The 72089-nt window shown below is 32.8% G+C and overlaps 4 protein-coding genes across 4 annotated transcripts; 3 read left to right on the forward strand and 1 right to left on the reverse strand.

Annotated features, from left to right (window-relative positions):
- Window positions 1-1421: 1421 nt before the first annotated feature.
- On the forward strand, window positions 1422-2208 carry LOC133293476 (uncharacterized). Its single transcript, XM_061492059.1, has 3 exons — window positions 1422-1506; window positions 1611-1663; window positions 2074-2208. Exons 1-3 carry the CDS (start codon window positions 1422-1424, stop codon window positions 2206-2208), a joined length of 273 nt encoding a protein of 90 aa, XP_061348043.1.
- A 21625-nt stretch (window positions 2209-23833) lies between these two features.
- Window positions 23834-24615, forward strand: LOC133293475 (uncharacterized). The gene is made up of 3 exons (XM_061492058.1): window positions 23834-23918; window positions 24027-24079; window positions 24481-24615. The coding sequence occupies exons 1-3, from the start codon at window positions 23834-23836 to the stop codon at window positions 24613-24615; spliced, it is 273 nt and encodes a 90-aa protein (XP_061348042.1).
- Window positions 24616-44438: 19823 nt separating this feature from the next.
- On the forward strand, window positions 44439-46910 carry LOC133293477 (cyclic dof factor 1-like). Its single transcript, XM_061492060.1, has 2 exons — window positions 44439-44522; window positions 45576-46910. The coding sequence occupies exons 1-2, from the start codon at window positions 44439-44441 to the stop codon at window positions 46908-46910; spliced, it is 1419 nt and encodes a 472-aa protein (XP_061348044.1).
- Window positions 46911-56107: 9197 nt separating this feature from the next.
- On the reverse strand, window positions 56108-57163 carry LOC133293474 (peroxidase 44). Its single transcript, XM_061492056.1, has 2 exons — window positions 56972-57163; window positions 56108-56848 (listed from the first exon to the last, which is right to left on the reverse strand). Exons 1-2 carry the CDS (start codon window positions 57161-57163, stop codon window positions 56108-56110), a joined length of 933 nt encoding a protein of 310 aa, XP_061348040.1.
- Window positions 57164-72089: the final 14926 nt, after the last annotated feature.

Raw genomic sequence — 72089 nt, forward strand, 5'->3', positions numbered from 1 at the left:
AATTTTTTTTTTCCGCATTTGCAATAAGGAAGTACTCACTTAGGTACTTGCGCGGTGTACTAAAATTTTGTTATATATATATATATATATATATATATATATATATATATATCAAGATATTTTTATTTATGCTGGTGTAAGAATAAATAGTTTTATTACAAATATAGATCATTAATTTGTTTGTATATATCTAAGAGTTTAAATATATAATAAATCAGAATCATTATGTATGAATATATAGGAGCAATGATTAAAATTGAGAGTGTAATTTGTAAGTTACACTATATAAAATGATCATGACCATATATATATATATATATATATATATATATATATATATATCACATGTCAGATTTTTTATTTCTTTGTTATGAATTCTATTCTATAGCATTTTATATGTCGGCAAGGCAAGTGCAGTTCCAAATAGATAACACGTTTAGCCATCGACAAAGGAAACAATAGTATTTGGATGCATCATTTGTGTGCGGTTTCTTGACATTTAATGGGGGTTTCTATATTTGTTTACCATTTACCAACTTATTCTGAAAACAGTAAATGCATATTATTTTATTGGTGTTTGTTGCTGCTAAAAAATGGGCACATGGATCCAATTCTCTCGATCGCCAATAGCTATGGTAAGTGGTGATTAATCTAAAAAAGTAAATATGCATGTCATAAACGTGCGTACTGAAAAGCATATGTCTATCACGTCATGTGCATAGCCGTCTTTTGTTAGCTTCAACTTAATTCTGTGCCATTGAATATGACTTTTGATAAGTCTATATGACATGATCATTAAGCTGATTATTATAGAAAACAAAGGAATTTCTAGTAGCTTTGTTAACAAATATGAGAGCGGTAAAACAAAGTAAAAACCATTTGGTACCTCCTTAATTAAATGGAGTATTATAGTCAGAATAAAGCCTCAGATTAATATTAAAGAGAGAAAAACAACAAAAAAAGAGAGATAATGAAGACTGGTTAACAGGAAGGGATTGGTCAAAAAAATGAAAATAATCATTGAAGTTATATCAACAAGAGCTCTATATGCTTAAATGATTGGAGATGAGTACTTAGCAGAACACCTATCTCACCGTGTATTTATGGTGGTAAATGCCTGTTTAGTTTATCCATGAAAGAGACATTACAAATCATAACTCAAAGTTAGAAAATACCTAAAGGGATGCCACCATGCCGTGTATATATTACTTTGCAGTCATGCTGTTGTTATTCTTTTCCAGATATTTAATTCAGTAGTTCAACCTTGCTCTTCTATATAAAGTACCCCTTTGCAATTCCCCTATGTCATCGCACCAAGCTTTTCATTTCTACTTTTGTTCTCTTTTCTTTCAATCGCTTATCATATCCCTCTCTCTCTCTCTCTCTCTATATATATATATATATATCTACTCTGACATACCATGGAGAAGAAAGCCCTCCTCAGGCTTATGGTTATTCTTCTGGCTCTTTCCTGTTTTTTATATACTGCTGCTGTTCCTACAACAAGTGAGTTTCAAGGGTTTTGATTCAGAACCTTTATTGGTTTGTTAATGTATGAATATTCAGGATTATTAATCTGATTCATCATGTGAAATTGTGAATATATATAGGAAGCTCCATGATCTGGAAAATGGATCCATCAGTGCAAGATCATCTTGCTAAGGTTCTCTGTCTCTCTATCTCTCCTTATTTCCTTCTTAATTTTCTAAGGACATATGTTGTTGCAACATATATATATATATATCCTAAATTTCCAAATAAAAAAATAATTGGCAAAATAACCTCAAAAGGAACATGGTTGTGTCTAGTGCCCTAACTACTTGACAGAATCAGTTTTTATCTTCACTGATTAATATTTGAAGTTATCTCAAAAAAAAGAAAAAAAAAGTTCAAAGCAAAGATCTCAAGTTCTGATTTCCCTAAAAATGCCCAAGTCAACAAGTTATAACATTTTTTTTATGGGGTACTATATATTCTCATCAGTCATCCCTAAATTTGTTTTGTGATACATTATTGTAGTAATGTATACTTTGTACAAGTAAATTCTTAGTATGATTTTCTTTATCCCTGCAGGAGGATCTGAGTTTGGGGTTAAGGAACATGAAGGAAGGAATTGTAGAGAGCAGAATGATGATGGATATGATTGCAGACTATCCAGGAGCAAGAGCAAATCCAGCCCATGAACCAAAATCCCCTGGAAAGCCTTAACTTATATTCTACTATGTTCTTGGGAATCATAAGTGCCTTAGTTAGTTATTATATTTAGAACAAGTAATCATAACTCGTATTATAATATTGTTTGGGTTGTCCTGGTTTGCTAAGGTCAAAATGTGGTGTTCTTAATTCTGCCAGAGAAGTCTCTATTCTAAGATCTATCCTAGTTTGGTATTCCACATATATGAGTTTTAAGGGCTTGGTGCTGTAAGGTATATATATATGAGAATTAATTTGTATTGTATAAGGTAAGCGGAGGCTTGTACTGACTGATTTGTACATTAATGTTCAGTTATCTATTGTTAATAACCGTGATTACCCCTAGTGAAAGGTGAACTTGCTTTTTTACTCTCTGATTTACAAATTGCATGTCATCCTGATCTATGTTACAATTAACGACACGGACATATTAGCTTTAATTTAGATGAACGCAAAACAATTGGATAATTAGGCCTACAGGAAAATTCCTCATTATCATTGTCCTATGAATGTTTACAGTGAGAAATTTAAGAAAAAAAAAATTCCTAGTTTTTTGCCTCTGAGAATGAACTTTGGAAGAATTGTTACATAACCACATTTCACGAGTTATGGTTACATTTAAGACTCGTATGGTTGCATGCTACTTTATCTGATTGCTAGAAAACTTCACAATAGCTAGGAAGAAAAAATCTGAAGCCATGCATATTATACCATATAGAAATGTCATACAAACCAAAGCTTTATATTTGTGAATTTTGAATTTTAAAAAGAGTTTAAGGGAAAGATTATATATATTTATAAATTTTTTTGTTTACAAACTCAACTATGTATTCCCAAGAACACACTCGGTTAAGAATGTATTTCTGGAGAATACACAGTGTAGCTTATAAGAATTTGTAAATAAAATGTTTGTAAATATAACCTACCCCAGAGTTTAATTCTAGGAAGAATTCGTTAATTAGTGACCATTATAAACATGTAATAAGAAAAATCCCTGTTCTTGATTCTTTACATGGCTTGAATCTGTTAACTATCTTATAGTTAGATTCTCTATGTTTTCTAGATTCCCCTTACTGGGCAATCATTCTTCACGGAAAGAGCTGGCATATTTTCACCATTTCAAAAAGATCAATTCGTTCAAATTGCTGGTTATAAAATCAACCGATGTCAAATAAATATATTTGGTATTGTCTAACTATCATTTCATCAATACAAGAATACCTTCTCAGTATGAAGTTATATACCTTAATGTTTTTAATGTAGTTATATATTTGCTTTTTGAATTCTGATAGTCTTAACTCTCAAACATTAGGGAAATAGAAAGATCCTCAAAAGTGTTTTTGTCTCTAAAATGAGCAAGTAAATAGTGCATATACATTTTATTTAATATAAAATGCATCGGACTCCTATCACACAAATTCAAAATCAAATACATCTTTACTTACTTTAGGGATATATAATTTGATTTTGGGCAGGTTACGTTTACAACTTTTTTTGTTTACAATTCTTACAATCTCAACTATGTTCTCCCGAGAGTATACTATCCTTTTGATTTTAGAGAAACATTTTCCATTCAATAAAGAAAATAATTTTGATTTAACAATTTTCATGTCCTCCTTATAATCTAACCACTCATGTATAAATACTGAAAATACCTATAATTTTCCTCTCCTTTAACGAGAGTGACCTCTAAAGTAACTGACAGCAAAACATATAGTGTGTGATCCCGTTTTAGTTGCAGTATTTTTTTTTCTTCGTTATATGTGTTTAAAACTTTCCACCCTATATCTATATGTAATACAGTAATAGATATTTAATTAATTTTATTGCATGTGTACTGAAAGTTCATTTCAGATCCAAAGAAAGAAGAAGAGATAAAAGAAACTCTTTTGGTTGAGGAGAAATTTTACGAATGATAGGGAAATGTTATAGATAGGAAAATGGTTGGAAAGTGAGATAGGTAGAAAAATGTAAAAAAAGTTGTTTGGTTGAGAAAAATTTTACTGAGAAAATTAAGTAACTTTTATGAAATCTATGTTTGGTTTGGGGTAAAATAAAGATGGATAAATTGTATGAAATTACAAATTTAACCCCAAAAAACAAATTTCCCATTACGAGTCCAAGTGGCCAGTGCGTATACCAAAACTTGCTTCCTTAGGTGCGTGCTTCTAAACCTTCTTCTCTCACTGCCAACTGCTCCTCTTTCCTTTCTTTTCTGTGATTCTCTCTGTGTTTTTGTTCAGCTCTTTTTCTTTGTTTTTGATGTTTTTTCTCTTTCGAAATTTTTTTGGTAAGGATTTGGTGCCTGTGCGGATCGAATCTCGCTATTTGCTTTTGTTTTTTTGTTTGCCGAGAACACTGACCTCATGAAGAAAACTGAACCAGGATTAGGAAGAGACAAACGTCAACTTCCCCCACCATGCACAGCCACTTCTTCCGATCACCAAACTGGTCTTTAACGCATCCAACGAAGCTAAGCTGGGACTTTTTGTATCTACTCTTCAGTCCATTCGCTGCTGGCCACACAATCAGGATAATATCGGAGGGTATAATGGTCTCAAATGTTGTGGGCCCCACGTGCATTAGCCGGGTTTCTGTAAAAAACCACCGAGCAATCAGGATTCTGAACAGTGCAGAAGCATGGACAAACGACACAAAAACGAGAAAGATAGGCATTGACCTTGCCTGGGTATTCACCCAAATCACTCCCAACCAAATGCATGCATCGAGGAATACCAACTTCATTTGCATGGGTTTATTTCAAATACCACCCAACCAAACACCACCTTAGCTCCATCGTCGAAAAGGCCCCATCTTGGATTAAGAACTTACTCGCTCGGTATAGTTGTTCTAAATTATGAGGGCGATATACGAGTGCTTTTCAATTTGTGGTCCATGTTTTCAATATTTTGCACAATATATATTTTAAGAGGAAAAACCACAGTGATAATTGAAAAATACTTCCTTCTTTGTAGAGACCCCCTATATTATATAATATAAGATCACCTAATTAGTATAACATTCAAATAAATAATTTTACATATATAGGATATCACAATCTAATTCTTTAATGACGTGGTATTTTTTTCCTTTAATTAATATGAGAAAAAAATATGCTTTCATCATAAAATACATTTATACAGAGAATATTAATTACGCTTCTTGATTTATATATGTTTCGTACTCTTAATTACAATGCATTCATATAATTTATTTAAGGTAATATCTTTTTTCTTCTTAGAAAAAAAAATCATTAATTCTTGACATATTTTTTACCTTATTATGCTTAAAACGATGCAAAGCTAGTATATAATAGGTGGTCAGTTATATGGAGATTGAGTTTCTCGTGATATAGGAAAACCCTTTGTAACACCACGTTAGTTGCTGGTGTATTAACATCACACATATGGCATTAAGCACAATATAGTTTAATAAAATCACAAAAGCTGCATATATATAATCATAACTATAATTATTTCATGACTACTCAATTTTCATGCTCGAGGTTAAATAAGAGCAAAATATGTGAGGAGCAATTGTAAATGGATTAAGGAGCAACTAATCACTTTAAGAGCAAATCTATCCAAGTTGTTCAAGCGTGCACATAAAGTAATGCAAGGTTTCACGTGAACCCAAGATTATTGTCCTCAGGAAACAAGTGTAAAAATGACATTTAAAGAAATGTGAACGAGAAAATAAGAAAAAACTAAAAACAAATAGAAAGTAAAGAGCAATCCTGATCAAGGAACCTATTTGTTCTAAGATTAAGGTTCACCAAAAAGTGCTCATTATCAGCTAATTCAACAAAGTCAATAACATCTAAAGTGACTAAGAACTAGGTCTTCCCTTAAACTCAATTGAACTTAGCCTTGACAAAAATTAGAAAACATTGAAAATGAGAGCAACAGTTGAAAATCATTTGCAATAGAAATAGGAAGCAGGAACAGAGAGCATAGTAGAAGTATGCTTTTAGAGTTTTTATAGTTGTTTAGTAGAAGATAAACAGAAGTAATGTTGTTCCAAGAGTAGGAAGATGTAGGCTTGGGATCTGTATTTTCACCTTCTTGGTCGTTCCTAATGTCTCATTCGTTCTTAGGAATAAAACATGCTTCCAGCAACCTTTCCGGTTATTAGAAAGATTCTTCTGTCTACACGTTTTGCTCCCTAAGCAAATCGAAGCAAAAAGGCTTTATTAACTCCAAGTTACTTTAGGAGTCTAATTTGTTGAAACTCAAGGAAGATTATGTTGTCTTCTTCTATGAAGAAGGCTGGAGGGATTGCTAGCAAAAGTAATTTACACATAACAGTACTTCTTACTTCTGGATGTTCCTTTCTCTGAGAGCAAATACTCTAAGATTTTTGTTAATATTCCACAATACCTTGTGAGGGTTACATCTACCAGGGGTTTGACTTAGGATGGTTTTTCAGAAAAATTGTTTCACAACATCATGACATATTAAATCTAGGAACAACACAAGTTTCATTAAAGATAAGTAGATTACATCATAAGTTCAACTAAGAAGGTTACTACTACTTCACAATCGCCTACTAAATAAAACTTAGCTCATGCTAAGGAGCACAATAAAAAGTATTTCAGAATACGTAAAGAGAAAAATGGAAAACTAGCATAAACTAAGAAGGGGGATGATTCCTTTTTAAATGGTGCCAAAAAGTTGTCAAAAGGTAGGGTTTTTCCTCGGGATTTGTAAGTGCTGAATACTTTTTGAGCCGATCCTGTCCCTTAATTGATCAAAGGTTCATATTTCCTTATTTTCTCTCCAGGCAAGGGTCTGCTCCTTGACATGTCAGCCCTAAAAATTCTTTTGGTCCCCTTTTTCTTCGAATACTGCTAATTTTCTAATGTTCAGACATTTGCAAAATGTTCCACAATTCACCCTATAATGTGTCCACTCTTGGTTGGTTGCTTTCCACTGCAAGGATGTTGAAAAGGTGCCTATTTTCTTTATTGTCCCTTTTTGTCTTTTTCTACTTTTTTTCTCTCCAAGTTTTATCTTACGTCTAAATTGCGTAATCTTTGGTAGGCTATTGGATTTCATGCAAAATTTGAGGCAGCCCATTAGGTCCAAAATAAACATAATCATGCCACTTCTCATCCAGTACGTCCTAGTTTCCATAATCATGAGTTTCTCTGGCTCAATTTGCTATTAAAGTGCTCCTAGAGACAAACTTGGTTAGAAACAACAAAACTTAACCAACAAAAGATAAAATGCAAGGGATAGCTCTCGACTTTTGAGAGCTATCAAGTATTGTTGCTTCTCTTTTTCCTGCTTTTGCCAAAAAGGATATAGAGCCTTAGCATACGGAGAAACTTCCTTTGATTGACTGATGCTCTTAGGAGGATTCTTTGAAACATTCTTGTCACTGATGATCTCTCCCCCAATATATGTCACATCATCGTCGTCTTTAGGAATTTCATCGTACTTAATGTTTTCCTCTTTCGTCTCTTTCTCCTTTTTAGTCATCTCATCTACCTTGGTTGACTTCTCTTGAGGTTGGATCACTTTCCTACTCCGAATGGTGATGGCCTTACAAAACTCCTTTGGGGTTAACCATAGTCTCACTAGGCATTGTCCCTGGAATTCTCTCATTCAACTGCTTTGCTAGTTGTCCAAATTGTATCTCAAGATTTTGGATATAGGCCTCTTGATTCTTGATTTATGCTTCTTGAGTCTTAAAGTTTGACCTTGTCTCTTGGATAAGAGAATATTGGTCGTGGCCATTGTCTCTATGAGCTTCTCCAAGGCTGAAGATGGGGAAGGTTGCACAGTCATTTGCGATTGTTGTGGCAGTTGGGGTTTGTAGGAAAATACCACATTATTCTTCCAGCCAAGGTTGTTATTGCCTTGGTAGTTGTTCCTTGGTGGGTTCCCCATGTAGTTGACTTCAGCAAGTTGAGTTAACGGGCAGCTTGCAGTTGGGTGTCCCTCAGCACATATATCACAGACTATTGATTCTTCAACATTGATGAAAGAAATCTGATTCTTAGCGACTAGCTTTGTGAGAGACTTTATTTGCTTCTGCATACTCTTCTGACCATTCATCAAGAGTTCAAAGCCATCTACTTGAAGTACGCCCCTCTTCGAACTGGGTACATCCTCATTCTCTTCGGTGGCCAAATCCTCAATGACCTGCAGAGATGCAGCCGGAGTTTTGGTGATCCTGCAACAGCAAGTGCATGTTGATGTTGTGGTGGTGTTCCTCTTGTAGATTAAAGGCTAAGAGAGGAAAGGACCTAGCAACCCCTGTGGAGTTGGAGAAGGATATCTTATTAGAAGAAGGATCATCGATGAAGATTTCAGAGATGGCCGTGAGCTATACGAATAGCTCATTTGTCTTCACACCGGTCACCATTTGCATGAGGTGCTCGTCCACAAACACTGTCACAACTATCTTGTACATCAAATTACTGTTTTTATCATATCCATAACTCCACTGAGCCATTTATAAAGCCACAATGAACAACAATTTGTGCCTTTTGTATTAGAAAATATTTTAAGCTTAAATAATTTTCTTCTATACTATTTTCCACAATTGCAAAGTGATGCTAACAGTAACATATCTAATGTGTGAAACATGATAAATGTTGATGATCAATCTACAATTTTATTGAAGGAACAAGTTTTCAAGGGATAATTTTTATCATTTAGTGGACCAACGTTCCACCAGGTTCCAGTTGGATCTATCCTAGTTGTGGTAGAAACCATCATTTTTCATGGACTAATAAATGTTGTTATGGCCTATGTAGCACCGATACGACACGCGACACGTGACACGACACGACACGACACTCCGACACGTCAATCCTAAAAAATTATGGATTTCGACACGTTGGGACACGTTTTAATATTAAATAATATTTTTAATTTATATAGTGTATATTTCATTTAATATTTAATAATTTAACAAAAAAATGAAACTAAATTAATAATACCCATCAACACGTTATAAAGATGGAAGCTTTAATAAAAAAATAAGAACTGGGATGAGAAAGAGATATAATATCAGATAGAAAGATCAAATCATATTAGAGAGAGATCAGAGAGAAGGAGATACAACAAGAGCGTGATAGGAATTGACAACAATGATGCTGAGATGATCTCTTATCTACTTAAGGGAAAAAAGATAAAAAAATAAAATTGATATGATCAGGTGGAAGCTTTATTAATATTTTTTTTTAAAAAAATAATTTTTTATTAAAAAAAATTACGAAATGTCATTTGACCGTGTCAGACACGGTCAAATTCGCGTGTCGGAATGGTCAACGTGTCGGAAAAAGTTGACCGCGTGTGCGACACCGTGTCGGAGCGTGTCGCCGTGTCGGAGCGTGTCGGACACGACTCTCCCTGTTTTTACAAGTGTCCATGCTTCCTTAGTTATGGCCTTTGTCTCTCTTGGACTTGTATGCGGCCCAAGTAGTGAACCATCTTGAAGGTGTCAGAACGAGTCAACACGACACGAATTTGACACAACACGAATACATGCAATATGAACACGACACTAATTCTTATTTGTGTCAGAATATTCAAACATACAAAAGTAGAGAAACTAAGTGCTCGTTTGGTGGACACGATATGATATAGATGGTTAAGATTGGAAGGATGGATATGAGTAGGAAAGGATATGAGCCTGGTAATCTCATATCCTATCCTATGTTTGATGTGTACTATAGATAAGGAATCTGATAGAATTATACTATCTTATATTGTGATTTGGGTAAACCATATATGATATAAATAGACAAAAATATATTTTATAACATAATTTTATAGGTTTTTTTAAATTAATTTTAAAATATTTTTACCTTATAAATTATTTTTATTATAAGTTCTTAAAAAATTTAAAAGTAATAATTTTAAATTCTACCTGTCATATTGAAGGTTGAAAGCTTATGAACTTTCACGCTAACAGCAAAATTCCACTTGATGATGTTGGTTGCAACTTCACTTCCGGTGCAGATGCTGGCAATATAGGGCTTGTTAGGGGTTTATGAAGGTAGCTAGCATTGATGGTGAATGAGAAGGGGTTTATGACATTGCAGGTGTTTTGTTGGAAGAAATTAAAATTATTTTTGCTATCCAATTCTACTAGATTCTAACCAAGCCCCGTCTTCGGATAAGCTATCAGGCTCTAGGTAAGATAATATTAACCAACATGACAACTTTATCCATTAAACACACCAAACAACTGATAGAGACATAATAAGATAAATTATCCTATCTTATTTCCCTTATCAGGTGCACCAACCGGGATATAAAGCTTAAAATATATGATTTATATAAATATTTTTATTTTTTTATTATATTTTTAAAATTTTCTATTCGATTGATACATCATAAAAAAACAGCCAAACGATATACGATTCGAACAACCATGATGCAGAATTATTAGTTGGCATAGCCATTGTAATGTATCTACCCTCTACGTATGTCTACGAGAAGAAAGAGACATTGAAAGACAGCAATGCAATCCTATAGTTAAATATCGTTCAAAACCATTAATTTTCCTTAATCAAATTTTGCCCTTCGAATTGGAAGGTAACGGAAGACTAATAAAAGATATAAATTGGATCGGTTCAAATTTTGCCCTTCAAATTTTGCCCTTCGAATTGGAAGGTAACGCCTCATGCCTAGCAAATTAAATAATGGAGCAGGGGTGTTCATAAACCGATCTAAACCGATTCAAACCGCGAAAACCGAACCGAAAAACCGATAACCGAATAAACCGAAAATCGAAAAATCGGAAACCGAAAGAAAACCGCAAATTTTAATTGGACTGGATCGGTTTTCGGATGAGTTGATGAAAACCGATCCAATCCAAACCGATCCAATATATTAATTATTCTCTACCTACTTGTCCTTTCTCCAATCATAGCCCAAAAATTTCTAAACTCATGACCTATTAACTCATCAACTAAACCCAAAAAAAAAATTAGTCACGTCTCATCAACTATAGTATTGTTTACTGATATTTTTGTATTTCAAAGCCAATATATACAAAAGATGTTATTTGCACAATAATTATGAAATTAATTTTAGGATATTCAAAAAACCGATCCAATCCAAATTGAAAAAAATTGGATTGGATTGGATCGAATTTGAAAAAAAATCTAAACCGAATGGATGATTACATGATCAAACCGAATGAATTGGATCGGATGAGTTATTGGATCGGATGAGTTTTGCTTCCAAAACCGATCCAATCCAGACCGCGAACACCCCTAAAACGGAGCATACCTTGAAATTAATCGCTGTTGGTGTACCAACGCATTATTTGCGAACAAATTTATTCCTTGAGCGAGCATGTCGTACAAGATTTATAAATAATTTTCTTTTATACTATTTTCCTCAATTGCAAAGCAATATGCTAACATAATATATTATCTGATCTGAAATGTTAAACATTTAATGTGCTATGAAATAATGAATTATTGACTGTAAAGAACCTTGGGATACACCACTCCAAAAGCTAGCTCAAAGGGTGGGAGTACCCAAGGTACTATAAACTCTACATTAGTTGCACATACAACCAATGTGAGACTTTATATCTCAACACGCCCCCTCACACGAGAGCCCATTGTGCTTGAAGAGTGGACAATGCAACAGGCCCAGCCTACTGTGCTAAGAAACGCCACAAGAGAAAGTGGGGGCGCCCCCTCACACGAGAGCCCATTGGGCTTGAAGAGTGGACAATGACTTGAAATAAAAGGGTATTTGAAATATTATTGAATCGTATTTGAATCTGTACATAGGGGTCTCTATTTATAGAGACTTCTTGACCTAATTTTGACCTAATGGGCTTGGCCCAATATACAAGTAACGGACTAAATAAATACAAATAAATGACTACATAATTACTATTTAATACAAATAAATGACTACATAATTACTAATAAATGACTACATAATTACTATTTACAACACTCCCCCTCAAGCTGAGGAATAGATATTTATCATTCCCAGCTTGCTAGCAAGTTCTTGAAATCTATCTGAAGGAAGCCCCTTTGTCAATAGATCAGCTAATTGACGCCCAGTGGGAATGTATGGAGTGGTAATCAACCAGCTATCAAGTTTCTCTTTGATGAAATGGCGGTCGACCTCAATATGTTTAGTCCGATCATGTTGAACTGGATTATGAGCTATACAAATAGCGGACTTATTATCACATAGCAGCTTCATAGGTCCCTCACATTTTATTTTTAGATCATCAAGTACAATTTTCAGCCACAGTAACTCACAAATGCCTTGAGCCATAGCTCGAAATTCAGCTTCTGCACTTGATCTGGCGACCACATCTTGTTTCTTACTTCTCCATGTCACCAAGTTACCACAAAGAAACATGCAATAACCAGTGGTAGAACGACGGTCAGTCACGGATCCAGCATAATCAGCATCTGTGTAGACTTCTAAAGATAGATTGCCATCACGTCGGAATAACAACCCTTTACCAGGAGTGCTTGTTATTCCGACGTGATGGCAATCTCTCTTTAGAAGTCTACACAGATGCTGATTATGCTGGATCCGTGACTGACCGTCGTTCTACCACTGGTTATTGCATGTTTCTTTGTGGTAACTTGGTGACATGGAGAAGTAAGAAACAAGATGTGGTCAAGTACCCGAGTGGGTAAACGGTTGATCAAGAATGCTGCAGTAAGAATAGCATCTCCCCAATAATATTTGGGTACATGTGTATGAAACATTAATGCACGAGCCACTTCAAGAAGGTGACGATTATTTCTTTCAGCAACCCCATTCTGTTGGGGGGTGTCAACACAAGTAAGTTCATGAATCATACCGTTATTTCTTATAAATTGGGCAAAGCTATGATTAACATATTCAGTACCATTATCTGTCTTAGTCTCTTGAGTTTTTTACCAAACTGGGTCTCAATCATTTTATAAAATTGAAAGAACAGTTGTGGTACCTCAGACTTTTCACGCATTAAGTACACCCAAGTTACACGAGTGCAATCATCAATAAAAGAAACAAACCATCTATTTCCAGAACCATGAGGGACTTTAGAGGGACCCCAAACATCAGAATGAATAAGATCAAAAGGTTCAACACTCTTAGTAATACTAGAAGGAAAAGACACACGATGATGCTTAGCAAATTCACAAACATCACAATGAAAAGACTCAACAGATTTAGACAAAAACAATGACGGAAATAAAGATTTGAGTAAACTAAATGGAGGATGACCTAAGCGCTTATGATGAAGCCAAATCAAAGAATCAGCAGTTGATTGACCATGAGACATCAAGATGTGATTTGTTACTTTATTTGCAGGAGATTGTGACACCAGATAGTACAACCCACCTTGCTCTTTAGCACTACCAATTGTCTTCCCCGTGGTGAGATCCTGAAAAACACAATGGGTAGGATAGAAGGTTACAGTACAATTCAAATCTTTTGTAATTTTATGAATAGAAAGAAGATTCGTGGAGAGTTTAGGAACATGAAGAACATCCTTAAGATGTAAGGACTGCTGTAAGTTTATGTCACCAGATCCCGCAACTGATGTATGAGAGCCATCAGCTACGGCTGTTGTATGAGTTCCAATGGTAGGATGATAAGAGGTAAAGGAGTCAGCACAACAAGCCATATGATCAGTAGCACCAGAATCAACAACCCAAGAATGTTTAAAATCATTACATGAAGAAAGGAAAGAATAAGTTTTGGAGCTCATACCAGTCATAGTCAAAGCACTAGTATCAGATGGCTTACTCATAGAATCAAGAATGGTTCGGAGCCGTTCCAACTCATCTGGACGAAATGCAGGTTGGGTCTTATTAGGTGTAGGAGTTATTTCAGAGGAAGTAAAATGCGCTTGACCACGCAACTTTGCCATCTTTTCTAAGACAGATTGCTTTCCATACAGGCGAAAGCATAAATCCTTGATATGACCTGTTCTTTTACAATAAGAACACCATCGATCATCTCTCTTAGGTCTAGAAGAGGTACCATCATAAAATTTTGAAAAAGAACTCCTTTGAGAAGAGGCCATACTGCACAGAAAATGGTCAAAGAAAAGCTCCAAGAAGCCAAAAAATCACAAATAAATACCAAACGATGTCCGATCAAAGAGAGGAGCACAGATCCAGAAAGAGGATGAAGGGACGATCAAGATTGCGGTGGTCCGATCCGGAAATATGATCTCACGTGCCGCCACGCGCCGGTGAGATTGGCTGTCTTGTGATGAAGAATAATGGAGACGATGAACAGTAATAGAGATCCAGTATAACAGAGATCTTCTCGGTCCAAGAGGTCCCCGGAAAAAAAAATCCGGTGGCGGCTGATGGCAGCGAGAGACAAAAAGAATAAGAGGTTCTTGTTCTAAAGACAATAGGCGCGGAAGCAGAGCCCTCAGGATCGAGAGCTCTGATACCAACTTGAAATAAAAGGGTATTTGAAATATTATTGAATCGTATTTGAATCTGTACATAGGGGTCTCTATTTATAGAGACTTCTTGACCTAATTTTGACCTAATGGGCTTGGCCCAATATACAAGTAACGGACTAAATAAATACAAATAAATGACTACATAATTACTATTTAATACAAATAAATGACTACATAATTACTAATAAATGACTACATAATTACTATTTACAACACAATGCAACAGGCCCAGCCTACTGTGCTAAGAAACGCCACAAGAAAAGGTGGGGGCGGCGAGGCTCTGATACCATGTAAAAGAACCAATGTGAGACTTTATATCGCCCCCTCACACGAGAGCCCATTGGGCTTGAAGAGTGGACAATGCAACAGGCCCAGCCTACTGTGCTAAGAAACGCCACAAGAGAAAGTGGGGGCGCCCCCTCACACGAGAGCCCATTGGGCTTGAAGAGTGGACAATGCAACAGACTCAGCCTACTGTGCTAAGAAATGCCACAAGAAAAAGTGGGGGCGACGAGGCTCTGATACCATGTAAAAGAACCTTGGGATAGAATCTTGGGATACACCACCCAAAAGCTAGCTCAAAGAGTGGGAGTATCCAAGGTCTTATAAACTCTACATTAGTTGCACATACAACCAATGTGAGACATTATATCTCAACACGCCCTCTCACACGAGAGCACATTGGGCTTGAAGAGTGGATAATGCAACAGGCCCAGCCTACCTGTGCTAAGAAACGCCACAAGAGAAAGTGGAGGGTGGCGAGGCTCTGATACCATATAAAGAACCTTGGGATACACTACCCCAAAAGCTATTAGGAATTGGAATATATCAATAGAGAGATAATTGAATTGAACCAAAACTGCTTATACATGAAATAAGGAAAACCTTCATGATTGGTCTACAACTTTATTGAAGAAAAAAGTTTTAAAGGAATGATTTTTATCACTTGGTGTGCCATTTTTCCATGAGCTTCCATTTGAATCCATCCCAGCTATGATATAAACCCTCCTCTTTAACCAACAGTGTCATGACCTTTGTCTCTCGTAGACGAGTAAGCATCCCAACTAGTAAACCAAGTAGTGGACATTTCCGACTTCCCAGCAACGCATCCAAAATCTTCATCCACATTAAGAATTTTGCGATAGGGATAACCCAAAATCGGCCAAGAAGAAGATTCTCGGCCACAACGAAGTCGCAATGGGTTGTGGGTGCCGGGAAAGGGCAACTCATTTCGTATCTCAACTAAAATGTTTGACCTAGAGAGTGTTGATGTGCTGGCCACGTCAATTGGTATGTCAAACATGTTTTATGACCTAGCAAGCACTGATGTGCTTAGGAAACACAACGAGAATAAGACAACTTGAGCGAGGGTGAAGCTCTTAAAAAAAGCCATTGTTTTTGTGTTGATGGTGATGAAAATTGATCGATCTTATATAGAGTGGTTGGAATACTCATTTGGCCTTATCTTTGGAAAAAATTCATTAATATCTTATTAGCTATTTGATTTTATTTTATTTTAGTTTTAATTTATTACAAACAATTCAAAATTTGAACTTTTGAATTCTTACATGATTTCTTTCTTGATTGGCTTGATTACGAATTATTACTTATTTAAAAATGAAAAATTCAAATACACATGTGAAAGAATCAATTTTGACTACGAGCAATTTATGACAATTTATTACATATTAAATGCATAGTAAACTGAAAAAAATGGATAATTTTATTATCATAAAATATACTTAGTTATCTAAACAAAATTTGGGTTAAATGTTTGTTGCCAAAGAAACAATTAACCTAATACACAAACAACAAAAAATAACTCTTTTTTAAGTTTTGATCCCATCATATGATATATCTGCCGGAGAGTTACACTACAAGAAAAAAGTTTATTTGTGACAAAAATTTTCGTCACAAATTTTGTCACAAATGACAATTTTTGACACAAATAATCGAATTTCGTCACAAATAAATTTGCGACTCAGGAATTTGTGACGAAATTTCTTATGTAATGACGAAATTTGCGACACTAATAAATTTTTTTCTTGTAGTGTTAATTGTTTCTCCTATTGATAAATTATGGTTCACAACTTAAAAATTATTTTTGAACTGATTTTAAATCGGTTATTAATTATTTCACTGTTTCTCCACACAAAAAAACGTTTATGAATTGGTTTTAAACTGTTTTTAACCTAAACCAGTTCTGAACCAGACTAAAAAAACGATTCTGATCGGTTTCTTAAAAACAAAATTAATGATTTCAAAAAAAATCATTCAGTTTAAATATCATATTTCTTTGGTTCGGTATTTAATTTTCTGTGTTAATCAGATCATGCCCACTTTACATATATTGATTACTTTTTATATATATTTATTGGGAGATGTTATAGTTACTACTTTTTTTTTTACTACTTGTTACTACCAAATCTTAACCGTTGATTTCCGTCAATCTAACAGTTATAATTTATTAGAATTAATAATTAAAATGTGACTCAATAAATTATAACCGTTAGATTGACGGAAATCAACGATTAAGATTTGGTAGTAACAAGTAGTAAGAAAAAAAGGTAGTAACTATAATCTTTCCCATATTTATTTTGGGATTAATGTTTTTTTATTATGTAGGAGATAATTTTATCTCCTACATATATAAAAGTATATGGAGCCCATGTAATTCCATATAAAAATAAAAAATGTATATATAAATTTCACACACTATATATATATATATATATATATATATATATATATATATATATGTGTGTGTGTGTGTGTGTGTGTGTATGAGAGTGGTTATATTTACAACCCAAATAATTTACAAACTCTTACAATCATATCTTAACCGTTAATTTCCGTCAATCAACGGTTGTCATTTATTGTGAATTAATAATTAATTAATAAATTTGATTTGCGAAAATCTTAACCGTTGATTGACAGAAATCAACATTAAGATATGGTTGCAAGAAGTTGTAAATGAAAATAGATTGTAAATATAACATTTCCCTGTATATATAAGGAGAGGTTATAGTTATTTTTTTTTCTTACTACTTGTTACTACCAAATCTTAACAGTTGATTTTCGTCAATCTAACGGTTATAATTTATTAGAATTAATAATTAATTAATAAATGTGACCCAATAAATTATAATTGTTAGAATGACATAAATCAACGGTTAAGATTTGGTAATAATAAGTAGTAAGAAAAAATATAGTAACTATAACTTTTATATATATATATATATATATATATATATATATATATATATAAGATAATTTTATATCTTATTTCATTTATTTTTCTTTACATATATTTGCATGCACGGTAAGATTGGATCATGGCCTCATTTTTGCTAAAAGAAGGGGAATAGATTCTTTCCACGGTCCCAGTCTTACATGGTAGGTTGGGGCCCTCATCTAATGAAATGGGTTTCTTCTGTGTAGTACACATAAAGTACATTATGCAAACATTAAGGACACTTATAAATACAACTTTTTGAATGAATATTATTATAAAAGATGGCCAACCAATAATTGTATATAATTAACCGGTTCTCAAAGCATCTTATATTGGACGCCCCCTAGATTTAATTAATTAAAGAGGTGTACTAGACTAGAGAATTATCAGCAATGAAGAGGAGTTTTTTTATTTTTTATTTTTGAATATAAGATGCTAATACGATTTCTTATCAAGGTAGCTAGGTTAACATGATATGATTATGTCTAAGTAACAACTAACAAGAGACATCATCTAAGATTGTACAATTTACAATAAACCAAGATTGCTAATACATCTTTTCCTTTCTAACGTAATTAACAAGCCCACAAACACTTGATGATTAAGTTTTGCCTCGTGATTAATTAAGTAGAATTTGATTAATTTGTTGTAGAGTTGGCTACTGCATATATAAGGTTGATTTCACTGTACATGTTCCTTTACAAGGCAACTTGATACCCACCTACCAACCCACTTACTGCTGGGGAGCATTAGGAAAATGCTTGCTGGTTTTAATTAAGCCTTTATCAAGCAAAAAGCCTAATGAGTTTACCTGTACTAGGTTTATCTATATATATTGCGTTGCCATCGTTGACAAGTGTAACACTGAAACCTTTATAAGAAGGAAAAAATGCGTGTCATCCGAAAGGATGTAAAGTTGTGTCATTTTAAGAGAGAGAAAGATATAAATAAAGAAAAAGAGAGTTATGTTATTTAAAAATAAAGGTGTGGTCTCACCTCTTTTGCATTACATGGGAATTGAACACACACCACTACACTACAAACACCTAACACACACATCCCACACCATTAGGCTAATCCTAGTGGAAAGATATAAGTTATATTATTTAAAAAAATAAATACTTCTCTACCAACAAAAAAAAGATAAACACTTTTTTCTTATAAGAAAGCATTATTCTGGCAACTAGATTTCGCAACTTAATTGCAGGATTCTTTAATGGAAAAGGATCTGTTTATATTTTTTTTTTACAAATTTTGATAAATTATACTATGTACTCCAAAAATACATAATGTAACCTAATATATTTTCAAAAATACATTATGTAATTTATAAATAAAAAATTTATAAGGATTCTTTAATGGGAAATGATCTGTTTATATTTTTTTTTTTACAAATTTTGATAAATTATATATGTACTCCAAAAATACATAATGTAACCTAATATATTTTCAAAAATATATTATGTAATTTATAAATAAAAAATTTATAAATATAACTCTTATTTCTTTTTCTTTTTTTTGTAAACCATATAACTCTTATTTCTCTTAACTAGTACCAGGACTATATATACACTTGTATTATCGACCGTACTCTCTGTAGTCTGTACTGAGATATTGATAGAAATATTATGTGAGAGTTGCTTTTAAAGTGGTGGGTTATTTGAGGAGCGCGCAAGTTGCTGAATGTCATCTTACCAAAATATCAAAAAAAAGTTCACATCTATTTTAGAACTGTTAAATTATATATTAATATATGTAATAAAAAAATTAATTTACTTTTAAGGGTAATTTTAGTTATGTAAAAGGAAGTGTGAAAGAGGTATAATAAACACATTCTCTATTATTATTTTTTATGCGCGTAAAAAAATTATATGGCATAGAATTATGTATTATCATATTATTTAATAAATGGGAATAATATTTCTCATATTATAGAAAATAAATTTTATTTTCTACACACACATAAAAATGTGTGAGGTCCATATAAAGAGAAGAGAAAAAAAGAAAAAGGCCCACACATTTTTATGTGTGTAGAAAATAAATTTATCTCCTACAAACATGAGAAATAATATACCTTTAATAAATTGGGTTCGCTTTTTCTGCAGTTATTGCAGATAAGTTATCTGCAGTAAGTTCAATATGACGTCGTTTTGGAGCGAAAATCATGGTATTTTTGTAATTTTAATTTATTTCAGGATTATAATAGTCTTTATATTTATAATTTTTTAATATTTCAATACCAAAACGACATCATTTTGAGAATAAATGCAAATAACCTATCTGCATTAACTGCAGAAATATTTTTCCCTAATAAATTTGACATTTTAAGTAATTATTAACATAATTGAATTCCATTTCAACTTGTCAACACAAAATTAAATGATATATAAAAATATTCTACGCTCTGCTAGTGCATCAAAATTTAAGTCATTAGGTTTTTATGTCAGATATTCAAGATTCAAATCCCAGAGTGAAACAGTACTATTAGAATTCTAATGAAAAAAATTTAATGAAAAGCTAAATTAAACATGTTTTATCATATTTGAAATGAGTAATATTATTTTTCTTTCTTGATCAAAATTATAAAAGGGAAATGCTGATTTCTTTAAAAAATATTTTCGTAGAAGTTTTACAGATTTGAGGCGGCATGCTCGTAATATATGATGGAAGAGTACAACTATTTTACAATTATTTTGCAAACCCATTTTTTGATTGACCACCTACATATCTGATATCTGTACGTATTCCTTCTTTCATATTCAGTTTCGCGCGTTCATCATAAATAGCAGTTCTCGGCTAGCCTTCTGAATATAAAAAAAATAAAAATTTGGAGAGCTTAATTTCATCACATGTGAATATTCTCAACCCAAATATAATTAGCTTAGCTCTTATGATTGTGGAAGGTTATATTAACAAACTTTTTTTCTTACAAGCTTATAACCTATATTACGTATGATTAGTCATACACTCTTGATTGTGTAATTTGTAAGTTTGTAAGGAAAAAATTTGTCAATATAACCTCTTCTCTTATGGTTTATGTAAAAAAAAATAAAAAAATATAGCAGTTTTCTCATTGTAAGATGTGCACGGTAACTCTTGGGTCCTATTTACTTTAAAAAAAAAAAAAACAAAAACAAAACTTGGGTCCTTGCCATAAACAGTAGACAATAAAGAAGTATTGGGCAGGTGGAAAGCCCAGATACAGGCCCATTACAACCGAGATATTTTATATAATAATTGGCATATAGACATAGCTTTATGAGATTCTAGAATTGATGGTGAGGGGCTGGGCTCATGTTCATGGTGGACACTGATTAGTGATACCTCGATGAGCAACAATCTATGCTGTTCTTCAAAGATGATGATACCCACGAGGGTGCTTAACACCTACCTACCAACGCACTCATCTTCTTTGGAAATTAAAAAGGAACACCTGACACCTGACACCTGACACCTGGGATAATAGATTGCAATTCCTCCAAACCTCTACTTTTTGTAGAAGCTGTCCTTCTTAAGGACACTTTGTTTATTTACAATATATATCACCCATTTGCGTCACCCTAACAAGTGTCAATTATTCCAATCTTTTAACACAACCCCACGGTGCACCAAAACATACATTGTACACGTATCTCCCTACAGTTAATTGTTCATATAATGAAAGAATCTCAAGTAGATATCGTGGATCATTCATGAGGACCTAGGAAAACAGCAAAATTATTATTATTATTATTTTTTTAATAGTGCCGTATATGCAAACTTTTTTATCACGAGAATATTAAAGATAAAGTGGGGATGGGAGAATTCACCAAAAAAAAAAAAAGTGGGGATGGGAGACGAGTATTATATCTGTTTTTTTTCAAAACCTGGGAACCATGATTTAGTACATGGACCAAGTTGTTGGTACACTGGAAGTCAATTATGCACGTTATTCTCCACAGGGACTCTACCTAATTCAGCATTACTATATATATATAGGGTATAATGTATCTAATGTTATTAGAAGATGAATTTTATCTCATATACACACATAAAAATATGCGGGACTTATATTTTCTCTTTATCTCTCTTCTGTTCACATGGTTCACACACACTTTTATGTGTATATAGAAAAAAAAATTATCTTCTAGAACATGAAAAACAGCAAACCCATATATATATATATTACATTTTTTCTTCTCTATCCCTATCTATTCATTTTTAATACTATTATATCAAAATTTTAAGAGAAAAGAGAAATGGTGAAAGTTAGTTGAGATTTTAATTTAACAGTGTTAGAGATGAGTATGTAGGATAGGTATGAAAAAAAAGTAGATCTTTGAGAGGAGTTTAGATATTTCATCCCTGACTCGCCCCGCATTCCGGATTAATTCCATAGCTGGCTTAAAGAGTCGAAGCTTATGAGGATACCAGGGGAAGCCAATTCGCCTCAAAAATGTAATTAGAATTGAGTTAACAAAAAAAAGTAGGTATAATATCCTCTCTCTCTCTCTATATATATATATATATATATATATATATATATATATATATATCAGATTTTTTTATTTTTTTGTTAGGAATTCTATTATATAGTGTTGAGATATATAAAATCATTAATGTAGTCTCACCCAATAGCTTAAGCTTTTGGGTTGAATTAATTCTTTACATGGTATCGAGCCTCGGTGTATCGGATTCGATCCTCATCGCTTCCCACTTTCTTTTTAGTGGAATTTATTTCTTCGCACAAGTAAGTGGCCCGGTGTATTGTCCACCTTTTAAGCCCAGTAAACTTTTGTATGAAATATATAAAATAATTAATGTAGTGTCACCCAATAACTTAAGCTTTTGTGTTGAATTAGTTCTTTACATATGACATTTTATATGTCGGCAAGTGCTGTTCCAAAGTTTAGCCATCGACAAAGGAAACAATAGTACTTGGATGCATCGTTTTTGTGCGGTTTCTTGACATTTAATGGGGGGTCTATATTTGTTTACCATTTTACCAAGTTATTCTGAAAACAGTAATGCATATTATTTTATTGTTGGTTCTGCTGCTAAAAATTGTGCACATGGATCCAATTCTCTCGATCGCCAATAACTATGGTAAGTGGTGATTAATCTAAAAAAGTAAATATGCATGTCATAAACGTGCGTACTGAAAAGCTTATGTCTATCATGCGCATAGCCGTCTTTTGCTAGCTTCAACTTAATTCTGTGCCATTGAATATGACTTTCGATAAGTCTATATGATATGATCATTACGCTTATTACTATAGAAAACAAAGGAACTTATATTCTCTACTCTCTAGTAGCTTTGTCAACAAATATGAGGGCGGTAAAACAAAGTAAAAACCATTTGGTACCTCCTTAAATGGAGTATTATAGTCAGAATATATAGAGAATAGAAAGTCTAAGACTTTAATTTACGTGAGTGTTATGCATATCGCTCACTGTTTTTAACAAATTAAAGCCAATTATTGATGCTTAGTTGCTACCTACATGTATTGATTGAAGCATCCCTTATGTATTAGACAAGTTGCTTGATGATACCAATTTAAATTATGCATAACAAGAGATAATGAAGACTGGCTAACAGGAAGGGATTGGTAAAAAAATGAAAATAATCATAGAAGTTAAATCAACAAGAGCTCAATATGCTTAAATGATTTGACCGGGTATTTATGGTGGTAAATGCCTGTTTAGTTTATCCATGAAAGAGACATTACAAATTATAACTCAAAAGTTAGAAAATACATACATATATTACTTTGCTGTAATGCTGTTGTTATTCTTTTCCAGATATTTAATTCAGTAGTTCAAGCCTTGCTCTTCTATATAAAGGATCCATTTGCAATTCCCCCATGTCATCTCACCAAGCTTTTGCATTTCTACTTTTATTCTCTTTTCTTTAAATTGCTTATCATATCCCTCTCTCTCTCTCTCTCTCTCTCTCTATATATATATATATATATATATATATATATATATCTACTCTGACATATCATGGAGAAGAAAGCCCTCCTCAGGCTTATGGTTATTCTTCTGGCTCTTTCCTGTGTTTTATATACTGCTGCTGTTCCTACAACAAGTAAGTTTCAAGGGTTTTGATTCAGAATCTTTATTGGTTTGTTAATGTATATATGAATATTCAGGATTGTTAATCTGATTCATCAAGTGAAATTGTGAATATATATAGGAAGCTCCATGATCTGGAAAATGGATCCATCAGTGCAAGATCATCTTTCTAAGGTTCTCTCTCTCTCTCTCTCTCCTCAGATTCCTTCTTAATTTTCTAAGGACAGATGCTGTAATTGCCACATATATGTCCTAAATTTCCAAATAAAAAAATAATTGGCAAAATAACCTCAAAGGGAACATGGTTATCTCTGGTGCCCTAACTACTTGACAGAATCAGTTTTTATCTTCACTGATTAATATTTGAAATTATCTCAAAAAAAAGAAAAAAAAAGTTCAAAGCAAAGATCTCAAGTTCTGATTTCCCTAAAAATAACCAACTCAACAAGTTATAACATTGTTTTGTGGGGTACTATTCTCATCAGTCATCCTTAAATTTGTTTTGTGATACATTTTAGCAATGTGTATACTCCTTTACAAGTCCAATCTTAGTACAATCTTCTTTACCCCTGCAGGAGGATCTGAGTTTGGGGTTAAGGAACATGAAGGAAGGAATTGTAGAAAGCAGAATGATGATGGATATGATTGCAGACTATCCAGGAGCAAGAGCAAATCCAGCCCATGAACCAAAATCCCCTGGAAAGCCTTAATTTATATTCTACAATGTTCTTGGGAATCATAAGTGCCTTACTTAGTTATATTATGTTTAGAACAAGTAATCATAACTCATTATAATAACATGGTTTGGGTTTTCCTGGTTTGCTAAGGTGAAAATGTATTGTTCTTCTGCCAGAGAAGTCTCTATTCTAGGATCTATCCTAGTGTGGTATTCCACATATATATGAGTTGTAAGGACTTGGTGCTGTAAGATATATATGAGAATTTGTATTGTATGAGGTAACCTTGATTTCCCTAGTGAAATGAGAACTAGCCATTTTACTCTCTGATTTACAAATTACATGTCATCCTGATCTATGTAACAATTAAAGACACGGATATATTAGCTTTAGTTTAGATGAAAGCACAACAATTGGATAATTAGGGCTAGAGGAAAATTCCTCGTTATCATTGTCCTGTGAATGTTTACAGTAAGAAATTTAAGTAACAAAAAAATTTCTTACTTTATTGCCTCTGACAATCAACTTTGGAAGAGTTGTTACATAACCAAATTTCACGAGCTATGGATACATTTAACACTTGAAGGTTGCAGGCTCCTTTATCTAATTGCTAAGAAACTTCACTATTGGCAGAAAATCTGAAACCATATTATACCATATAGGAATGTCATACAAACCAAAGCTTCATATTTGTGAATTTTGAATTTTGAGAAGAGCTTAATTCTGGGAAGAATTCGTTAATTAGTGACCATTATGAGCATGTATTAAGAAAAATCCCTCTTCTTGATCCTTTACATGGCTTGAATCTGTTAACTATCTTATAGTTATATAGATTTTACATGTTTTCTATATTCCCCTTATTGTACAACCATTCTTTACGAAAGAGCTGGCATTTTTTCACCATTTCAAAAGGATCAATTCGTTCAAATGCTGGATTAATGTTCTGGCCATACCTACAGCAAGCAAGGATACACGTCCGAATCCTAGGATACGGCAACGGATCCTGAGTTTTTTTTTTTTTTAAAAGCCGTGGGGCCCACTTTTCTGTGTCAGCTGTAGATAACACTATCTACGGCTGCTGCAGAAATGTTAATCCCTATATATATATATATATATAACTCTTAGTTGCATCGTCCAAAAGGCCCCAGCTTGGTTTGAATATACTTGCTCGTTATAGTTGTTCCAAATTATGAGGCCGATGCGTGAGTGCTTGTCAATATGTGGTCCATGTTTTCAATATTTTTTACAATAAGCCTTATTCTTATTCTTATAAATTTTTTTTTTCTTATAATCTCTAATAATTTTTTTTTATCGTTGATTTTCGTCAATCCAACAGTTATGATTTGTTAAGTCGCAGCTTGGTTTGTATATACCTGCTTGCTAGTTATAGCTGTTCCAAATTATGAGGCCGATTGTGAGTGCTTGTCAATATGTGGTCCATGTTTTCAATATTTTGTTCAATCAGCCTTATTCTTATAGTTTTATTTTATTTTTGTTTATAATCTCTTACAATTTATTTTTTATCGTTGATTTTCATCAATCCAACAGTTATGATTTGTTATGTTATATTTATTAATTAATTATTAATTTTAATAAATTATAATTATTGAATTGACGAATATTAACGATAAAAAATAAATTATAAAAGATTATAAAATTTTTAGATTGTAAATATAACTTTTCTTTTATATATATATATATATATATATATATATATATATATATATATATATAACTTTTAGCAATAAAAATTTCGGTAAAAGGGTGGTATTTCCTTATTTTAAAGTCAGTATAATACATATTAACTTAGGGAGTTATTAGTTTTATGTCATATAAAATAAGTATCTTATGCGGATGAAATAAAGTTGTGGGGCTCATAATTTTTAAAAAAATATAAAAGAAGAAAAAATAGGCACAAAATTTTATGAATGTGCAACATAAGATAATTGTCTTATGAGACATAAGACAACTATTTTCCATTAACTTATAATGTCAATCATAAATTGCGTAATCAAAAATAATATTTACAGACATATTCTATATGTGATTTGATGTTCCCTGAAGGGTGCCCCACAAACAACAAAATGAATATAAAAAGTAAGAAAAGAGTTATCATATGTAATAGCTAAAAATAAAATTAGAGTAAATATCATTTTTAGTCCCTAACAAAAAAACACGGTCTCCACTTTAGTCTCTTACAAAAAAAAAAATAGTCTCGAGGTCCCTAACAAATTCAAAGTGAACCCATTTAGTTGAAATCGTGGTCCTTCACAAATTCAAAAAAGACCCATATTAGTCCCTCACACGGACTAAAATGGGTCCACTTTGAATTTCATAGGGACCAACTAACTAATTTTTTTTTGTAAGAGACTAAAGTGAGGACCGTATTTTTTGTTAGGGACCAAAAATGATATTTACTCATAAAATTATTAGTAAAACTCATAGATAAGAGAAGATTGGAAAAATAAAGATGGAATCCACTTCTATTGTGTGTGCTAAAACTTCGTTAATAAAAACCATATTCATTACTTATCTCCCCAGTAAAGAAGCAAGCAACTTAATCACACATTGATTTTGATTTATTTATGTTGAGTTGTATCGGTTCCAAACCCATCAAATTTTGCTTTCTCTTCCAAATTTATACAAAGTCTTTTGATTAAGGTGTAACATTTTAATATATTTTCGTTGACCTTGATTGTAGTTAAGAGGAAAGTTTGTTTAATTATTCTTTTTTTTAAATAGGAAAAAGCACAGTGATAATTGAGAAATAAAGGGAAAAAATACTTCCTACTTGTGGAGACCCCTAATAGGGAGAGTGACCATTTTGTCACGTTTGGACAAAAAAATTACCAGACTGCCACGCCAACAGTAAATTTTGTCAAAATGCCACGCGGCATAATTCGCTACACAGTGTAGCGAATTATGTATGCAAGTAATTCGCTACACAACGTAGCGAAATATGCCACGTCAGAACGCACATAACCAAAAATGCCACATGTCAGATTTTGCAAAATTTGCTACATAGGATAGCGAATTTTGCAAAATCTGACATGTGGCATTTTTGGTTATGTGCGTTCTGACGTGGCATATTTCGCTACGTTGTGTAGCGAATTATTTGCATACATAATTCGCTACACTGTGTAGCGAATGCCGCGTGGCAGTTTGAAAAATTTTACTGTTCGTGTGGCATTCTGGTAATTTTTTTGTCAAAGCGTGGCATTTTGGTCACTCTCCCTATATAATATATGAAAAAGATTATATGTATAATTTTTTTTTTTTACAAATTCTTACAAAATAGACTATATGTACTAAGAATAATACATTGTGTGCTATAATATACTATCCTTAATACATAATATAATTAGTAAACAAACTTTTTTATAACTTTTCGCATAATATATAATATAAGATCAACTAATTAGTGTAACATTCAAATAAATAATTTTACATACCGTAACGTCACATCTAATTTCTTAATGACATTTTATTTTTTCCATTTAATTTATATAGAGAATATTAATAACGCTTCTTGAGTTATATATGTTTCGTGCTCCTTATTACAATGTATTCATATAATTTATTAAAGATAATATCTTTTTTGTTCTTAGAAAAAAAATCATTAATTTTTTACATATGTTTACCTTATTAAGTTTAAAACGATGCAAAGCTAGTATATAATAGGTGGTTAGTTATATTGATATAAATTTAAATTCGTAATTTTACTAATTTTTAAGTTGAAATTAACTAAAAAATGTATTAATCAATATAAGTGGAAGTTCATCACCTTGTTGATCGAGAAAGCACGATTAGAAGTTAACTAAAAAATGATATGCAGACAAGTTTCCATGTGTACGTGGCCTCTTTCTAAAACCATGATTAGATATATATCACATTATCGCTTAATTTATTGAGTTCTTCACAATGTTCACATATTATAGGGTCTTAATTGAGCCAAAGTTAAGCAATGTGGCTTTCATTTGAGATGCTTGGCACATAGTAATGGCCATAAGAGACAACTGGTCCACATTTGTAGAGCATTCTTGTAACAAGTGCACTACAAATTAGTTAATGAGAGCAGGTAATTAGTCATCATAAACTTTGGTTTTTTGTACATGTTAGTTAAAACAAAGACTTTGACAATTGATGATGATAAATAATATTTAATATGTCACACCCATTTAAATTAAGATATCTCATCAGTCCAATGATGGCTATGTTAAACACAACATTATATAAGATTTAATAAATGCCCTAGCAACACATAAATGGGACCAAAAGAAACTACTTGTAGATTATTTGAAACATAGTTAATGATAGTAGGTAATGCTCCTCATTCAAGCACTAGGGCCATTTGAGAGTAACCAGAAATGATTATGTCTTAGTTTCCGGAAACAAACCTTTAATATCACTAGAAAATGTCAATTGAAGGCATTGTTTATTAGATGATTCTGTTTAACCGATTAAAACATGAATCACTTGGGTTTTTTTTAATGTAATTAATTTTTATTATGTTGATTGTTAGACCTTGATGGAACCATAAACTTAGCCAATCAAGCTTGTCTAATAAAGTCTTATTCAATCTCCAATTTATATTTGATAGTGGGACTTGTTTTTTGTGTTCATTAGTAATTTTGTGTTCATTAGTAATTTAGTCGTTAAGTGGAATTACTTTATGAAGAGAGAAAACAGGATCTGTGCATACTCTAAATGATTATATATTTGAAATTTGCGTTGCCAATAGAACTAACCAATGAATTAATTAGGAAATGGTATTCATATTTTCTTTCTTTTTGTACTTTATAACCAATGAATAAATTGCCTTTCCAGTTATATAAGCCTGAGATGCTTCCCGATACCAAGATTTTTTCTTTCTTGGAGAAAAAAAACTGAACAGCTAATTGGGCTTTACCCTTTTGAGACACTTACATATCTAGGTGTAGTAAGAAATTCATTTGACTTCTTATTGGAAGAAAAAGTTATAATGCTCCAAATCAAATTAGGCTGGTAGTTGTTTTAAAACCACGTGAAGGACTTCAAGCTTATTTCGTCCAACATAACTATTACACTGAATCACATGAAAAATAGGGTAATTAAGGATAGAACTCTACACTTGGGCAAAAAAAATTAAAATATTACACTTTTAATAATTAATTATGAATTGGTAGCAGTTTGAAAACTATTTTCGGATCTATTGCAGTCATTCACGTCCAAAATGGGCGGGACAATTCACGCCCATGATAGGCGTGAATTCCATGTCATTCACGCCCAAAATATGCGTGATTAGTCACGCCCCATGAAGGCGTGAATCAATGGAGATTCCAGCCCCATCTAGGTGTAGGAAATCTTAGATTTATGCGGAAGCGGTTTAGGACCTAGTACATTGGTATGCTTACCGAATCATCCTTGTTTCACAATTACCTCTCGGTGCGCAGGTCTCGTGTAGAATCTTCCCTTGTAGGATTCCTCCTCACGAACAGCTCACCTCAGCGCCGTAGCACGAACAACCTCCTTGAAGCTGGACTGTGGCAGATCTTCCAAACTATCTCTCGAGGAGGAATAGGAAGTGTGTGGGCACTGATTAGATTCTGAGCTTGTCTCTTTCTCACAAAAAAGACCTCTCCGCGGCTGATGACTTAAGAGGTACTATTTATATGGGTTCCAAGAAACCCTAGCTCATTGGGCTCTAGGTTCCTTGGGCTCTTCTCATACTAATAACTCATTTGGGCTTTAGTAAAAGAGCAAACCCAACAATCTCCCACTTGCTCTTTTGGATACAAACTTGAGTCGTAAAACCCAAGATCATGTAACCCATAAGTCATCATCTATCCGAAAAATACCCCATCCCTTGTCTCAAGCTAGCTTGGGGATCTACCATCTGTTATTAATCAAGGCTCCTGATAATCAACGAATGATTATCTAATTCGGTGCTACTCCACTAAAAGCCCGAACTTGAACTCCAAGATTAACAACACTTATAACATGAATATGCATTGCCCCTTTGTAGAATGTCTATAATTGATTGACAAGTTTTATGTAACTCAATCAATTATTTATTCCCTTGACTATGATAGTTTCTCTGATGGATTACATGCACTGGCCAGTGTCTTTAATATCCAAGTACCGAAACATATCAAGGGGACATATCCTACAAATTCCATGTTGTTTATCTCATAAATACCGATAATCAAATAATCTCACTCTCAAAATACCGAGTTATTGGCCGTCAATAGATCGAACTTCACCCGTTGGTAAATCAAAGAATGAAAACTATTTGATTACCTATTTATAATAAACTCAGGATTAAGAGCAATCACATAACTATAGTTAACTGGAGATTTGATACCTTATGACAGAAAAACAACCTTAATCAAATCTCTCCTTGATCCTTTCAATGTGAATGTTAATTCACACCAATATTTTACAATGATTCGGACAAAATCATTTCATAAAATATTGCAGCCTGAATAAAGTGCCCTACTTTATTTAATGGCTGTGACTCCATTCATCAATTGTGAGAACCTATGATCATGTCCTCCATGAACATATCCATATGATCATATACTCCACAATTTGATCCGGACCTTTATGTTTGTAAATAGTGCACAAAATAAATAAATAAAACCTTATTTATGAAATTCAGAAAATTATTTTATTGTTTCATCGTCTTACTCCAAGAGCACAATGAAACCAATAACTCCCACTTGCTTAATGCACGTCTGGGATCCTCCTAAGACCCAAAGAAGTAACATGCCTCTCGAACACAAGTTCAGGCAAACTCTTAGTATCTGGGTCTGCAAGATCCACCTCTAATGCTATCTGAGTTTAGTGAAAAACTTATAGCTCGAGGTTGATTTTTTGAGTCAATATCCACTTGAAATAACTGAATTTTTGAAAACTCAGCTTTTCAAGACTCCCACTAGAATATACCAGCATATAATCTCTCGTTCTCCAAAGATACTTGAGTACATGCTTAACAATAATCTAGTATTCCTCTAGGTTCAAAATGGTACTATCTCACTACTCCCACTACGTGACAGATGTCTGGTTTAACGCCCAACATGATATGCGTGAGTCTACCTTTGCCAAAGCATAAGATATCTTGCTCATGCATTCTTCCTTCTTAGAAGTCTTTGGTCACTCCTTAGGAAGATGAATTCCACATCTGAGAATTATAATTCTTTTCTTAGAATTCTCATGTTGAATTTTGGCAAGAGTTTTGTCAATGTAAGTAGCCTGAGGTGATGCCAACAACTTATTCTTCCGGCCTCATAAGAGTTTTATACCAAGAATATAATTGGCTTCCCCAGTACTTCCATACCAAAACACTAACTTAGTCAACTCTTTATGCTTGATATTACCTCCACATTGTTTCTAATAAGGAGCATATCATCTACATAAAGTACCAGAAAATCTACTATCTTCCGTTGTATCCTTTACATACAAATACACATCATTCATCAAGGTTCTCTCAAAATCAAAATTTTGATAACCTGATCAAAACTGATGTTTCAAGACCTGGATGCTTGCTTAAGTCTATGAAATACACTTTCACAACTTGCATACCGTGTGTTCCTACTCATTTGCTATAAACCCTTTTGGTTGTTGTATGTAGATATCCTGACATCCAACTCCCAAATTGAAATCTCATAATTGAGACTTATAGCAACTAAGAGAATCTGGATAGACTCAAGCATGGCGTCTGGCAAAAAATGCCTCCAAGCTAGCTTTGAAGGTTTTCACCTTTCTGTCCATCCTCTCTTTGCCTTTTATGTCCACATGCACCTTGTGGGTTTTACCCCTCTTGGTGTCTTTACTAGGACTGAACAGAGTTGAAATACAAGTATTTCATCTCATTGTTCATAGCTTGAGCAACACTTGATCAACAACATCTTCTAGTGTATTATCGTAACTAGTAGGATCAATATCACTCAACAAGAGACAACTTGAGAGTTAACAAGGTTCTCTCCCACTACGAATGTACTGCACTAGACCTTGTGTATTTATAGGTAAAACAAAGAGTGGGTCAAATCATGGATCTTCAATTTCTTGAGGATCCGCTTATCCTTGATATTGTTCCTTTACATATGATACTAATATTTCTACTAGTTTAACTTATATATTATCACGTTGAATTTCCAATCATGGTTCTCTTGTTTGTTCACTTAGAGATATATTTATCCCCTCTTGAACAATCAAGGGAATAGTGGATGAAGCTTCTAGAGATTCTGGAAATTCTTGATCTGAGATAAATCTCATCAAGAATAACCTAACTTAAGAGCTTATAATTTCTTATCTAGTCCTCCTTTAAGAAAATCATGTGAGTGCTCACTTAGATTATCTTGTCCTTAAGACTAAATAAGAAATCATCCCTAGTTCTCTTAGGGTAGCCAAAAGATATGCACTCTTCCATACAAGATTCCATCTTATTTGACTGCTGTTGTAGGACGTGTGCCGCAGCACCCTAAATCCGAATATGGTTTGATCTGGGCTTGCACCCTTTCCATAATTCCTTAGGTGTCTTTACAACAAACTTTGACGGAACCAAGTTAAGAAGATATATTTCCTTCTCTTAGGCATCTCCCTTGAACAACATTGGCAAAGATGAATAACTGAACATGATCTTCACCAAGTCTAGAAATGTTTGATTTTTGCATACTGCAACTTCATTCAACTAACGCGTTCTTAGAGTTGACAGTTACAAAAACTATCCCCTCTTAAATCAGGTAAGACCTGAACTTACCAGACAGGTAGCCAACATTTTAGTCAGACCAAAGTGTTTCTGATTTGAACACCTACATGCTTTTCTGCCTCAGACTAAACCTCTTGGAATTCCCAAAAGCTTTAGACTTATGGCGCACTTGGTTCATCTGTCCAAATCCAGAGTAAACATTCATATAATGAAGTACTCATCACCTCTTCTGGTCTGAACACTAATTGGTCCACATACATTAGTATGTACCAGTTCCAGTTGAATAGTTGCGCAAACTTTTTTGGCCCTTGTAGGATTGCTTGGCCACTTTACCTTCCAAATAGGACTAACATGTAGCTGTTAGTTAAAAGATTATTGAACTTTCAGTCCCTCTTTTAACTAAAACATATTTTCTACTTGAGATAATGTGACTCAATCACAAAGGCCAAAGTTATGTTTCATTTGAAACTTTTATTTCTTTGGTGAAAATCCTTGTTCATCATCCTTTCCATTCAACATAACAAATTTAAAAAGGGTATAGGACATAGGTAATAAAGACTATTTAAACAATGTACCAGAACAAAACAAGACGAAGATGAACTTCGAAATGTAACTGAGGAATCAATTGCATTGTCAAACCATGTTTTAACCAAAACAACTAACAATAATTGAATTCCTCTTGAAATCTGGAACAAACAAACAGTCACCCAAAACCATAGTCTAATAAATAACTTGTCCTACTGCAAATGCAGACACAAGTTCCCATTTTCAAGCTTAAAATATCTATGTCCATTGCTGACAGGTATGCCATGTTTGAACTACTACAAAGAGTAACAAACATAATCAGTGATTCCTGAATCAATAATTCATTCACTGATCAGGCCTAGATATGCCCATGTCTGGTTCTTTTCATCACCTCTGGGCAATTTTCCTTTCAGTGTCCTTTCAGTCTGCACTTGAAGAACTTGCCTTGCGGCTTCTTCATAGCAACTGGTTTGACAACTGATAACCAAGTCATTTTGTTCTTGTTACCACCCTTGGGTTTCCCTTTGGATTTAACAAGACTCTTAGCAAAACCTGCACCGACTGCATTCTGTCTAGCAGAGCTGCTAGGCGCAGCAAACATGTCATTAAGAGTCTGAAGTATTTCTACTCCACTCTTAATCATGTACACTTGCTTCTGCAAGTATTTGGAAAGACTGACAATAATATAGCAGCGAACTACCATATTTGCCCTTTCCTAATCTGAGAAATGCATCTTAGTTTCCTAAGACACATCCTCTGCAGGTTGCTATGGCCCTCGCATTGTCAGAACAAATTTTAGCTTTCATGTTTTAGAACAATATCAAAAAATTTGCTTTTCACTTATTCATAGTTGGTACCATCTAGAGGTTTTCGACTCAAAATCATTTCTAAGATATTTTCTGAAAAACATATAAAGCACACAATTACAAACAAATAATGCAATAAACAAACGAAGTGCGAGTAGATTCTCATAACTACTCTTGTTTATTGTTAACAATCCTTCAGTTTATCTTTACAAAGCTTACGATGGGCAAGTCACTTGTAAAAACCAAAATTGTTATTTGGGCCTTCAGTGCCATTGCCAGAGCCTCGATGGGAGGGTTAACAATTTTACCAAAGTTGAATATTGTTTAATTTCAAAATTATCCTTAGTGTCTAAGCATTGCCGACGATGGGCCGTACAATACTTTACTGAAATTTTAAAATTATTAAGATTTAATCTAGTGAAATCTGATTATCCTTATCCGATGGGGCTTCAGCGATAACCATTTCACTAATAAACCCACAAATGGAGCCCTCAGGTTTTAAAATTAATTAATTTTTAAAACCTTCACCCGTTCAACATTTTTGTTTGAGAATTTTCATAAGCCCTGTCGAATTCATTGTTTAATTTCAAAATTATCTTTAATAACTTAGTATTATCGATGATGGGTCGTACAATACTTTATTAAAATTGTGAAATTATTAAGGCCCAATAAAATCCAATCATGCTTATCCGTTGGGGCCTCACATGATTATTTTATTGATAGGCCCACAATGCGCCTGGAGGTTAAATTAATTTCTTAATTTAAATCTCCTCCCAGAGATATTTAAGTCCAATCTAATAAAATCCAATCATGCTTATTCGATGGGACTTCACATGATTATTTTATTAATGGTCCTATAATGCACTTGAAGGTTAAATTAATCTCTTAATTTAAACCTCCTTCCATTCAACATAAGCAACATTTTCTAATTTCCAAGAATTATTTAATTGAGAGTATCCTTTGTTTGATTTCAAAAACTATATAAGTAAGAGCGCCGATAAACATGCACTAAGCTTAACATAATTTTGAAAGCATTAAGGTCCTGAAATCCGGTCACTTTACGTCAGGGTGTGCTCCAAACAATCATGATACATGAATGTTGTATGCAGCGTGTGTTATTCCATGACCATTTCAGAAAACCCACAAATTACTCGCAAAATAAAAGAATTCTCTTAGGAAATTTTCTCTAATTATTTTTCTAGATTTAAATCATCCAAATAGTTGACTTAATTATTAATCTAGATTGCAACAATCAGAATAATTATCATTTATGAGGATAATTTGAAATCAAAATAATTTCCATAACGATTATTTTTCTTGATGTTAATTATCCAAAATTAATTAATTCAATTATTAATCTAGATTTTTAATAAAAATCATAATAATTATTAATTAATTTCTTAGGATGATTTAAAATCAAAATAATCCCATGATAACTATCATACTAGTCGCTGAAGACATAATAGCTATTATGCTCATGCAATCATACAAGTTATGCAACAATATGGCACCACCTATTCTATATGGCATGTTATCGCAATAAAGCATGTTATCAATCATATAATTTATATCAATCAATAAAAGCATTAAATAATAAATCATAATTACTTTAATCCATGACCTTCCTATTTTAAAGAAAATAAAATAAAATTAAATTGAATAATACAACTTTGGAATTCGACTTTCGCCTAGCCCATAGTATCTGTCTCAAGCCCCTTTAGGGTTTCCATTGGCCCAAAAGCCCAAAGACCCAATCCTTTGGCGAGAAACCCTAGGACGCATAAGAGGAACCCTAGCCGTCAGGTCTGTCGCGCCGTCACCCGAAGTCAAATCAGGCCGAAACTCCAGGGGAAGGACCTCCACATAGAGACGAGTGCACCGCCGCCGGAACCACCCAAAAAGGTGGCCGGACGCTCCCTCACTCTCTCATTCTTTGCCGAAGAGTGGCGGCCACTCTCAGCCTCTTGTGGAGGCGCGTGGTTGAGCGTGGAGTCTCTGATGGCGGTGATCCACCCACCGTTGCGTTCTTCATTCCGTCCTCTTTCCAACCATATATAGATCGCCCCATTCCGAGATCGGTAAGTCCTCGAAAAGTCTCCGACAATGCTGACTGTGCATCTTCCTCGCGATTTCTCGATCTTGAACTTTTACAAAATATTGAAAAAAAGACACAGAAATTCCAAAAATAAACAAAAACAGCAAGGAGGAAACCTAATCATATGGGATTAGCCTCCTTGTTACAAATCGAGAAATACACGAGAGACCCTAACCATGGATTAAAGCATTTTTACCGATTAAAATTTAAACTTTTATGAAAATGAATTATAAAATACACATGCTAGATTCATACCATAATCCTTGAACCCTAGGTGCCACATTTCAAGAAGCAAAACTAATTACATGAATAGTGAAATTAGATTCACATACCAATGTACAGCCAAGACTCTGATACCAATTGTAGGAAATCTTAGATTTATGCGGAAGCGATTTAGGACCTAGTACATTGGTATGCTTACCGAATCATCCTTGTTTCACAATTACCTCTCGGTGCGCAGGTCTCGTGTAGAATCTTCCCTTGTAGGATTCCTCCTCACGAACAGCTCACCTCAGCGCCGCAACACGAACAACCTCCTTGAAGCTGGACTGTGGCAGATCTTCCAAACTATCTCTCGAGGAGGAATGGGAAGTGTGTGGGCACTGATTAGATTCTGAGCTTGTCTCTTTCTCACAAAAAAGACCTCTCCGCGGCTGATGACTTAAGAGGTACTATTTATATGGGTTCCAAGAAACCCTAGCTCATTGGGCTCTAGGTTCCTTGGGCTCTTCTCATACTAATAACCCATTTGGGCTTTAGTAAAAGAGCAAACCCAACACTAGGCGTGAGTCAGCCCCCTTTCCAGCCCACTTTTGACGTGAATGCCACCTATTTTTCCTATATAAACACCTCTCATCTCCACATTCATCACAACTCTTCATCCTAACCTCTTAGTCTTCGATACAATCTCACTTGTTTATATGCATACTCTGTTTTGTGTTTTTCTTTATTAATATAGTTAAGAATGAATTCACATTCTGATTTTGTTCGTGTTGTTTTATATTATAATGGTAGGAAAATGGAAGGTCGACGTGGTGTCATTTTTGAAGGCGAGAAAAAGCCAACACGTATCATGCGAAACTCAACAATTAGCGAAGTACATCAAAAAATTCGTCAAAAGCTAGCGCTTGAAGGTAAACAATCTATCAATATGGTCACTGCAAGAATATGGTGTGAATCACAATACATTAGTATGCAAGTTGTTGACGATGAAGACGTAGAAATGGTAATCGGAGAGTTTTTCAACCAGTCAAGAAAAGATTTTTTAGAGTTATACGCGGATATTGCCGAAATAGAGGATGTTGCTATACCTGTAAGGTCAGTTGATTTAAATTTTGCACATAATGCATCATCATCTGCTGCTCCAGTTGGTAATCTGTATGAGGAAGGAGAGAATGACCCTACCTGGGTTATGGAAGATGATGGTGAGGATGACGATGATGAAAATATTGCAATGGAAGATCAACTTCTTGCTGAGGATGCTAGCGCTTCAGACAACGATGATGAATGTGGTATTCCTGAAACTCAAATCCTGGAATATAATGTTTTGGGGGAGTCTCATGTCCAGGAACATGATAACGTCGCGTCATGTGGAACGTACGTGTCTCTGGTCTCCACCTCTCCATCAGAGCACTGATCAGCATGCGATCAATCTGAAATAAATGCAGACATTTATTATCAAAATAAACTTGCTTAAGCATACACTTAGTTTATAACATTTATTATTAAATTAAAAGTCACATAACCAGTACTTTCTTATATGCGTACCTGAATATGCTGCATGCGGACGACATGTAGGAAGCCAGCCTGCTGCAGGTAGTCTGCCACGACATCAGGAATAGCATCAGGAGATGGGCCCCCCTTGATAACATCGCGTCTAGTCTTGCACTGGCGACACTTCTCCTCGTTCCACACAACCTGTGAAACGTGTGTGCGCTGCGTGCGCCTCCCAAGTACGTCCCACCTGTATGGTCCTAGAAGCACATGGGTCTTGGGATCCGAAGGCTCGGCCTAAGCCTCAGTATCAAATGTAGACCGAGGTGACTCCGACGATGACGAGTCAGCTATTATAGTGTACTATACATAATAATAAATTAATTGGTATCATTAATATATTCAAAAGTCATTACATTAATTACATGTATTACAAAAATTAACTAATTACATGTGTTGGCAAAAAATATTAATTTACATGTGTTAAATTTTTTTTAATTACTTGTGTTACAAAAAATATTAAATTACATTTGTTACAAAAAAATGGCAATTTACATGTGTTAACAAAAATATTAAATTATATTACCTACAAACAAATATTTAATTAAATGTGTACAATATTTCTATGTCACTAATATATTCCACAGTCACTATTGTATCACAGTCATTATTATATTCCTAACTCACTATTATATTCTTAGGGTTTAAGACACTACTTTAACATATTCCTAGATCACTATAATAACAGTTATATGTGCAACACCCTAAATTACTATTATAACATGTATCATATTATAATTAACAATTTGATAAAACAGATATTAAGATTTACTTGTTCGACAGGGCTTCGCCTCGCAAAATGCTCCACAAATAATCTAGAGAGAAGGCAGAGCAACTTTAGAGAGAAGTTAGAGAGAAGGTGTGAGATGAAAAAATGGAATTTTTGGGGTTTTTATAGGCCAAGCAATTCACGCCTGGCTTGAGCGTGAATTGTCACGCCTACTTCGGGCGTGAATCTCCTATAATTCCCGTCTAAAACTTGGGCGTAAATGACTGCAATAGATCCGAAAATAGTTTCTAAACTGCTATCAATTCATAATTAATTTTTAAAAGTGTAATATTTTAATTTTTTTTGAGGGTAATTAAGGATAGAACTCTACACTATTTGGTTAGAGACTTTGATATAATGTCATGAACCATCTCTCTATAAAATTAAAGTTGTTAGGTAAAAGAGTTCACCAAAAAAAAAAAATGTTTGGTAAAAGGAACATGAATTATTTTGTATTATATTCCTAACAAATCTAATTGCGGACATCACAATTATCTAAACCATATACAGGTAACATTCGATAAATATTCAACCAATTAGGTGGACCACTATTGCTAGCATAATATTGAAGCTTTTGATAAACAAAGTCAATAAAATTAAAATACCCCTTGCACGTGGGTAAAAAGCATGCAAACGGAGGACATGTTGAAATAGAAAAAATGGTGGACCACAAAATAGTTAAATTTGAAAACCATATATCTTAATTATCAGTACTAATGGCCGGAAACGTATGGTCCATATGTCATATTAAACCTGCATCTATCTTCTTGTTCTTTTGAGTTAATGCTCACTTTCTAATACAAAATTTGGAAGTCTATATTAATGGGACAAATGGACAAGTTATATTAAACAAGAGATGTCTCTTAATATTGGCAATATTTGAGTAGCCCAACTCATTAAATGCGATACATTTCAAAGCCCGTTACAATGAAATAATAATTGGTCATAATTAATATTATTAATTAATATGACTACATAATTAATAATTTGTCAAATGCTACAAAATATAAATTTTCATTATTAATGTTACTTAATAATTAAAAAAATTCTAAATAATGGTTAAAGTTAATCAATAAAATAATTTTAAAACAACATGGTAGGTTGAGAAAATATTAAATTTCCATTAAAATTAACTGAACACTTGACGTTTTCAACTTAAATTAAAGCTTGGGGTTATATGAGGGAGTTATTTGAAAGAGTGAAACGACGAGGGAAAAGTTTAATTTATCCCCATTTTTATAAGATCAAAATGCTGTCAATTAATAGCTGCTTACAACAAAAATACTCATACGTATCAAACATATAATCAATTTAAATGAAATTACTCAAAGTGGGTTTCAAACTTTAAAACATGAGAAAATCTTTTTGAAACAAAAAGTCGCCTATTAAATGACTAAAAGGAGATAACAACACAAATCTTTAATTATTCTCCAAAAAAAAAAAAAAAAAAACACAAATCTTTAATTTATTTTGTCCTATCCAACATTTTCCATATGCAACAGTGAATGAACCCAAATTGCTCACGGGCCTTCTTTTGCACCAAACCCACTATTTTCTCGACCCACTACCACTGGTACCTTGAGTTTTTGGAACCAACCCATATCATCCATTTGTATGAGACTTATGATATCGTTTTATATATATATCATAGAAATGATATATATATATATATATATATATATATATATATATATATATATATATATATATATATATTATTGATTCATGGATTACTCAACTAATTCGATTTGAATTAGATATGATTATATAAGCAATAAAGCTTCAAGTTTTAAGTTGATACCCATGCTTAGTGTTGACTTTTTTATACTAAACTAAATTCGGGTGAATTGCTTTTTCTTTTTTTTATCTAGCCTCATTTTTTTTTTTAAACGTCGTTAGGGTTTTTCAAGATAATTATCAACTAAAATTTAAAACAGATAAATGATATTTTTGTCGCGTTAGTTTACAGATACTCACTTGACATAAGAAGAGCATAGGAATCATTAGAATACTGATCGAAATTTAAAACATAATTGAAACATTTTTAAAGTTTACAAATTTCTAAATGGCTTAAAGTTTACAAGGATAAAAAAAAAAAATTCATAGAGGTGGAAATCGACTCGTTATAAAGTCATGACATGGTATAATTCTTAAAAAAAATTATAAAAATACTTAGATCAGATGATATAAAAAATTATTAGCAAAAACAAATAACCTAAGCCTAAACTTTCACTTTTTATTTACATGAATAAAACGTACGTCCGTTGTTTAAGCTTGTTTGTGATTTTATTTTTTTTAATAAAGTTACAACATGTATATTACTTATATTAACCTATCTCATATTTCATTTAAAAGTTTTCATTAATAAAATACATATATTATATGAATAATAATACTATAAATACCTGATCAACTTTATCTGGATTTTATTCGAACAAAAAAGCCCCTAATGTATCATAATTTATTGAAGTTCTGTGGCTGGGAAATAATCGGGTAGATAGCCACTTTATGTCTTTTGTCAAACATATAATTATTTGTCTTTAATTAATATAAACATATAGTTATCATATCATTTTGTTCAATCAATGATTTATTTGCTACCTTTAAAAATATTATTAAGCCAGTACGGTTAGTCTAATACTGAGGGGTGTGAGTAGTTATGTTATGTAATAAGGTATGAGTTTAATTTCTCAATGTATTAAAAAAATAAAAAATATTATCGAAAGTGACAATTGATAACTTTTGATTTTGATGCATGGAAGAATATTAACCATTAATAATTAAATCAACGGTAATGATTGTGTAACTTTTTATTCTTATATTTTTTTTCTCTCCTCCCTTATCACCATTAACTCACCCATGTATGATTAAGATTACCCCACATGACATAGTCATGTTAATTAGCACATGAGAAAATCAACTCCCTAATTATAACAAAAAACTGTTAATATATCAGACAAAACTTTGTTGTCTAATTAAAAAAACTTACGCAATTATGTTGTCAAAACCATTACCGAAAAAACTATTATCTATACCTAATATCCAAATTAATGAGTAAATTGTTATCAAATAAAAAATAAAAAATTAATGAGTAAATTAATTTAACAAAAATATAAATGGTTAATTCAGTATGAGAATTAATTAAAATATATTCACTTAATCCTTGAATTTGGACCCTTCTCTTAAGAAAGATATATTGAAAAAAGGTAAAAAGGAGCAAGGATTTGGACCATCATATCGGAATAGATCTTTTTTATGCGAAATTTATAAAAATCTATCAAATTGACATAAAATTTGTGATTTGAAAATTTGATACGAGAGAATACATTCTCTGCTTTTGTAGTAAAACCAGCGTGTCAAGAACATTGAAGTCGGCTTAAAAAGCTTGTGCCTTGTCTAGTCGGCAATGGTATTGGTATTATATCATTTATTATTTTTATTTTCCTTTTTCTCTTTCTCAGTCGATCGACATCTAATGCCGCTTTATATGATTCATTCTTCTCTGACTCATCTGCCACGTGTCTCCACCCCAGACCTTACTCTTTTTTCCATCCTCTTTGGTCCAATTTCCCTTTTCCTAATATGCTAATCAATTATTATACTTGTAATAAATGGATTAATATTTCTCGAGAGATAAACATAGATCTATATGGGATTATATAGAAAAAGAGAGAAAAAAAAATATGAATTTTATATATTTTAATTTATATATAAGATATAAAAGTATATCTTATAATATGAAAAATATTAATTCATTTAATAAATTATCAACAACTTCTCATGTTAATATCAATAAACACTACACTAGTGAATGAATCAGATTAGAAAATACTAAAGTTGTTTTTACAATATATGTTGTTAAACTTTCTTATAAAAGTTCAGAAATTTATTTAATAATCTTAATTTCTAAAAAGGAAAAAATATCAATGTTATTAAATATGAACCGGTTCAATTGTATGACCTAATAAATACATGTAAATCATATAAAAAAACTATTAATATCCTCACATACCTATAAAAAAATGATATTAATTTCAAATATTTTAATATGAAAAGCAATAAATACACATCATTGTCCAACAAAAGATCAATCAAATATATAATACTTGGTTTACCAAAAAAAACATATAATACTTGTGATACTGATGTTTTAAATTCAGTAGACAACATCTCTAACTATAAATTAAATCAAAATTTCATGTATATTGCATAACCAAGATAATATTAGTGTTGTAGGACATAACCTATGTAAGTCAATAAGGAACAGATCACTCAAATATCTAAAAAGAAAATAAATCACTTTTGTGTGAGAATGAAAAAAAAGAAAAGAAAGACATTAAGAACAAATTAGTTTTTTATTTTTTGTATGAACCAGATCGGTCACCGATTGAACAAATGGGGTCATTGATGTTTACAAAATTTAGTTGAGTCGTGCCGGTTCTCTTACATGGCCGATCCAATATGAAAATCGGACTGATTATATGACTCATTCATCAATTTTCTGGTCAATTCGGTTGCATCGATTTAGTTTTTATAATATTGGTTAAAACTAGTATTTTTTATTTTCTATTTAATTTAAAAAAATTACTTTTTTCTATCATGATTTATGTTTTTTCTTACCATAAAATACATTAATTTTGACTATAATAACACAATTTTATGTCTTTTAAGAGACTTCTGAAAATATATGATTATATGTAGCTAATTTATTATTGATTTTAATATTAAAAATTTTATTCTTAAGAAAAAGGAAACCAAAATGATAGGAAAGAATTTAATCAATGTGTAGGGTCCCATGTTTGATCGTAAACCAAAAGGCAAAGAAAAAAAAGTAATACTTTTACAATAAATAAAATAGTAATTTTTTAAAAAGAAAAATACTTTGTAAATTGAAAAGGGAAAGAGAAGTAGAAAAGAAGAATATTTCTTTTTTAACGTAAGGGGGGGAAAAATGTTAATGCAGTGTTCTTTGATGCCTCACGTTCTTTGTGCTTTTTGCAAGGGACCTTTCGTTGAGAAAGGTTTTTAGTGCAAGTGTGAAGTATGTCTATCCTTGAAAAGTTGTCTTCAGAGTGAAAAAGAAAAAAAAAAGTCTTCTCTTTTTCTCATTCATATATTTGATTCTTCCTCTGTTTCTGTTCTATGTAATGGGTGTTTGAGGTGCTTAGTTTCAGAGTGTTCAACACCAACATCAACATCATGTCTGAGACTGAAGGTATCAGGCTATTTGGCAGGAAGATTCCGTTACCGGAATATCAGATTCCGGCCAACTCTGGAACCGTGGTACATACTTTTAGATATAGCCGACAATAACCATTTAAGCTCCTTTCTTCAAAAATCATGTTTTTTCATTATCCTATGTTGTTATTAATCATTGATTATGTAATTGGGTGGGACGTAAATTCTGGATTTTTATTTTATTTAAATATTTATGGGGGGTTTTTAAGAACTTTTATTATGTTCTGGGTGGCTATCAGAGTTCATTTCAAGCTTCAAAACGATCTGAAATTTAAAGGGTATTGTTGTTTCTTAATAATAGAGGTTTTGTAACTTCTGCTAACATATACGAGGATGGCATGATTAAGAATATTTGTGTGTATGTGTGTCTCATGTTCTTCAGACTTCAGATTCATGTAAACAAAGGCGGTTTTTAGTGGAAGCAAGTTGCACTGATGAAATAAAACATTGAACTTGTTTCATTTTGAATTGGAGCATTTTTTTTAATTGTGATGGAAGATGGCTGTTTCATCTGAAGACCAGAAACTTTTTACAACCGAGATTGATTTTCAGATTGGATCTTGTAATCCCTTCTATATATCTCTTGGCTTGATATGTTCCAAAGGATTTGGACCTCTTCATAGTATTAGTGACATTCATAGACAATAATATCTTTGATGGCCCATTTTTAATAATAGTCTTACTGTCTAGCAATTCAAGTATATGTATTCAGTTGAATGCTTGGTCAATAGTAGATATATTTATTTTTCATGGATATGATATATAGAGGTTATGCTCATATTGAGTGATAATGAGATAAGCTGAAATTGAGACATAGGTACTTTATATTTATATATGTAAGACAGGACATGGTTATCCAAAAGAAGTAAGGATCAGGACTTACGAAATAGATGCGTCTTAATGTAAATGCGTGTAATAGTTGAATTATCAAAGGTATTAAAGTTATAGTGATTACCAGCTATGGGGTATTTTGTAGTACATGATGGAAAATGAATATAACATGAAAATTGTGTACCTTGCTTTTGTTTCTTTGTCAATTCTTCTGGTATGTTTTTTTTATTCTGCTTGATTTATCATTGATTGTGGTTTAAATTTTAGGATGCTTGCAGCAGCATAAAGAAAACACAAGTGGAAATACCTTGTGCAGAAAACTCTGAGCAACAAGAGAATTCTTCTGATTTAAGGGATAGTAAACAAGAGCCCCAACATAATGTGCAGGAAAATGAGCTAATAGTAAATCCCAAGCCTGTGGAAGATAATATGAAGTCTGGTAGTACAGATCAAGATAAAATCTTAAAGAAACCAGACAAGATTCTTCAGTGTCCACGATGCAACAGTTTGGACACCAAGTTTTGTTATTTCAACAACTATAATGTTAATCAACCTAGGCATTTCTGCAAGAACTGCCAAAGGTATTGGACTGCTGGTGGAACAATGAGAAATGTTCCCATAGGTGCTGGGAGGAGGAAGAATAAGCACCTAGCCTCTCAATACCAGCACATTATAGTAACCTCTGATGGGATTCCAACATCAACAGACTCATCTGGTCACCAACATATCTCAGGTCTAGAATCCTCAGCTTCTTTCATGTCTTTGACAGATAATGGGACTGTATTGAAATTTGGTCCAGATACCCCTCTCTGTGAATCAATGCTTAATCTTAGAGACCAGAAAAGAAGTGTTGATGCAACAACTCCTACCAGTTGTGTAGAAAATGGAGAGGAACCATCCTTATGTGGATCTTCTGTGACAAATACTTGTACTCAAGGAAATGAATTATCAGAACATAACAACACATCAAATTTGTTGCAGTGTTACCCAGTTCCTCCATGGGTATTACCTTGGAATCCAGGTTGGAATAATGTTGCTTCCATGACAACTGTTCATCAATCTTCAGCATCCATGTGTAACCCATATAGCAATGGTCCCACTGCAATGCAATGGTGTACCACACCAATGGTGGGAATTCCAGGCATTTGTCCACCAAGCATTCCTTTGCAACTTGTATCAACATCATACTTGAGTGGAACACCTCTTTGGGCTGCTGGAACTGGGACAGCATCAATAGGATCCAATGCTTGCCTTTCACCTTCTTCCTCCACTAGTAACAGTTGCTGTTCAGGCAATGGCTCTCCAACCCTGGGCAAACACACTAGAGATACAGTTTTAACATATGAAGAGAAATCAGAGAATTGTGTTTTATTTCCAAAGACCATTAGAATTGATGACCCAAATGAGGCCTCAAAAAGTGCTATATGTGCTACATTAGCTATCAAGCCTCATAAGCAGCAGCAATCTGTATCAAATGGTGTTATCTTGGAAACATTAGAACCTGAAGGAGAAGGAAAAGACCCTTTATTGGGTGCCTCTCAAAACTTGGAAGCCAACCCAGCAGCTATTTCCCGTACTCATGCAATACAGGAGATCATATAATGAATTTCTAGCCTCGAATTTTCTGTTGACTTTTTCAGTCAAATAAACTAGTGCATATTGCTTGCTTATTGTTTCTCTTGCAGAAAATCAGTTTCAAAGGTAGTTTTACTTTGTGGAATCTATTGTATGATTTCATTTTAATGGTGTAATTCAATCTTTATTGAGCTATGCTCTTTGAAATTTGATGTTGCCATAGTAAACGATAAATTGATAGTGATTATTTTACTGCAACACTCCTCATTTAAGGGAGTGTAATAGAAAGTAAAGGATGTTATTACTGTATGTTGCCCCCGTCTATTGGTTTGAGAACATGCTTGAGTTCATGATTCAATTCTCCTTTTAGAAATTTAAGATTAGTTTCATAAGGCACCTATGAGTTGGTTTTTGATTTTGATTCCTTTTCTAATTCAAGGAAATAGAACTACCGAAAAAAGTTGAAACATTTTTTTTCGGGACAGGTTATATTTACAAACTTTTTTGTTTACAAACTACACTATGTAGGATCGGTCCTACATTAGTGTAATTGTAAAAAAAGTTTGTAAACAGCTGTCTCTTTTTTTTTTATTTCATTGGAAAGCAATATCAGGAAGGGGGAAAGTCATGGGAATTATAGTCTCTCACGTTTGATCATATAAAAACTTATACTTTTACGCTGGTCAAGTCATATCCTTTTTCTTTAGGGAAACAGTACCCTACTTTCCTTTTTCTTTATCTTTTAATTGTCTAACAAGGATCAAGTCATAATTGGAAATGCTTTGAAGTTCAGTTCTAACCAGGCAAAAGATTGAGTCTTTCATTGCAAGTGCTTTTACTTTATCACTTTATTCAATCTTGGTGCCATTAATCTTATTTACTTAACCAAAGATTGTATCTGTCTTAATAAAAGCCTTCCTCTGAGGACCTACTTTTTACTATGAAAAGATCCCCTCACTAAACAAGTAGGGAGGTATATGTTTTTTTGGTAACACAACCTACGGAATATCTTGCTTTTAAGACTCACGTCAAAAGAATGGTTGAAACTCATTAAATAAAGAATTTTCAAATCCACATAAGTTCTCCAGCTTGGTTATCAGCAATCCGATGCAGACCAGTCCATGTTCATCCATCATGATGGGCCTTCTTTTGTGATCACAAAAATTCATTCGGCCTGCATTGCCTCCAATGCTGAATAAATTTTTGGGTCTTGATGGTCATTTCATATATCAATTTAGGGAAAAATGTGTGTTAAAGTTGTGTCATTTTAAGTGAAAGAAAAAGATAAATCATGTAAGAGAGAATGGACAAAAAAATAAAGGTGTGAATCCAACCTCTTTGTGAGAGTAAAATGACACAAATTTTCCCATCAATTTATTCATGACCCATGACAACCATGGAAGCAGCCCTAAGTGGAATGCGCTTTCTCAAGTATTTCACTAAGCCAAGGTTTCTTGTTTTCTAGTACAAGCCCACTTAGCTTATGAGCAAATTGGGCAGGTTATTCGCCACTAGCAAGTCTAGTACCGACTACATAATTTTTTTTCATCATCTCCTATTTCATGGTGCCCTATGCCAAAAAAAAAAAAAAAAATTGTAATGTTGCTCTTCACCACCCACCAGGAGTAGAATGCGGGTTTATATGCCCACCACCATTAGTGAACTCATCTTATTGGTTTACATCTCTTACTAGTGAGGACGGACTTGTCGGATTTGCAATTACTACACTAGTAACTAAGGGTTCAAGTGTCTAAGAAATGATAATAATGATTCACACATACCAATGCGAATTTTGATTACTACACTAATAATTACTAATTAGGGGTCATGCATTATGAGTTTTTGTTTCTCAATGGTTCACTTGTTTAAGAAATATCAGTAATATTAAGTGTTTCCTTCGTGGATTTTTTTCACATATCACCCAAGTTCTATGTTACGAGTAAAAGAGTAGCAAGGAAGAGACGTGAACCAGCTTGGTCAAAAAACTATTGTGGTGTTTAGTAATTGTAATATTCTTACACGTGTGTAAATAATAGTTGGTTAGCTGATTGGTTAGGTTGTTAGGGTTTGTTACTTTGTAGTTAAGGGTGTTACTCTAGAGGTAGGTGGGTTAGCAGAACAGATCATATATAGAGAAATTGGAAGATGCGATTCTCATATCTGATGAACAAAGAATTTCTTTCTCGATACTATCACGTATCAACTGGTGCTTTCATTTACTTGAGCTCCATCATCATGAGGGTTCAAGATTTGGCCGAGGAGTTTGTGTCTCGTCGTCTTGAAGTGCATAAACGTTTCGAGCACATCATCGATTCGCCAGATGCTCGAATTGCAGCAATCGAAGCATGCCTTCATGAGTTGGTGACAATGCCTCAAGTATCACAACCTTCACCGATTCGTGTTTCTGAGACGAATGTAACAATGGAGAATCGGAATTAGTTGATGTTATGCAAGTACGTGAGGATGGAAATCCTAATCTTTAATGGCCAAGATCCGAACAACTGGGTCTTCAAAACAAAAGTGTATTTTTGCCTACAACCGGTACCTGATCATCTGAAAGTGCAGCTAGTGGAGATGAAAATGGAAGAGGCCGCTGCTCTTTAGTACCAATGGTCGTTCAACAGTGATACAATAGCTTCGATGGGACGTAAATTCGTTCTCATCTAAGTCCATTTTGATGGCAAAATACCATCTGTTCCCTCATCTGATGAGCAACTTCAGCATGAAAATCACTTGTTTTACACATTTGTGACAAAAACACAGTAGGGGAAAGGATGATGATGTAATCTTTGGAAAACATATTAAAAGGGGAACGGATTAAGAGCATTTATTACACCTGCTCCACTCATTTAATGCTTCTGTTCATTTTGCAGGAAACGTGGAAACAACGTCTTCTAAAAGCAAAGGTGGCGCACCACTTAAGCACCAAGAAACGTGAACAGCGGAGAATCAAGAGTTCTCATTGGCTAAGAAGAACGCTGTTAGTCTTAATTTATACTTGATTTAGTAGTAATTTTCCTATAGTTTTTGGGCTGATTTTGTCTAAGTGCAGGTAAAAGTGGGCCAAACTTAAAGGAGTAAGCCCAAGATGGTAAAAAAAGAAGTAAAAAAAAAAGAATTTAACTTTTCACTAATATTTTTTACATTATAATGCAGAAAATGACACATGGCAGATTAAAAGATGAAAGATGAGATGAGGTGGCAAAGTAACAACCGTTGGATACTCTTCTAATCTGAAGGACATCAATCGGCTTTAGAAAAAAAGAGAGTCTCTGTGTTAAAAGAGGAGGGAACGCATACTTTTAGAATCACACTTTTCGTTAGATATAAAAAGAGAGAACTCAGTTTTAGTTTAAATCTGTTTTTTACGTTTTTCTCTGAGCGCTGAAATTTTTCCTTTAAGCTTTCTTGGAGTAACCTCATTCTTGAAGGGATTCAGGAAGAGATTTCTGCATGCAATTTCCGATCAGTAACTTCGTTCTTTAGTTTCTCTTTGATTGTACCAATTTCAGATTCAAGATTTATTGGTCTGTACCCTTACTCTTTACGATTTCTTTACTTTGTGAATGAAAATCATGCTTAATTTTGTTTCAGATTTTATTTTAGTTTTAATTTTCAACATGCATTGCTAAATCTTTTCTGGAATTCTGATGGAGATGATGAGTACCCATTTATAATCTGAACTGTTGTGCATATGCTTGATGTTTGAGTAGTAAATATTTTTTGGTTTAAGTTCCATGGGAATGGGCTTAAAGATTCTTGCATGAACTGATATTGGAAAATTTTAGTTTATGCTTTTCATTAATTCAAGTTTCCTAGATTAGGAATAATCTAGGAAAGAATCTGATTACAAGTCATCAATAAAATGATTCAAAATTAAGGGATTAATGTGAATCATTTCACAAACTAAATTTGGGAAAGTTTAGTGAGATTCTATAAAAAGTCAGATTTCGTCAATTTTAGGTGCTACAGCAGTTAAAATGCAGACATGTAATTTTCAGGAAAAATCATCAAAGTCAGAATTCTAGATTTCTTAATATTCATTTTTACTCTTATAAACGTGATCTTGTTGTTCTTAATATAGTTTACAATTCAGAAAATACAATTTTCATTGCAAAAGATTAACTAAAAGAAACCGAATTTCCCGTTCCCAGAGAACGATAACTCTTTCATCTTTTGAAAAATACTTCCAACAAAATGGCGTTGTTGCCGGGGAATGGTTCTTTTTATCCATGAAGTCGATGAAACAACTTCATTTGCAGCTCAACTTGCTGCCTTAAATAAAACTATAGAAAATATTGCCAAGGTGGTGGTGGAAGAAAGGAAACTAGCACCTGCTCCAGTAGCTGCTACAACACTTATCTGCTCCTTGTGTTATGGTCCTCATGTGTTTGAGGAATGCCCCAAAAATCCAACATCAGTTCTCTATGTGGGTGATTTCAACTGTAACTACAACAACCAAAACCACTTTAATCAACAAGGATGGCAGCAATCATTCCAGCTTGAGGGGCCATTTCCACATGGTTTTATGTCATTTCAACCTGAGGTGTCATTCCCACTTGGTTACATGCAGCCATCTCCTACTGACCAGCAAAAGTCAAACAATGTTGAAGTTCAACCTTCCACAGAGCAGTGGATGAAAGAATACTTGGTAAAAAATGACCAAGTGGAAGATACAGTTTCAACCCTCCTCGAAAGTAATGGAGCTATGTTGAGAAGCATAGAAACTCAATTAGGGGATCTAGTTTTAGCCATTAGCAATAGACCTTTAGTAGCACTCTCAAGTGATACTGAAATACGAAGGAGACAAGGAGAGGAAGCTAGTAAAAAAACCCCAATTGAGGAGTGGCAGAGAAGTAGATCATCTAGAGCCTGTTATAAGGCCATCTATCTTGAAGAAATTAATGGAGAAGGAAGGGCAACAAGTGGCTAACACTATTACAGCTGAACCATTAACCATTCAATCTACATCTCAAGAGGAAGATAAGGAAGAAGACACCTATGTTAAACCAGTAAGGGCGGTGCTGAAATCAAAGACACCAGACAAGTTAGTGCAGAACAATGAAGCTCCTCAACTAATATCAAGGGCAAGACAACTCCATTTTCCTCAAAAATTCCAAAAATAGCAAGAAGAGCACTACCTCTCAAACAAATTGCCTCCAAAGCTGGAAAATTTAGGTTCTTTTACAATTTCATGTGCAATAGAAGATAGGTATGTTGGTAGAGCCTTGTGTGATCTTGGCTCTAATATTAATTTGATGCACACTTCTATTGTTAAACAACTTGGAGTGGCAGCCTCTCCTACCACAATAACTCCTCAATTAGTTGATAGGTCACTTGAACACTTTGATGGAAAAATAAATAACATATTAGTGAAAGTTTATAGGTTTATTTTTCCAGCAGATTTCATAATACTTGATTTTGAAGCTACCAAGGAAGTGCCTATTATATTGGATAGGCCATTCTTGGTTAAAGAGGATGCTATTATTGATGTTAAAACAGGTGAGTTGAGTGTGAGGGTCAATGAGGAAAATATGGCATTTAAGGTCTTGAATGCCACGAATTCTATAGATGAAGATATTGATGGTTGTTCACCTATATCTATGTTTGATCATTTGGTTGCTAACCATGTGCTTTTAAGTAGTGAAAATGATAGCTTAGATATAGGAAGCTTTGAACTAATAGAGCCTAAGCCAGCTAAGTTTTTTGAAGACAATCAATTTGAACCATTAGGATTGCTTGATAAGGATCTGAACTCCAGCTCCTTACATCAACATGGAAGGCTTAGTCCACTCATAAAAGAAATGGTTCAAATGAAAATAATGAATTGGTTGGATACAGGACAAATTGTTCTAAATTTGAAGATAAGAATCAAGTTATTTCCAATCAAGTTTAGATGGTTAAAGCATTACTGGAGTAGGCATGTGAACAAGGAAAAGACTTTCATTTCTTTATTGGATGCTGGATGAACCATTAAATGATTTTAGTAGTTTAAGTTTGCTAGTGTGCTTGTGCAGTTAGTATAGGATGTTTAGTCTGTGTAACTTTTGTATTGTTTTAATTTTCACTTTTTGTTTAGTTTAATTTTTGTATCTTGTCTTGCATTTTTTTTAGTTAGCTAGTATATTTTCCTTTGCTAAATAAAAAAAAACGTGAAGTGATGAGTATGTTGGTGATTGAATAGTGTACCTTAAGAATGTAAATTGGGAACTAGAGGTGTGGTAAACTTTGGGGTATTTGAGATAGTTTTTGTGAATGCTGATTGAGAATAAAAGAAACCAATCTTAAGTGCTATAGCAACTAAAATGTGAAGGAATTGAAGTTTAGAAGGAGGCACGTGAGTTACAAGAAATTGATAACTCACATCTCTATGCTCATCTTTGAGTATGTCCTCGGCAGATTCAGACTTGAATCGGGCCCTTGTAATATTCTATTTTGCTTAGGATTAGGATTGGGCCACTTAATGAAGTTTTTAAGCCCAACATATAACAATGGGTATGTTATTTCTTTACAGAATAAAAAAATAACAATAAAAAAATAAAAATAAAAATAGATAAATAAAAATAAACACTAAAATAAATATTCCAACTCTTTTTCAAATCTGACAACTGTCAGACTCTTCTCTTTCTCCGCAAATCCTTCTCAAACACATCAGCAGACTTTGATGGAAAAGCAAAATATTTTTTTCACTATGTTGAATGAGGTCTCCACCAGTGCAGAGTTATTTCCCACAGTGTTTTAGGCCATTAAATGGACCTCAGATGCTACCAGTAGCTTCAGTATAGATTTTTATGGGTGACAACCCATTACATCTGACATATGCCATCACCCAACTACACTATCATTATACTCTATCCCCTCACATTAAACCCTAATCCTCTTTTACTAATTTTTTTTTTCTTTTTCTCTCTTACTCTTCCTCTCTCACTCCCATCGTTTCTCTTCTAGGAATTACAAAGCAAAACACTCTAAGCTTCTTCTAAAAGCATTCATTCCTGCTGTCCATATCTCTCATAAACCCATTTATCTTTTTCGTTTTCCCTGTACCTAAATCATCAAGACGCAATACGCAAAACACTTTAATAAAATTGTTAGCCATTTTTTGACATGGGAATTAGTTCTGTTTTTATTATTGTTATTATCAATGGGTCAAAAATTCTTACAACCTCAACTATGTATTCCGGATAATACATATATGCTTGAGAATATACTCTCCGGAGTACATAATTAAATTTACAAGAGTTTTTGTAAATATAATATTTTCTATGTCTATTGCTTCTTATATTGACAATAGGCGATCACATAAGCTCGCTATTAAATTCTAATGTGATTTTGCCAAATCACGCCATGTTTTTGCGCTTGTAGTTCTAAAAATCAAACATAGCACCGATTTAATTTTTTTTGCAAACTATTTACCTAACTAATGTGAGTGAAACATTCATGAGAAGTGTGAGCATTTAAGTCAGTATCACTTCCATTCGCAACTTGTGTAAAATCAAAAAAATGTTTGTCACATGTCATGCAATGCAAAACGTGTATTAGGGGTATGTGCCAGTGCCACTTGAGGGTGCATGACCAAGATGTGTTTCTTGCATTGCATTGATTTTTGCACAAATCATGCATGGAGTTATGTGTGACTTAGACACACCCTATACATTAGTTGGATAAATAATTTGTCAAAAGAACTAAACCGGTGCCATGTTTTTGTTTTTGTTTTTGCATTAGAGTGGTCAAAAAGCTGTCAAATCTAATTTATACAAGCGATTATTTTTTCTACAATATTTTCTAATATCTCATTTAATTTGATTAACTGATCTGAGTTTATCTATAAATAAAAATGGAGGTTATATGTACAATCATTTTTCCTTACAATTTTTTACTATCATTTTTTTATTATTTTATTAAAATTAAATCAACAATTATAAAAGGACATCAAATGCGAGTTGTTGATTTGATTTGATCCCAACAATAACAAAAAAAATTATAAAAATTATAAAGGAAGAATAATTATAAATATATAACCTACCTCGTAAATAAATTAATAATTATCCTTTTATCCCTCTTTATGACCTTACTCATTTTCTCTCTTATATCTTGTCACTGTTATTTGTTTAAAGATAATTGAATCATTTCACGATACCTTGATTTTTTTTTTTATAACAGATACCTTGATATTTTAATCGAGACATAAAAAAGAATCTGTTTTCCTTAAAGAATCCGATTCCCTAAAATTTTGTGTAACCTTATTTATATCTAAAGACCGGTCAAATTGTTTCCAAAAAAAAAAAAAAGACCGGTCAAATTTGGAAAAGACAAATGTTTGGTGGCCTGTCAAAAGCCAGGCATGTCACAATTCGACGAATCACATAAGGTCACCACATGAGCCATGTTAAGTATTCCAGCATTTTTTTTTAACATTTAAAGTTTTAAATTAATTAATTACTGACAAGTGACAACTTAATTATCTTAGGTAATATTGTTTATCATTCGACTCACGGGTTTAAAATTTGTTTCTAAAAAAATAAAAACACATTAAATAATCATAAAGACATTATGAACTAATAATTAACTCACCAAAAATTGACATCAAACACGTGAACTAACTGGAAGCGATTGTTTCAGTTTAACGAGTAGTTTTAAGTTCGAGTTCATGAAAATATGCTTACGTTAAAACTTAGTAAAGAGCTTCGTTCGATTCGGAATAATCGAGTAATCGATGAACTGATAAATTATATAAAAAAATAATTAAATCATATGCGCAGCCAAGTATAAATTTAGTGTAGGATTTTATGTATAGGAATAACAAAATTGTAAACAGAAAAGGAATTTAAAGGAATTTAAAATTTACAAAAAAGAAAAGAAAAGGAATTTAAAGGTTATACATCTAACGCTGCTCATCCTGCTCTTATTAATGTTTGCAAAATAATGAACTAAGGGAGCGTTTGGTACAGGAGAAATTTTTATTTGTCCGGGAATCTCAATTTTTAAAAATATAATTTTTACATTCAGTTTACGATAATATCCGAAAATTTAAAATTTAAAAAAAATCAGTTTCCCGAGAATCCGGCCAAATGCCGTGTACCAAACGCCCCCTAACGGAAACAATTTTTCACGGTGACTTCGCATGAATGAGAGTCCACAAAATAAAAAGAAAGTCAAAGTGGATAAAGAATATGTGAAATTCTCTCGAGATTGCTAGCTCCCAACATTGCAATCTAGTTGCGTTAGTTGAAAACCCTGCAATTCTTGCGAATTTCTCCTTCATCTCCAACCAGAACTTCAATCTTTCCCATCTTTATCATTGCATTTGCAAAACTCTTTTGGAACTTATTATTATTGGATGCAAAACCTGACACAAAATCCTTTGTAGTTGTATCCAAGGCAAGTTGTTGATCAATCTGCAATATACCCCTTTTAACAAGAACCTGTTTGTAGAACTGGTTATCAACAAGAAAAGGTGTCTTCTGATCCAAAAATGCAGCAGGGTCATCGCTCAAAGTAGAGTTACATAACTTAGCAAGCTTAGCTTCTAAGGCAGGGTCCATTGAAGGGTCAGGAACCCTACCAAGTCTATTAGAAAAAAAATTGCAGTGTGCAACACCAACTGTATGTGCACCCAAAAGGGTCACCATTTCCTCTGTTGTTATGCCCTTTTTTGCAAAAATTTGTGATGCTAATGGCACAGGAGTGGAGGGTCCTGGCAAATCAACTTCATTACTGTTAGAGACTAATCCATCATGTCTTCCTGTGGGAACAACGTATTTGGATCCTCCAGATAAGGCAACAGCATCTCTTGTTGCTAATGTTATGATATCTGCACACGACACTGTTGAAGGACATGTAGCTTCAAGGCTTTCCTTCACCTCATCAATCAGATCATATCCTCTAACGGTAGCGTTTGCAGTTGTATTTTTCTCTGATGTGTTATTCTTGGTTGAGTCTATGAGTATGGATGCATCACAACCCTGCACAAGGAAGAAATGTTTTAATTGTCATGAATTGATGTATACGAAAATGCATGTTATTTAAGAGAATGACTTTTTTTTAATTATTATATTTTACAATATATCTAACTAAATTGCTCTTACCCTAACAAAACAATCATGAAAATGCATGCGAAGTAAGGCTGCTGTTATGGATTTGTCACGATTGAATCGGTTTTGCACCACTTGCTGCACAATTGACTCTGCTTTTGGGCATGTGGAGCCATAGAATCCAACCTGCAGTTCTGCAAATGCCACGGGAAGTATAAAGAAAAAGATTAGAATTATTATCTTCATTTTGGGTCTCTTTTGACTCTTTTCCTTACTTCTTTAGTATTCTCTAATTTTGAGTACCTCTCAAGATGGAAATTGAGTTTCTATATATAGAAAGAGAATGGAGGCTTAAGATGGTGGAAGTTGCCGCCTGAAAATTTTGAAGCTTGTGTATTGCAAAGCATGGACTAATACAGCCAAAATATGGATTGGACTTTGAAAGTTATTCAATTCAATTAAGGATACTGAAATTTGGACTATATAATTATTTTTTTCTTGAAAGCGAAATGGCAGCTTAATTAATGTTCACCACAAAACTACAAATTATATCATATAATTTACTTAATTATTATGACCATAGAATAGCATTGACAGAAATACTACTCAAGACACCAAATTATTGGGGAAACTTCAACGATGCTGAAGTTAGTCATTGTGCCGGTTATTGTTGCATGTAGAAATTTATATTATATACTTTTAGATAGTTTTAATTATATGTTTTTTAGTAATGAGCCTCACCTTGGTAAAAGTTTAAATCCAAATGGTGGTACCTCATTTGGTGCATAGGAGCTGAGCAGTGAAAAGAAAAAGACCTAAGTTCGATCCCCACATCATATTTTGGAGAGATTTAAAATTTTTATTCCTGATCTGTCCCGCACTCCGCCGGCCCAAAGGGTCAAAGCTTGTGGCCTTGTCAGGATGTTGGGAGTAGCCTACTCTCCTTATATAGGTAATTAAGGTATGTTTAAAAAAAAGGCCCTTAGTTTGGTCATGTTGCAGCAATTTTTTTTCCCTACAAAGACAAGTAAAATAATAATAAAAAAATTAAAAGAGACAAATTTTATTTTGTCGATAGTCTTGCATGACAGCAACCTTGTTCATGTAACATAATTGTTATTAATCCCTTAAAAAAAATAGGTAAAAATTTAAATAATAAGTTGTTATTCTGTGTTTTGAACTCTTGTTATATTCCGGAATTATTTCATTACTTTTGGATGTCAAGTTGTGTTATAATTATAAATTTTATATAATAATGTTAGAGAATAAAATATAAAGTATTAAAAAGACCATCACCTATCACTTTAAGGTTTTGGGTTAAATTGGCGCTTAATATAACCATCACCTATCACCCTAAGATTTTGGGTTGAATTGACACTTAACAAATAATGACTTGAATTATTGTTGTTAAATATATCGTTATGCAAATTAAGCTTGTTAGATTATTCAATGATAATTGTGTGTCAGCTCGAAAATTGGACCGTAACAGTATACTTCAGGTTATAATTAGAAAAGTTTAGCACGAAATTACAAATTATATCATATAGTTTGCTTAATTATTATGACCATAGAATTGCATTGACAGAAAAACTACTCAAGACAACAAATTATTGGGGAAAGTTCAACGATGCTGAAGTTAGTCACTGTGCCGGTTATTGTTCTATGTAGAAATTTATATTATATACTTCCAGCTAGTTTTAATTATATATTTTTTATTTGTGAGCCTCGCCCTTTATTTATATAGGTAAAAGTTTAAATAATAAGTGTTATTATGTGTTTTGACCTCTTATTATATTCTACAATTATTTTTGCAAGTCAAGTTGTATTATAAATTTGATTAATTTTATATAACAATAATTTGAATTATTGTTGTTAATATATCGTTATGCAAATTAAGCTTTGTTATGGACCTACACAAGGCCATATGTATGTAAAGTTCAGTAAAGGATAAGTGCGCATAAGAATATAGTTGGGCCTATTGATTGTAAGATCCAGAATTTCAATACCATCATGTAAATTCTATAAATAGGAGATAAATCCTACGAGTATGACCAAATCTTTCTCTTACGATTAAGCTGTCACTCTGCCTGCACACACACCAATGACACCATCCATTTGGCTAACGCCGTTAATAATTGTGTATAGTGATCTAATTTCTCAAGTTATCTAATTAATAGATATCTAGATCTAGAGAGAGTACCTAATTCTATATTGATTTAATGATAACTGTGTACGTGAGCTCGAAAATTGGATCGTAGCAATATACTTCAGGTTATAATTAGAAAAGTTTAGCACGAAAAGGGATATCACATTCAATAATTATTTATGTTCTAATATGAAAAAAGATAATTGGAAATGTTCCAGGTTTTTTTGTCTCACGGATGAAGTCAGAAAGTGAATTACAATTCACAACTCACCTTCAAATAATTATTTTATAACACTTTATAAATATGATCATCCTAACCACTTAGGCATACACGTTACAAGAAAATGTATTATATTTAAGAAAAAAGAAGAAGGATGAACTGAATTTATTTTTTTATTTTTTCTCGGTGTCCCCTTATTGCCTGCCTCTTTTGCAGATGACATGGTGAGAGTTAACTTCCCACGCGTATGTGATGCTATTAGCATTCTTATTGGCGTATATGCTGTAGTTTAACTTTATAAAAAAAAAACTTTATATATTTCTCTAGGCTTTTTGACCCTTTTGTCCCTCATTAATTAATTAATAACTAATTTGCCCCTGATCCAGAACTATCCACCAACTTGCCCATTTTAGTTGACTACCTTGCTTTTTTAGTCGAGCAAATGGTCAAAATTCAGAAAGTGGACTACAACAAATTTAGTCGAATAAAAAATCATCTTAATCGACTACATTTTTGGGATATTTAGTCGACTAAGTAACGATATTTAGTCGACTAAATATTGACTGAAACCCTATATTTTCCATCTTTTCGGTCTTATTTCGATTGTTGTTGTTGTGTAAACCTAAATAGCTCCCTTTGTTCATGTGTAATCCTCTCAATCCGATTGTATTTCATCCCACCATCTCTACAGACCTAATATTGTGAAATCATTGTCATTGCCCAATTCCAAACCCCAAAATCCGAACCCAAACCCCCAATTTCAGAACCCTAGATGCATTTATGGTTTAAGATGCTTGCATTTGATGTAATGTCATGTAACTGAAAAAAATGAACGGGTTGATGTCATGATGTTTGTATTTGAATGTAATGACGGTGCTATGTTTGTATTTGATGTCATGATATTTGTATTTGAAAAAAAATGAACGGGTTGATGTAATGATGCTTGTATTAATAAATTATATGTGTTTAAATTGTTACAACGCAGATTTGGTGCGCATACACCAACGTTTTGACACAGTACGTAAACCATGTATGAATTTAACTTCATCTTAGTTTTTTGACTCGGAAATTATGCTCCCTAAGTCACACTTCCTTAGTGGATCAGTGTAGAGTGGAAACCAAGGGCAAAAACATGTGTAATTCGGATTTTGGGGTCCTAAACCAACAATTTAGTCGATTAACCTGTATTGTAGGTTAATCGACTAAATTGTTGGTTTAGGACCCCCAAATCCGAATTACACATGTTTTTTGCCCTTGGTTTCCACTCTACACTGATCCACTATGGGAGTGTGACTTAGGGAGCATAATTTCCGAGTCAAAAAACCGACGTGGACATTAAATTCCTAAAACGAAGTCGTATATTGTCATAACGTTTGTTTACGGTTAACAATACAAGATGTAGCCTTTTTAAACACATATACTGATTTGCTGTGATGTGTTATGGACGAATGTGACCTGTTCAATATTGTTTTGTGCCGTGATGATCAAATTGCTAAAAAGGTTCCATTCATAAGTTATACAATATTGAAATGGAATTCAATTCATTACACAACATAACATAGATCCAAAAAACATAACAATTCTGCATTCATTAAAAAAAGTTACGGGACATCAACAACTTAAAGGAAATACATGAACAAAACATAATAACATGATGTAAACCCTAAATCTACTCCTCATCCCCGTCTGTGTCCGTCTCCGAGTCGTCCTCATCTGACACATGACCCCATCCCCTGCTGCCTCAGCTACCTCCCCACCTCTTGCAAGCTCCAGACGAGCAAGCCTGTCTTCCACACCCTTAAACCTTCCCTGTATGTGTCTAAACCTTTCATTCCCTTTCTTTCTCCATTTTTTATGTGCTAGCGCCATCTTTCCTATCTTCTTTGTCATTGCATTTATGCCCTTCATGACATCACGCAGTGAAAATCCACCTTCAAGTTCAGCTATCTCCTCAACCTCAGCCACATCCTCCTCCTCCACCTCTGGCTCAACAATGTGGTCATCTGGGGCAACATAAGGAACCTCAACCTGGGGCATACCACTGAACTCCCACACACCCGATCTTGTGTTCTTAGTAATCTTGCACTGCTCCAATAAACGCTTTCCGAACTTGCAATTATAGCCCGTGGTCTTCTTCAACAGCTCAGTCTCCATGGGAACACCAAAGTGAACCAATATCCTTTGTACCAGACAGGCGTATGGAAGATGACCCTTATGTTTGGCCTTAAACATAAACCAACAGATATAGTGCCTCCAGTTCACCATCTGGGCATGTCGGATAGCCCACATAATGGGAATGTCATGTTCCAACACCCTGGAATGATTAAAAGATCGCGGAAACAGAACGTGGGTGAGGACATAGTGTAGTATACGGGACTCCACAGAAAGCAACCCCACCCTATAGTGCAAGTGTTCCCCACGGACTCTTCTCTGCTCCTGCACGACATCCTCTCGTACATATCCTGGAAGTACTACACCACTATCAGCGTCATACGCCACAGTCTAAGAAGAGTCAAAATCATAGCCGAGTATCTCCAACCATGCAGGTGCCGTCATGATGATCTCTATTCCACAGACCCTCGACTTCAGCTCGCCCTGTACGAATGAAGCGTGGATGGCAGGGTCGTCCTCAAACAGATACCGATACGGGAGGTCAACAGTATCAGGCTCTTCGTCTTGTGGCCTTGACGAAGAAGGCCGCTCTTGCCTATGCTTGGTGCGTATCTCAAGTGACTCATTGCCCTCATCGCTTGGTCTTCTGCGGCCCGTCATTTGTTTAGGGTACCTACAACGAAACATGTCAGCATTTAACTCTATGAAACATGTCATGATGGTAATGAAAACTTGCAACATAAGGGCTGTAAACCAAAAACAAACTTTTCCCACATACAAACTTTTCAAACAAAAAAGTTCACACAATGCAAAAAAATAAACCTTAGTAGATTAGGGTTACAAAACTTACAACAAACGCTTTGATTAGGGTTCACAAATTCGGACAGCAAACAAATAAAAAAAATTCCAAAACCTAAAACACAATGCAAGTTAAGAAACCTTACCTATCCTTGAGATTTCACGATTTGGACCGTATTTTGGTGCAATCCACACGCCTGAGGGAAGGGTTTGGGGCGTTCTTCAGCTGCTCCTGCGGATTTGGGGTTTGGGCCGTCTCCTTAGTCGATTAGGTTTCCTAACCTCTGCCGAATGGGGGGGTTTTTAAAAAACAAATCCGTCGATATTTAGTCGACTAAATATCGTTACTTAGTCGACTAAATATCCCAAAAATGTAGTCGATTAAGATGATTTTTTAGTCAACTAAATTTGCTGTAGTCCACTTTCTGAATTTTGACCATTTGCTCGACTAAAAAAGCAAGGTAGTCGACTAAAAGGGGGCAGGTTGGTGGATAGTTCTGGATCAGGGACAAATTGGTTATTAATTAATTAATGAGGGGCAAAAGGGTCAAAAAGCCTATTCCTCTATGTTGTCAAAAGAAAAAACAAAAGAGAGAATTTTTTTCCACTGAAATTTCGACTCTTAATTAAAGGGATAGCCTAGGTGACAAATAAAGATGATAGGAAATTTGAATATGCTGTTAGTTAAATAGTTATAAATTATGATGCGTTAGATTGTTGAAAAAATTTAGTACTGCAATAACTTGAGTAAAATTAACTTTTTTAATAATATTCAAATATACTGTTATTTGTATATAACAATATAAACAACTTTACATTAATGAATCAAAAATCTCAATAAAAATTTAATGTGGGATTACGTATTACTTACCAACAAGAAAACTTAAAGAGTATGATTGGTAGAAGATTTATTTTGGGTTTGATGGGGAAGTGTGAGTGGATATTGGAAAGTATCATGTTTGGTTCAAGTTTTTGAAAAAAATACTAGGCAAATAGGATGAATGGAGAAATAACTTTTGTGTTGATTTTTGGGTGAAATTTACTGTTATAAAATATCACTTGAGATATGGTATTTTGAGATAAATGAAGAAGTGAAAAAACAGGTGTAAAGTTCTTTCCGAACATAGACTTTGCAAATTTAAATAAATATTTCTGGTAATATTTCGGTCAACAAAACATCTTTTTTAAATTTTTTCATTAAACTGATTTTCTTACTATTTCTCCAGTTATTATATTTTCCTGGTAAAAAAAATGGCTTTAACGTTTATAAAATGAATGTAGATAAGTTATCTATATTCGCTCTCAAAACGACATCGTTTTAAAACGAAAATCAAAATATTTTTATAATTATAATTATAATTATAATTATAAGTTATTTACAATAATTATAATTTATTACAGAAAGAGCGAACCAAAAAAAATATATCATCTACCGAAAGTCCCCTGAGAGTCAAATTCAATTTACTCGACTAGCATGGATAAAAAATTCGGCCAAAATATGCCAACCCTCGTTAGCCTCTCTTTTCATTTTTAATTTTAACATTTGGTTGTTGAGGCAATTGCGTTAACCCGTGTGAAATGACATATTCCCCCGGAGAAAAACCTCTCTCTCTCTCTCTTTTGGTGTTTAGTCTCTATTTTATTTTTAATCTTTTTTTTTTTTTGATAACAATTTATTTTTAATCTTAACATTTGGTTGCTGAGAGGCAATTGAGCTAATCAATGTGGAAATGGTATATTTGAAAATGGATCCTCACTTAAAAAAAAAATAACAAGATGATGTGAAAAAATCACAACCATACAAAGATAAATAACGAATATAATTTTATAATTATCTATTTTAATATTTTTTCTTTTTACTCTATCATTATTAATTTATTTTATATTGTTATGATTTTTTCATGTCATAATTTATCCATATTTTTTCTTTTTTATACAATTATTTCCTCATTCTCTAGTCATTCGCGTTGTCAAATGTACGAAAATAATCAAAATATACTTTAGCATCGAATAAAGAGACACTAGAATAAATATTTAAAGAAACGTCAAATCCGTATTAATGTGCTCATAATTATTCTGATGAATCAAAACAAGGAATCCTAACTGTGATTTGGAAATTCAATATGCCAAATGATTGTTGCCTCTAATAGTAATTTGGAAATTCATATTGTTGGTTTAATTTGTTATAATCTTAACTGTAATAATCCTTTGCACTCTCTTAAAATGTGATATATCGTTTTCCTTCTAATGTTTCAGTTGCTTATAGTTTTCATGTAAAGTTGCAAATGCAATATGGGTTTGCTTCATGGAAAAACTGCTTTATTCCAAGGATTTTATAAGAATTATGTTGTAAGAAAAATAATTCTGTAATATTATAGAGATTTATTTTGCGTGTTTTAATTTTTTTTTTCTTCAAAAAATACGAATCCCACAAAATATTATGTGTAAATTTTTTTTTTATGTTATATGACATGATAGATACAAACTCTTATTTCAATAGGGATTTCATGCGAAAATCACTATTCTAGTTAGGGAATAGAAGTGATAACTGTGAATTGCACTGACAAGACTGGTAGAGTCCAGAAAACCATTTTCAGCTATCTCATTATTTGGATGTGATGTGATGACATGGTTTTCAGCTATTCTAGTCAAGGAAGATGCATATAACAGCTATCTCATTATCGTGCAACTATATTATAAATTTTTTGTTTGAAGTAAAAGATGATAATGTAAGTTTTTGTTGTATAATGCTTCTAAATTGTATAATAATCATCACACAAACTTTACAAGGCCGATACATACAAAAGATATGTTATTTGGACAATAATCATCGTACAAATCTTAGGTTTTTCAAAAATCCAAAAACAGATCCAATCCAAACCGAATAAAATTGGATTGGATTGGATTGGATTCAAAAATAAATTCAAACCAAATGGATGGTTACATGATTAAACCGAAAGGATCGGATCAGATGATTTTTACTTCTAAAATCTATCCAATTCAAACTACGAACACCCCTACTTCTTGTGAAGACCCAGGGGAATGAGTCTTGACTCTTGATCACTTTTATGCATAAATTTTTAATTGGAAAATTAAAGATTTGTGATTTTGTTAATTGAATAGTCTCTGATTAGGGATAATTTGGAGTGGAAATTCAGTATTCGTCATAAATGAATTTGAATCAAGATTAGGGGGCTAATTTGAGTCATTTTAAAATTGGGTTTAGGAAGATTTAATTAGGTGCTATATCATGTAAAACGCACTGATGCAAAATTCAGCGATAAGTTATGAAATTCAAGATTCTAGTATGTAATAATTGAATCTTAATTGTTTTGTAAGTGAGTAGAGTAATTTGTTTGAAAAAAATTTGATTTACAATTTAGTTGTTGAAGCTGTAGTTTGAAAGTTAATTACCTTGAGGTTAAGGAAAAATAGGATAGAGTAGATAAAAAGAAATTAAATCAGTTATTAGAGGTCGATACTTAATTGTATGCTCTGTACAAATTTTCCTTACTTTTTTTTTTGGAGACTGCATCCGTCAAATTTTCATTCCTAACACTGATCACTATATCTTCTTTTTAATATTAAAATTAGGTAACGTACTGTTAGATCAATTTAATTTCACCTAACACAAAAATAGCTTGATTGTTTGTGATCAAAATGATGACGAAATACCCAGATTGAATATCCATTTGGCATTAGAGGAAAAACAATGAGCTCCGTTAGGGCTTCGGGGGGGGGGGGGGGGGGGGGGGGAGTCGGTATCACAAGGAAAACGATGACAACATTCAATCTTTAGAAGATGAGGACTTGTTGATAGGATAAATTATCCTATCCTTATCAATTATTTTTAGTTTTTGTTTTTTATTATACTAGTGTATTACCCGTGCTGATGCACGGGAAAAAAAATCAGTTTGTTTGGCGTGGTGGGTCGGTCCTCTGGGCCGAGCCCATTTTGTCACTTCTAACTATTAGCATTTTATATCAGTATGTAATGAATTTCTATATTTATCTTATGGTCGTTCCAAAATATATCGCTATACTTTAGCTAGTCTTGAGGTCATTCAAAAATTACAAAGTTTGACTCGGCTTCTTTCAGTATTTCTGAGAGATGGACTTTCATTTATTACACTCAGATTTATAAAATAATTATTTTTTGCCAGAATTTGTGCCGTTAGTATCTTAAATTTTACAAATTTATATTTATAAAAATTAAAATCAGATTTAGGAGTTTAATTATAAAGGAAAAAGGATGAAATTTTAATTTAATTATAAGAATGTGTTGGCAGGCGGGTCGTGCAGGCCCTCCGGGACAAGCCCAGTTTTTAACCTTTAACTATCATAATTTTATGTACATAATTATGTTTTTGCAAGGATTGGTGTCCTAAGTATTTTGAATTTTACAAATTTGCATTTACAAAATTTGAAATCAGATTTATGAATTTAATTATAAAAGAAGAAGTATGAAATTTTAATTTAATTATAAAAATAAGTTGGTGGGCCGGCCCTTGCCACCTCTAACTATCAGCATGTAATAAGTTTTTGTACTTATCCACAAAAAAAGGTCCTTATAGTTGCATTGAGATTTTTTATATTTTATCTCAGAGATGGACTTTCATTTATCACACTCAGATTCACAAAATAATAATAAATAATTATTTTTTGCAAGGATTTGTATCATTAGTATTTGAAATTTTACGAATTTATATTTACAAAAATTAAAATCAGATTTAGGAATTTAATTATAAAAGAAGAATAGTTGAATTTTAATTTAATTATACAAATATGTTAGTGGGTTGGCCCTCTGGGCCGAACCCAGTTTGTCACCTCTAACTATCAGCATGTAATATATTTTTATATTTATCCAAAAAAGGGCTCTTATAGTTGCGTCTAGGTTTTTATATTCTATCTCAGAGATGAACTTTCATTTATTACAATCAGATTTAGTAATTTAATTATAAAAGAAGAAGGATAAAATTTTAGTTGAATTATAAAAATATATTAGCAGACCGGCCCTCCGGGCCGAGCCCAGTTTTTCACCTCTAACTGTCAGCATTTTATATAAATAAGTTTTTTTTGCAAGGATTAGCGCCGTTAGTCTTTGGAATTTCACAAATTTGTATTTACAAAAATTGAAATCATATTTAGTAATTTTTTTATTTTTTTTTGTATATCATATTATTGAATCGTCAGATTTAGTAATTTAATTATACAAGAAGAAAGATAAAATTTCCATTGAATTATAAAAATATATTGGCGGGCTGGCCCTCCGGGCTGAGCCCAGTTTTCCACCTGTAACTGTCAGTATTTTATATAAATAATTATTTTTTCAAGTATTTGTGTTAATTACACTCTTTCAAAAAAAAAAATGAAAGTTTAATTTCTTTCTTATGTACTAAATTAAAATTTTCATTTTATAGTTCTTAAATTTTAATAAATATTTTTTACAGAATGACAGACGTCTTTTTTTATTTAAATTTAAAATTCAAAACTTTTTATATTAATTATACATATTTTTTTATATAATTTTTTTCTATTTTAATTTATGATTTTTAGATATTTTTTTAATTGGTTATACATGTATATTTAAAAATTTATGTAAAATATTTTTTTAAAACATACACGTATATTATTTTAATTGGTTATACATGTATATTTAAAAATTTTATGTTAAAATTTTAATTTATTTTTTGTAAAGTATAAATTATGCCATTTCTTATTTTTTCTTTTAACTTAGAAATTTTAAATAATTTTTATCGACTATAAATGTATTTTTATAATTTTAAATATTTTATTATTTAATCTATGATTTTATATTAAATTCAAATTTATTATATATATCATTTTTCACTGCATAAATGTTAAATGCTGAACTCTTTTCTCATATATCAAGTTCACATAATTTTTCATTTAATTTATTTCCAAATTTCAAATTTATTTCACAATATAGATAATTTTGTTATTTTACAATTTGTTAATGTTTTTGTTTTTTTATGCAGCATTAATAGGGCTAACAATTAACCATGCAAAAAATAGTGGGATATACAACAAAAGAAAAGTAGAGGTCTTTTCACTCATAATATACAACAAAAGAAAAGTAGTGGGACATTAAATGAGTTGTCTACCACAAAAAATGTTCTAAAAGTTTTCCCATCATTACAAAGTTAAAAATTCAAATCCAAAATTCAAATTTAAACATAAATTCAAAATTCAGAAGGGTTGAGTTATTATTAATTTGAAAATTCCAATGTAGTATGCAGTGGGACATTGAATGAGTTGTCTGCCACCAAAAATTGTTAACATAATTTTTCATTTAATTTATTTCCAAATTTTAAATTTTTTTTTACAATATAAATATTTTGTTATTTTACAATTTTTTTTTTAAATGAGTTGTCTGCCACAATAAATGATTAACTTAATTTTCCATTGATTTTTTATTTCGATTTTTAAAAAAAATTATTATTTGTTTAATTTTTTTTTGGTATCCTTATTTAATTTTTTATTTCCAAATCCTTTCCCATCATTCCAATTTAAAATTTAAAATTGAAATCCAAAATTTGAAATCAATTCAGAATTCGAATTTCAAAAGAGTGAGCAATTCCAATGTAGAAAGCATTTAAAAGAGCTGAGTAATTCCAATATACAAATCAGTGGGACATTGAATGAGTTATCTGCCACCATAAATGATTAACTTAATTTTCGATTGATTTTTTATTTCAATTTTTAAAAGAAATTATTATTTATTTAATTTTTATTTCCAAATCCTTTCCCACCATTACAATTTGAAATTTAAAATTGAAATCCAAAATTTGAAATCAATTCAGAATTCGAATTTCAAAAGAGTGAGCAATTCCAATGTAGAAAGCATTTAAAAGAGCTGAGTAATTCCAATGTACAAATCAGTGGGACATTGAATGAGTTGTCTGCCACCATAAATGATTAACTTAATTTTTCATTGATTTTTTATTTCGATTTTTAAAAGAAATTATTATTTATTTAATTTTTTATTTCCCAATCCTTCCCACCATTACAATTTGAAATTTAAAATTGAAATTCAAAATTTGAAAGCAATTCAGAATTCGAATTTCAAAAGAGGGAGCAATTCCAATGTAGAAAGCATTTAAAAGAGCTGAGTAATTCCAATGTACAAATCAGTGGGACATTGAATGATTAACTTAATTTTCCATTGATTTTTTATTTCGATTTTTAAAAGAAATTATTATTTATTTAATTTTTTAATTCCAAATCATTTCCCACCATTACAACAGAATAGAGAAGTAACTTGAGAAAAGTAAACAATGAGAAAGGATAAAGATTGATAGAAACGGAAAGACAAATCAAAGAATTAAGAATATAGGTAGATCACCAAATTTGCATGACAAACGATTACATTCGAAGCACTATGCTGCAGGAAAACAGATTCAGAATTTAAACCATATGCCTCCCGATTAAAGCCATAAAATTAAAAAAAAATACAGATCAACTCATTGAAAGAAAATTAAATAATCCTGAGCTGTTAGCAGTTCTGATTCCCTGTATCAAGAAATAATCCTAAGCTGTTAGCTGTTTTGATTCGCTTATCAAGAAAGGAAGAAATTTGACGAACATTTGGGTCGACCAGAGACTTAAGGAATAATGTGATTATTTCACTTGCTGATACAAATTTTATAAAATACACCTCTCCGTCACTTTTTTTTTCGGAACTACAAAGATCATTGGACAGTAGCATGGATCCTTCCACCCTACAAAAAAAGTGAAAGCCAAAATTCAAACAACAAAAACAAAAATCATAACAACAGACACAAAAATTTAAAATCACAACAGAGACGAAATCACAATAGATTAGTAAAAGAAAAAATCAAATGAGAGTTTATTGGCATGCCATTATCTGTTTACTGCTTAAGGGAGAGAGAATCATTTAATCCATCTTAATTCATTGCACAATGTGATAAAGTCTCCCCACTTCATGTGACAACGTCTAATGAATCGAAGGATCTGTTCAGTCGTGCACATAGACATTCCTTCCAGGTATTCTCCATTAACACCATTTTCTTTAAAAATTTTCCGGTAATTAACAAAATTTATAGTCTCTAGCCAAAAGCCAACATCCTGATAAAATACACAAAAGATGAGCGAGAGCACTGCTGTTAGTTTATATTCTCAGTTACATTTGAAGATGCATCATATATCTATATAACAGCACCCAAAGAAGAAGAAGCAGTTAGAAGGTTATATTCACCGAGATTAGATCCTCATCAAACAACTCTTATGTAATATATGCAGTTCACATTACATTCAATAACATAAATGAATTAAAAAAAGATGTAGAAGCATTTTAGAGCTTAATACATTATATCAATCATTCATAACAGTGCATCCATTACATTGTAGAGTCTGGACCTATAAAATACACCTCTCTGTCACAGATATTTTTTCGGACCTGCAAAGATCATTTGATAGTAGCATGGATCCTTCCACCCTACAAAAAAAGTGAAAGCCAAAATTGAAACAACGAAAACGAAAATCATAACAACAGACATAGAGACGAAGTGATAATAGATTATAAAGAACAAAGGAAGAACAACCAGCACTACCCGTTCATCCAACAGAACCATCTCAACATTGTCGTCAAAATCTCGTACGTTAAAAATTAGGAACCTTCCAAGATCGAACCACCTTAACCTTAATCCTCCAGTCCTCCTTGGTAGGATTAAGATCCTTTATAAAATCATAGGTTGAAAACATTTCGTAGGGGAGAACGAAAAAGGATGAAAAGAAAGTACCGATTCCTCTAAAAGAAACAATCAGCAAAAATGGAATACCGGAGGGAAGAACAAAATTTATATTCCCATGTTCCTTCTTATAGACCCAAGAAACAAAAGAAAAGGAGTCAGAGATTAAATGAGAGTTGTCTGCCACCTAAACACCTTAAATTTTTTTCCACCATTACAATTTGAATTTCAAAAATGAAAACGAAATATTTCAAAATTTAAATCGAAATCATATTTTGAATTTTAAAAGAGCTGATCATTCCAATGTAGAAATCATGATCAGTTGATTACAAAAAAGAAAAAAGAAAAAAAAAGAAATCATGATAAGTTTGAATTTCAAATTTTAAAAGAGCCTCTCAATTCCAATGTAGAAATCATCATTAAATGAAACAGCTGAGTGGGACATTGAATGAGGACTGAGACAGTTGCAAATTGAATGAGGTGTCTGCCACTACAACTCAATTGAATCAAAATTCAATTCAACTTTTTTCTTTCGTATTTTAAAATGTTTAAAATATTTAATAATTCGAATTTGCCAAAGGAGGAAAGTTTTTAAGTGGGTATGGTGTGAACATAAATCTGAGATGCAAGGAGGGAGTGACACAAGGCAAAACTTTCCAACAAATGGAATTCCTTCAGAATAATAGATTTCTAAATTTTTCGATTAAATTGATAAATCATAAAAAAAAGCAGCCAAACGATATACAATTCGAACAACCATGATGCAGAATTATTAGGAGGCATACTCACTGTAATGTATCTAGCCTCTACATATGTCTATAAAAAATAAAACAAAATATCCTTCAAAAACGGAAGAATATGAAAACTGAAAAGATATAAACTGAAGAATATGAAAACTGAATATCCTTCAAAACCATTCATTTTCCTCAATAAAATTTTGCCCTTCGAGTTGAAAGGTAACAGATGTATTACCAAAAAAAAAAAAGGTAACAGAAGAATATGAAAACTAAAAAGATATAAACGAAATTAAGGAGGTGTATCGGATTAGGATTTTAAAAGATTTGTTTGAGATAAAAAATCTTACAGATTTCAAAAGACATTTTAGGACTGGAGGGACCTTAAAGATTTTTTTAAAAGACTTTTTTTACAATCAAGATTTCATAA

This window comes from Gastrolobium bilobum, unplaced genomic scaffold (assembly GCF_033153095.1).
Source record: "Gastrolobium bilobum isolate Gb01-03AN ecotype WA unplaced genomic scaffold, APGP_CSIRO_Gbil_v1 utg11290, whole genome shotgun sequence".
NCBI lineage: Eukaryota > Viridiplantae > Streptophyta > Magnoliopsida > Fabales > Fabaceae > Gastrolobium > Gastrolobium bilobum.

Coding starts and splice junctions, on each gene's coding strand:
- LOC133293475 (XM_061492058.1), top strand. CDS start 23,834: ATGGAGAAGAAAGCCCTCCTCAGGCTTATGGTTATTCTTCTGGCTCTT. Junction 23,919..24,026: donor TGCTGCTGTTCCTACAACAA/GTAAGTTTCAAG, acceptor GAATATATATAG/GAAGCTCCATGATCTGGAAA. Junction 24,080..24,480: donor TGCAAGATCATCTTTCTAAG/GTTCTCTCTCTC, acceptor TTACCCCTGCAG/GAGGATCTGAGTTTGGGGTT.
- LOC133293477 (XM_061492060.1), top strand. CDS start 44,439: ATGTCTGAGACTGAAGGTATCAGGCTATTTGGCAGGAAGATTCCGTTA. Junction 44,523..45,575: donor CGGCCAACTCTGGAACCGTG/GTACATACTTTT, acceptor TTTAAATTTTAG/GATGCTTGCAGCAGCATAAA.
- LOC133293476 (XM_061492059.1), top strand. CDS start 1,422: ATGGAGAAGAAAGCCCTCCTCAGGCTTATGGTTATTCTTCTGGCTCTT. Junction 1,507..1,610: donor TGCTGCTGTTCCTACAACAA/GTGAGTTTCAAG, acceptor GAATATATATAG/GAAGCTCCATGATCTGGAAA. Junction 1,664..2,073: donor TGCAAGATCATCTTGCTAAG/GTTCTCTGTCTC, acceptor TTATCCCTGCAG/GAGGATCTGAGTTTGGGGTT.
- LOC133293474 (XM_061492056.1), bottom strand. CDS start 57,163: ATGAAGATAATAATTCTAATCTTTTTCTTTATACTTCCCGTGGCATTT. Junction 56,849..56,971: donor TTCATGATTGTTTTGTTAGG/GTAAGAGCAATT, acceptor TTCCTTGTGCAG/GGTTGTGATGCATCCATACT.